General features: G+C 46.4%; 2 long non-coding RNA genes across 2 annotated transcripts; both read left to right on the forward strand.

The window, feature by feature from the left end:
- Positions 1-2187: 2187 nt before the first annotated feature.
- Positions 2188-8635, forward strand: LOC115528322. Its single transcript, XR_003973215.1, has 3 exons — positions 2188-3753; positions 7088-7546; positions 8293-8635. It is a non-coding gene; the product is annotated as an uncharacterized LOC115528322 (long non-coding RNA).
- Positions 8636-14756: 6121 nt separating this feature from the next.
- Positions 14757-23576, forward strand: LOC115528320. Its single transcript, XR_003973214.1, has 2 exons — positions 14757-15169; positions 23259-23576. It is a non-coding gene; the product is annotated as an uncharacterized LOC115528320 (long non-coding RNA).
- The last annotated feature ends 48513 nt before the right edge of the window (positions 23577-72089 follow it).

Below are 72089 nucleotides of genomic sequence, written 5' to 3' on the forward strand. Positions count from 1 at the left end.
GGTTTGCACACCCTCGACCTGGGGGGTAGCCTTGATTTCATGTTTCCTGTGTTGTCTTTAGACCACTTTCCCCCACTTTGGTTTGGAAAGTCACCTTTCTACAACTTCCCCTTGACTTCAGTAATCTCTTCCCAAGTGGCTAAGGCCCTCCTGTTACCTCAGCTTTTCGGTCAGAACAACTCACAGTGGAGTGCTGGAGGCTCCCTGAGTTGTCTGCATGGCACAGAGGAGAGTGTTGGGGTGACACAGGCCCTCTCTCAGACGCGTGGGCCCTGACACGGAGTTCCTGGCAGGAGTGAAGGACATGGTCTCACGTAGGGGTTGACAGAAGGTACTGACCTTACGGTCACTTTTTCCATTCCTCATAACTTACCCTCTGAGTGGGGAAGGGACGGTGGTTCCTCCCCGTCCCAATCCCCTGTCCCTTTGACCAACTTTCATTTTGTGATGGAAAAAAAGAATACTGTTTACTTAGCATTTTCAACGTGCCAGGCACTATTCTAAATGCTTCATGGAAATATTAACTCATTTAATCTATACGACAACCCTGTGCGGTAGATACGCCCCTTTTTGTTTTTTGTTTTTTTTTTTTAATCCTGATTTTACAAAGGAGGGAACTGAGGCACAGGGTGGCTTGTAGCTTTGCTTAATGATACAAGCATGGGACCATTACGGAGCTCTCCGTGGTGATGTTCTGAGCCAGGGTCCCAATCAATCCGCCATGTTGGCCTCCCTGAGCTCACACCTCAGTCCCAGCCCACCTGAGTTTGCTGGGTTACTTATGTTTGAGGACTCATTTCAGTCAGTTGCTTCATTTCACTTCAAGGTCACATCTCTGCCCGCAAAACAGAATCCACCCCAGGGTACCGCATGGAAGGGGCTGACGCGCAAGGTGACACGACCCATTTAAACAGAAAGTCATTATCATTCATTCTGAAATGTCCACTCAGCTCCAGGGCAGGTGAGCCAGGAGGTCACCATAAGGTCAGCCTCACTGTAGGTCTGCTGCTTTCACGGGCTTCAGACCCCTCACATATCCTGAAAGCTTAGGAAAGTCAAAGTCAGTCGGCCCATTGTTCTTCAGCTTGTTCAAATTCTGGCATAACCACCAAGCTAATCTATTTGGAGGAACACAGAATCAAAGCCCGAATAAGCATGTTCAAAAGAAAAAAAAAAGGTTTTGAGTTTCTCACCCAAGGACAATCCTGAAGATGCTCAGGGAAAAGCTGAGCAGACAACTGAGATGAATCTGAGCCAGTGCCCTGGGCTACACTGCTTTATGCCATCATTACTGTTTGCCTGGTGGCTCCGAATAGGCCTGGTTCTCAGTAGGACCTCCGTCTGTTGGTGTCAGTAGAGAGTAAATGGCGGGATGAATAGTATAGTATATAACCGGCATCTTGCCCTCAGAGGACTGCAGCCCAGAAGCCGTAAGGCCCGGCTTCCCTGGGTGCTACCTTCTTTCCTTCCTTGCTTCACTGGTCTCCTCAGGTCGGGGCTGTAGGAATTCCCTCCCTTCAGCTATGTTAACATCTCTACACTCTTCTCGAATCTCTGACCCCCCACTTCCTCCCTTCTCACTCTCAGAGCAAACAGAAACTATGGGAGAGAAGTTTGAGAACTTTCTGCTACCAAATCTACAACGTTCCTTCTTCCTCGGCTGTTCTCTTGAGAGCTCCTGCTGCTGTGGAGAAGGTGGGGCGGCTCCTCTCCCTTCTCGTCTCCACAGGGACTTCTCTTTATGATTGGTTATTCCTCCCCACTTGTGCCTTCCAGCTCCTTCCAGGGCGCCTTCCCATCTGTATTCATACTTGCTTAGGTCTCATTCACAAGTTCAACAAAAATGCCCCCCCGACTACAGGCTCCTTCCCTTCATGGCCAAACTTCTTGAGAGTTTGTCTGCTCTCCTCACATCTCATTCATTTCCTGATTTTGTTGCCACCAACACGGTTCTTTTTTTTTTTCTTTTTTTAAATTTTTTAATGTTTATTTTTGAGAGAGAGAGAGACAGAGAGAGACAGAGTGAGCGTGAGTGGGGGAGGGGCAGAGAGAGAGGGAGACACAGAATCCCAAGCAGGCTCCAGGCTCTGAGCTGTCAGTGCAGAGCCCGACGTGGGGCTCGAACCCACGAACTGTGAGATCATGACCTGAGCCGAAGTCGGACGCTCAACCGACTGAGCCACCCAGGCGCCCCACCACCGACACGGTTCTCAACAAGGCCACCGATGACCATCTTGTGGCTACAGCACCAATGACACTGCTGGTCATCTCTGCCTTCCCTGACACATTTCCTCAGCTTTTATGACACAGAGGACCCTCTTCTGGTTTTTCTTCCCATCGGTCTCCTTGCGGGTCTCTTCCTCAGCTCTCCCCTTGATGTCGAGCTTCTTGGGGGTTATGTCCTGCTTTCTCCTCTCTTCCCATCCTACACGTTCTGCTGATTGATTGTTTCTCTTCCCATGGTCTGAAGTGTTACCTGTGTCCTCTGACGACTCAAATCTAAGCGTCTAGTCTCGTTCTTTGTCCTGCGTTCCGGGTGTGCATAATCCACCCCAGTGCTCCTCTCCATGCAGTGTGTATGGATGCCTCAAACTCAGCATGTCCCAAATCGAGCCTTTTATCCTTCATCCATAACCCACTCCTTGACTATTTCCTGTCTCAAGGGAGTGCAGCCTCTCTCCACCCAGTCACCCTTGACTTCTACGTTTTCCTTGACTTCCCGCCATCCGACCGGTCACCACGCCCTACAAATTCTATGTCCCGAATGCCTCTGGAGTCTGTGCCTGTGTCCCTTTACCCACTGTGTCCCCCACACCCGGGCTACCATCAGCTCTCACACAGGTCGCGGTGTCTGCCTCCTGGGTGGCTGTGCCAGGTATTAGTAGTTTCCAATCCATTCTCCAAACGGCAGCTAGAGGATCTTTTAAAAATGCACATTATCAAGTCACTCCTCTGATGAAAATTTCCAGCGGGTTCCACACATTTAGGAAGAAGTCCAAACTTCTTAATGTTGTACGGATTTTCATGTCTTGGCCCTGACTGCTTGTACTCCCCTCTTCTGCCCCTGCTTGTCTGTGGCAGATTTTTACCTTCTTCAAGGAATAAAATGTGGGGCTGTCTAAACCCCCCTCTGTCCGTGGTGATTTGACCCACCGCACGCAGTGTGAGCACCTCCCGGTGCATTCCCAGGGTCGTTGATGGGCCCCAGGGAGGGGAGGGGTGCAGTCCGGGAATGTCACCTTCCTTTGGAGCCTGTGGTGAGTGTTTGTGGTCGCAAGACCTCTGGAGTGTCGCCCTGAGGCTTACCAGTTTTATGTCATCTTAACTAAGAAAGAGGGAGGGGACGAGGGTGGTGGACGCTTCCCTGTTTAAAAGCACCAAACCCGACAAAATTTATGTGGACGTTGTAATGATTACTACGCTGAATTAATGAACTCTATCCTCTCCTTTTTTTTGGCTGGAGGAACATAACAATCCCAATGAAAGGAAACAGATGTCGTTGCTTTGAGCATTTCCAAAGGAAACTGCAGTAAAATATGAAGCATCACCGTATAAAAGCCTGCTGTGTAGCGGAGATGTGCTGATATTGTTTTCATTTGCCAGCTGTGTGTAAGTGGAGTTGGTGCCTCTGGCCAACACAGCCCCCACATCAGAGTCATAACAACGACAAAGTCATGGAAACGTTCGGGGAGAAACTCAAACTGCTTCTCAGCGTGCTCGGCTTTCCTTTTAACGAAAAGCCACGTAAAAGAAGTGAGTCCAAAGGAGGACGTGAGGGCTGGCAATTAAAAGTGATTTATAAAACCCCCAGGAGGGGGAAAGAGGGTCATCGGGAAGAACGATCTTTGGCGATCAATTTATAAGCCCAGCTAGCAGGCAAGAACTCTGGTTCACCCTTGACAGTGAGCGAGAGCCAGTATTTGTCTCAGGGAGGGCTTGTCGCTCAGGCTCGCTTCAGTCAGAGCCTCTGCAGATGACCCTCCTGTTCGACCTTCTGTGTTCAGGGCGTCGGACTCCTTCCCCGGTGGCTTGATGTCCTAGGACGTCCTCTGCCAGTGCATCTGGGAAGGGGAGGCTTTTTCCTTCTCCCAAGTCAGGGGGTCAGTGAGTATCCTATTACCCCTCTTACAAGCTTGCTCTCCTACAAAATGCAAGTGCTTCTGTACGTAGTTCTGTCCATTTTTTTAAAGAGGTGCCAGGCTCGTATTTGCGACTAGCCTCTCCCTCTTCTTTTCTCTTCCTTTTTTTGCCTTCCCCTTCCCTCCTCTTCCTCTCTTCCTACCAGTGCAATTTAGAGACTGGAAATCAAGGAGGAAATGGAAGCTTGTCCTTAACACCTGCAGCAGGACAACCCGGTGATCGTGCTGATACTTTCTGGTGACAGAATCTAGTGTGGGAGCCCACTCGTGGTGGGGGAGCCCGGGGACGAGTTGGTCTGGGCGGGAGATCACTGATTTGCGGGGCTTTCCCCCAGCCTCACCAACAGCCGGAGGCCCGTGAGCTGCAGCAGTGCATGTCTCGACCCCGGAGAGGGCCAGAGCGAGAGGGTGGCCCCACGGTCATTGTCACCCGAGCAACTTGCTTTGATAGATGCCTTCATTCTTTCAGGCTGCCCGGATACCAAGGGGCTTGAATTAATAATTGACTAAAATTCATAGGCCAGTAATTGTCTACATGAAATGTGGTCTGGTCTTCATTTCAACTTGATGGTTCTTGTTCTCCTGCTGGATTTTTTTGTTGTTGGTTCTGAGGAAACATTAGAAGGATGTGGATGGGTGTGCCCTAAGTGATTTGTGGTTTAGCTGTCTCCTTTTAAGTGAAAATACCCGGCAAACAAAAGGCCCAGCCTGTAGGTCCAGAAAACGATTTGCAGAAGTCCAGGGTCTGGTAATGGGATTTAGCGGGTACAGGAATAAGACAGGCTAAAGGTTGGTTGAGAATAAAGTTAATATTCAGTACTGTATTTATATTTATGTATTTATTTTGTTATTATTTTTTAAGCGTTTATTTATTTTTGAGAGAGAGAGAGGGACAGAGTGTGAGCAGGGCAGGGGCAATGAGAGAGGGAGACAGAGAATCTGAAGCAGGCTCCAGGCTCTGAGCTGTTAGCATAGAACCTAACACGGGGCTCGAACCCAGGAACTACGAGATCATGACCTGAGCTGAAGTCGGATGCCCAACCGACTGAGCCACCCGGGTGCCCCAAGAGTGTAATTTTGGAAGGAGAGTTGTGATCGTCTGATTCTGGCTTAGTTGGGCCCCCCATGGCTTACAGCTGGGGTCTGCCAGGGACACTTCTCCTTAAAGGGGTCATAGTGAATGGGGGCTCCATGAGAGGAGAAGAACCGATCCATGTGGGCATCCCAAACCATGCTGCAAGGGAAACTGGGGGAGGCCTGTGATTGGTTCTTGATGAAGAGAGCTGAAGGGCCACTGGGCCGTTTGGGGGCACATGCCCAGGCCAGGACACCAAGTGGTGCTGCCTCAGCATGAGGGACCCCCTCCAGCAGATCTCTTCGAGGGGATGGAGTTTTGATGACCATCCTATTTGTAAGCATCAGAGAGAAGCCTTGTCCAACCACGAGACTTGATGGTTTTCAAATGGACAAACCTGATTTTAATAAGTTTAAGTGAAATCTGATAAGTAGATCAAGACGAATCAAGCTCCTGTGTAGTTCTAAAGAGCTGCCTGGACCTACAGCAGTGGGGTGTCAACTCTCCCTCCGCCTCAGAGACTCATCCGGTTTGATACATCCTTGCAGTCTTGACCCGCCTGTGGCCTGTCTGCCAAGGCATTTCCTCCCGCCTCTGTTTCAACGTGTCCGCTTCCCTCTCAAGGAGGCGTTTTCTTGCTGGGAGCAGATGATTACCTATTCATAACATTTGTTGGAATTGGTACAGACAGAATTCGGTACATTTCTCTCTTTTGACTTTACCATCAAAAGCCAGAGACGGGGAGGGCATCTGAACTGACCCAAGTTTTGGGAGAACAGTGTGGCAGCTCTTCCTTCCTGGCTGACACTGTGGAGGGAAATCCAAGCAGACTCCAAGAAATCCAACAAGCAGGGTAGAATTAAAAACCCCGTCATTCCAAGTTTCTGATCTGGGGCCAGAATACAGGCCATTGAAACTGTGTGGGCAAATGCTCCTGCTTTCGCTTCCTGCAAGAGACACAGAGGGGCAGGGCTGGTGCCCTGGCGAGGGCCAGGGCAAGTAGCTTAAGAACCACTCTGAAAGTGGTGTAGATGTTTTCTTAAGTCTACAAGAAAAAGAAGGGGCAGGAGGAAAAGTACCTTGAGATTAGCTGTTTACCTTCCCCCAACCTGTTGAAAACAGGGAGGCAGAATTGCACAGTAGAAGGAGATGTAATGCCGAGTCACATAACCGTTCCTCACATTGACCCATCGCTTATCCTAAAGTCAAAGGCACAGACACCTCCCCCCGCCCCCCACGCCGCCCCAGGGTGGACAACCAGATTTCACTTTACTGTGTGTGGCACTGTGGTTCTTGGAGGTTGCTGGAACGGCTGCAAGATACCTGGGTCTGCTTCTGCCATCTGAAAGCAACACACCGTGCTTGCTTATTAGCTACCTTTCTTGATTATTAATGGTACCATTTGGACAGAGACTCCCAGGAAGGTTCTGCTGACTTCAGCTGGCTTGGCCTGGCTGCCAGCGCATGGACCATATCCATCCCATCTGAAGACTCTCACTATTGGAGTCACTTTTGAGGTTGACATTTTGAGCTAGGCTTTCCAGCTGGGTCCCAAGCCCCGGGCTTGTCCAGCCAGTGAGTAGGACCACAGAAATGGGGATGTGGCCCCAGAAGGGGATCCGACCCCGGCCCTGGGACATGAGAATGAAATGGAGGGGCTGTGGGCCTTGCACGCACGTGTGCATGCATGCGTGCCTGTGTGTGTGTGTGTGTGTGTGTGTGCGTGTGTGTGTGTTAGGATGGATTGGACAAGGCAGGGAGAGGAAAGAAAGGAAAGATAAATGGTGAAGAAGAACTTGGAAAAAATTGAACTAGATTTATTCTGACAGTGTGTGGGCCTACAGCTGTAACATTATAAATCACTTCCCTACAGAGGAATTCACTTCCTGAGCCTTGCACAGCTTCATGAGCCTGGCATGCGTATGAGAACAGAACCTAGCAATCTGAGAAGGGAAAATGACGGCTTGCACAACTGTGGCTTGAAACCACAACTGGTGATTTTGTCAGCACAAGGGGCTCCTGGGACTCGGGCCCGGCGTGGCAGGGAGCTGAGACCGCTGAGGCATTCACTCCCAGTACTTCCAGGATGGGATCTTAAAGAGCGGACTGAAAAAAGTGTTTTGTGGTGGCCACATGGCCTTGAACTCTGGATTAAAAAAGAAAGTAAAGGGAATTTGGGATCTGAGGATGAGCCCAGGATCGGAGCATCCACAGAAGGTCTTTGTTCAGGTGATCCTTTTCTAGAAATGGGATGTCCAACTGACCAGCACAGACCCGGGTTCTCTCTCCGATCCTGTCTGCAAGAATATCCACAGCTCTAACGTGTTGGTGGGTATGTACCATGAGCTCAGAAATTGTGGTTGATTTAATAAATGAAAAATCAAATCCTGGCACAACTGGGAATTGCTCTGGTCCCCTGGGTCAACATGACATGTCCCCTCCTACATGAAGTCTTTCCCAGTTTTGTTCTGCATTTTTTTTTAATGATATTTGCCTGCTATCGTAGCTCTCTTGCACTATATGTAGCTTTCCATGAGTGCAGCGTTTGTGACTTCTCAGCCTGTGGAGAGCATAGTTCCATGCCTTGTGTGTGCCTGGCCCATGTTAAACTGACTTGAGTTTATAAGTAAGTGACCATTCATTAGGGAGTAACATTTCCTTGTCCAGACAAATGAAGGAAGAGGCTCTGACACTTGCCTGTGATGTATAATTGCACCCGACTCATTAACTGGACATTGCAATGCTGGGGAGACTGAAGCAAGGTTCAGCTACTTGTAATGAGAATGGATCCACTAAGCCCTGTGAGAACGGCAGGTCTGTGGGCCACAGGGGGTCCACTTTGTGCTACTCAACGCTCAGCTCAGGAAGCATCTATCTACCTACCAACCAGACCATTGCTCAGACGGTCAGGTGCATTCGGGGAATTTTCACCTCCCCCGCCAGCACTGTAATGGCAGATGCAGAGCAGACCTGGTCAGTTCCTCCATTTGGGTCCTGGGTCGATGCTGACTGTCCTTCAGAAGGTCTGTGCAGCTTTGCTGCCTGAGGACACCCTGTGTGCAGTGCCCTTTTCCCTAGGTGTACGTGGAAAGGAGGTTGTACAAAGACCCAGAGAGTAGAGGCTCTGATTTGTGGTGTTCTCAAGGGCAAGCCTGCACCTTGACAGCTTCCAGGTGTTGAGAATCAAGTTCTTCGGAGTCACCATCTCTTGTCCTTTTCAACTATGCAAGGCAAGTATTAATTTCCATTGACTACACTTTATACCCAAGATGACTAAGTTACTGAGTTTCCCATGGGCTTTGTATAACCAGTACCTAGCACAACAGGTATACGTTGATTTCCATTTAATTTCATTTCTCTTTACCTTCTCAAATCTTTCAGCTTGGTATTTCTGTGGGCACAAGGAAACACACTCTATTCTCTTGCGGGGCAAAGGTAAATCTAGTGCTGATGATGTAGAAAATAGTAATTAGGAGGATACCAAGGAAAAAGCAAAGATTGAAGAGGGTTGGGCCTCCGGATCTTACACTTCAAGCCCCCCCATCTTTGCACATGGAACCTTTGTTGTTCCACGTCCTCACTACCTACTCTGAAGCTCCAAGGGAGAGTCGGTTTCATATGTGGCTGGTGACGTCCAGCTCCATCCATTTGATCACGGACTCCTGCTCACACAGAGGCCACACAATGCCCTAGGCCCCTCTCTGCTACCTCAGCAGAACGTTTGCGCTGCTCCCTGAGCTTTATTTTTAGAAGCCTCCCTGGAGAGTGCATCTACCAATATTGTATTTCAATTTATGATGGGCTCGGTACTCCACCTCATTAGCTCACGTTCAGACGGTGTGCCCTAGACAGTTGTTCCAGGGCTGGGTTGTCACTTTGGCGCAGTGTCTTAAATGTACTGGGATGGTCTTTGTAGTAACTTACAATGGGGTGGGAGTAGAGAGAAGAGCCTAATGAGAGGCCTTTGAGATGCGCTCAATTTCTTTGTCCTTGAGTTAGACATGCATTTTATTTAATCTTTTTGCAGCCACAATCCTGCCATCTGGCCTTGGGGCAGAATCGAAAGAGAACTCTGCCTGAAGACCCAAGGCAGACTACGACTCACATTTGTATTAAATGGTAACTTCCCCCAAAGTCCTCATTAGTCAAGAGACACTATCATGTTGCCATGGGCAGCAGCGCTTGATAAAGAGCACTCCTGCATTTTCCTCCCATCTGTGTCCTCAAAAGAATTCATAAATTAGAATTTCATGCTTATTCTTATTTCTTTACTGCCACATGCAGTAACTACTTTGAAGTCCCCAGGGCCAATAGATCATGGGCATTTAGTAAATCATATCACTTCTTTAGCACATACGTTCCTCATTTTCATAAGGACAGGGTTGAACTAGGTGACCTTTAAGGTCCCAAATCCAGACTATCTGAGAGAATCCTGACATCCAATGAGTACCTCCAATGGCCGAAGGTGTCAAATTTAGGGTAGGGGGCACACCATCACTCATCTTCTGCCCAGATACGCAGGGGGTACAAAGGACGGCCTGAAAGGCAGTGGTATTTGTACTTAAAATTTATGTTATAAAGCACCATCATAAGATCACATGTGTCTCCCAGAGCTGGGATGTTCTGGTGTGTCTTGAAGGTCTTAGCTAGCTGTCTCCTGTCATGTGGAGCCCCAGGGGCAGAGTCTGAAGGTCAGGGCCAGGAGATGAGCAGACTTCCTTCTTTCTTTCTTTCTTTCTTTCCTTCTTTCTTTCTTTCTTTCTTTCTTTCTTTCTTTCTTTCTTTTTATAATTTTGTAAAAGTTTTTATTTATTTATTTTGAGAGAGAGAGAGAGAGAGAGAGCAAGTGCACAGGAGAGGCAGAAAGTGAGAGGGAGAGAGAGAATCCCAAGCAGGTTCCACACTGTCAGCGCAGAGCTCAACGCTCTACTCGAACCCAAAACACGTGAGGTCATGACCTGAACCGAGATCAAGAGTCAGATGGTCAACCGGCTGAGCCACTCAGGCACCCTGAGGAGCAGACTTTCATAGCTTTATCTAGCATCAACCATTGAGGTAACTTAACTTACTTGGATCCCCTGTGTCTCAGTGTCACTTGGAAATGGGTAAGGATGCTCTTTGATATTCCTATGTCCACAGGTTGGTTGAAGGTTTGGCTATGCATATCGGCATTTGTAAGGTGCCTGCCAGTTGATAGAGACTTTCACCTTCATAATTTCTTTAGTCCTCCTACTCACCAGGAAGACTAGGTATTATTATTATTGCCCTTCTGCAGGTGAAGTCACTAAAGCACCAGAGAGACTGAGTGAGTTGTGCATAATATTAGAGTAAATAAGTGGCAGATTGGAACCCAGCCAGACGTTTCAATTCAAGTCCTGGGCATTTTCCCTATGCCATATGGTTGCCCAAGAAATTCTAGACTAAATCTGTCCATAACTTTTTTTCAAGTTGAGGATAGCCCATTTGGCGTTGTTCATTGTTCTTGCCTGCCTAAGTAATCACTCTGCGTATAGGTTCTCTGGTTCTTGTACCTGTTTACACTGGCCATCCTTCTGATCTCATTCACATGTTTCTGTTACCTGGTGCTCTCAATGAAAAGGAATTTTGACAATTACAATTATTCTGTAGTGTGTGTGATACACCTGTAGTCTCCAAGGAATGCTAAATAGATGTTTTTGGAAAATTATCAAGGAAAGCAAGGAAGGGTCCATCTTGATACATAAAAAGAACACCTTTTGTCCATATAGTTCTCATGTCCATCTTCCCAACCACTCATGCATCCTTCCAACTAAGCATCCATCCATCCATCCATCCATCCATCCATCCATGTAATCATTCATCCATCCTTCCATCCACTTATCCATCCATCCATCCATCAATCCATGTAATCATTCATCCATCCTTCCATCCACTTATCCATCCATCCTTCTATCCTTCCATCCATCCACCTATCCATCCATCTATCTGTTCAGTATTGATCGCACACCTACTATGAGTTGGACACTCCAAAAGGCCTCTATATTATAATGTAAAACAAAAACTACACAAGACCTTCCATCATGGATCTTACAGTTCACTGGAGGGTATAGAGAAATAAATAGGCAAGTACAATTTTGTGTGAGAAGTGCTCTGATAGAGGGAGTATTGGGAGTTATGAAAGGATGCATGAAGGAGCCTTTTCCTTCTCTGTCTTTTAATTCTTGAATAGATTCTACTTTCCTTGAAAGGCATTCTGTGAAGATTGATATTTCATCAAAGGGCATTATGCTTTTGATATTGGTCATTGGTCACATTATGCCTTATATAGTTATCCTTTTATGAACATTCTCTCCCTTTCTCAATACACACACACACACACACACACACACACACACACACACAGAGCTATTTTTAGGGAAGATTTTGTGAGACATGGAACACAGGGCTCTCCCTTCTATCAGATCCTGCACTCCTCTGGTACCCAGAGCATCAGGAGACAGCACCTATGAGGACAGCTGTGCTCACATGGGCACAGTAAGCAGTGTCAAGGTGGGTCACCCTACCCCAGTCCTCAGGGTCATGGGCAATGACATGAGGGTCTGAGAGAAGAGGGGGGATGGTAGGTGTGGCTGGACGTCTGGCTTGGGAGCATGGAATGTTTCCTTTGGATGGTCCTAGGAGTACTTTGGGATCGGGCTGCTGAGGATCCTGCCTGCATGCTTAGGGGAGAGGGTGTGGGCTGGGGGGTCTGCTTCACACACACTTCCTCAGCTGGATCCTAGGGCTCATGGTGTCAGAGGCCATGTCTGAGGCACCCCATCCTTTGCAGACTTTTTGGCATTGTGTATATATGCCAGGCTCTGAAAAATGAAGCATCGGTGAGTTCTCTCTGGTTTGTGGAAGTGTTATACAGATCTGGGCTCAAAGTGTAGCATTTGTCACTTATGTTATTATTATTATTTTTTAGATTTCTTTTGGGAGAGAGCGCGTGCAAAAGCAGGGGAGGAGCAGAGAGGGAGGTAGAGAGAGAGAATCCCAAGCAGTCTTTTCACTGCCAGTGCAGGACCAGGTGTGGGGATCGATCCCACAAACTGTCAGATCCAGACCTGAGCTGAAATGAAGAGTGGGACACTTAACCAAATGAGCCACCCAGGTGCCCCTGTCACTTATTAACTGTGGCTTTGGCCCAGTTATCCCCAGCGAGCCTTCCCTCCTGTTTTTGGCGGCCACACCCTCGCATTTGACTTTACTCTGAGCTTCTCTCCTGCCACCCCCACCACCTTGACATGTCCTGCTTGTGCCATCATCCAGGCGACCCCCGTACCAACTCTTCTGTTGTCTCTGTGTTCCATTTGGAATGTCCAGAAAACTTTGTGGTGGCTTCCCTTCGGGCACTTTGCACGCTTCTACCTTTGAATAAAGCCGGTTCTGCACAGGGCTGACTTTCCCCTGTGGGGCTTGTGTCCTCCTGGTCAGCAGGGGAGTGTGAGGCAGGAATTGGGTTTCATGCAGAGAACGCTGTGCATGCTGGACCCTAAATCGAGGAACGCAATGCCTCTTTTGCAGCATTCTCCTCTGTAAGGACGACTCAACACAGAGAGGCAAGGGTGGCTCATTTCTATAACCATTTCTGTCTACTCAAGGTTTAAGATTCCTCTAGATGCTGCACAACAGAAAGCACTGGGATAAGCACTTACCCTTTTTTTTTCTTTTTTGAAGTTTATTTATTTATTTCGAGGGAGACAGAGACGGTGTGAGTGGGGGAGGGACAGGGAAGGAGGCAGAGAGAGAGAGAATCCCAAGCAGGCTCTGTGCTGTCAGCACAGAGCCCGATGCGGGGCTAGAACTCACGAAACCATGAGATCATGACCTGAGCCGAAACCATGAGTCCGACACTTAACTGAGCCACCCAGGTGCCCCGAGCACTTACCTTTTGGACTGCTGTTTAGAAGACCTTCAGCTGGTTGGCAGACTCCGAGCTCACCCCTGACTTTCACTGTAAAGCTCTTTCTTTCAAAAGAACAAACCTGGGACTCTGGGCCCATATATCATGGCTGGAAAGAGCCACTGAGGAAAAAGCAAGAAAACAGCAAGCTCAGTCATCAGCATCAAAACTGCTGAGCATTTTCAAAAGCATCTCAATAAAAGTCATTCCAGCTCTCGCATCACTCTGGCCGTGCCTAGTGCTTCAGGCAGTGAAGCTCATTCTGACGTTATGTTCTCCCCTTGTTTCTTTAGTTGGCCTCCGAGGGCGGGGAGAATTTTTCTCAGCTAATCCATTAGCTAATCCGTGAGCTAATCTAGCTCATGATGCCTGCAGCCCTGCCTGCCTGAAGCGGGCACCAGCCAGCCCTTGCCCGGCCAGGAGCTCAGCTTGGAGCAGAGAACGCCATGCAGAGGGGGTGGGGGCAGGCAGCGTGTCGGCTGTTCTCGTCCTGAGGGGAGATTCCTTGGCACCGTTGGTCCCAGATCTTTCTAGGCCAATGTGATGGAGATTTCACAGCGTCCAGGACTCATGCCGCCCAGTGTGCGCCTTGAGAGTTTGACCCCACATAGTAGAAATGCCAATATCCGTACAGACCGTTTTGGTTAGTAAAACGCTTTCACACCCAGGGTCTATCTGATCTCAGAACAATCTGTGAAGTGGCGGGGCAATTATCAAATGCAGGATGATTATACTTTTTTGGTGGTGAGCTACAGAAACCAATTTTGGCTAACTGCAGCCAAAAGTGGGTTTATCTGGAGGATACAGAAGACTCACATAACTGAAGGAGCAGTTGAAAAACCAGACAGAGATGAATCGGCTCATCGTGTCCATCCTTGGGACCCTATGGTTAAGAGTCAAGGATCGGGGGAGAGAGTCTCATGGGCCCAACTGGGGTCAGTACCCTGCTCCTGGGTCAGAAGAGCCTTTACCGACAGAGCCCTGTCAAGACTCAACAGGGGAGGGCGCATTGGATCCGAAGCAGAGGAAGGTTATTTCCCCCAATGAATTTAAGATGCTCTTACCAGGGAAGGGTTATGGAGGTTGGTGGGTCAATCACAACAGTGTATACCATTGTCCCCATGTCACAGATGAAGAAACAGAAGCGCCAAGAACGTTAGTGATTTGTCCAGGGAACCACAGAAGTAAAGCGAGGGTTGTAATTCAAGCCTTCCAACTGAAGTTCGGTGGGCTTTTATTTTTTCCCTTCCCACTGCTGATTTTATTGTGGAGACGGTACGAAAACAGCGAAGGCTGCTTTGAGAAGAATCGTCCATCACTGCATTGGTATAACTGTTGCCCGTTTCCTCCCCGATCTGTCCTCAGTGCGTTTTCTTTGTCACATGGCTTCAATCCCAGTGTCCTTGCACTGTCCCCACTTACCTGCAAGGCTAGTAAATTCTGTTGACTTTGGTATTTCTGGTACAAATAGCAAACCACCGGAGTCTGTGGGTCAGGAATTCCCTTATTATGATACCAGTGGACATTTAGAAACACAACGGCAGCCGTTTGCTCAAGATCTAAAAATCACTTTGACACTGTGTAACAGAAACCGCTGGGACGAGCACTTAACTCCCAAAACTACATTTTGAAGTCAATGCCATGCTTTTGCTGGGGTGAATGGATGGGTGACTGTGCAGTGGGTGCATTACAGCATATCTCTGTTAACGGGCTTTTCTTTGGATAGAGTAACGGAGGTGAAAACTTCACAGCTCCATATTGACTGCCTGCCAGATCGCTCTTTAGTTATAAATGCCCAGAGTAGGTGGAGCAGATGGCTATGGAGACACAGGCCTGAAGTCACATGATAAATCAATCAAGGGCCCAGAGAACAAAGTCCACTTTTCCTGATCCCAGAGGCACTGTGTTAGGTCAGGTGCAAGGTGCTGCTTTCCAGATGACTGCACAGTCCGTGTGGGCCCCTCAGTGAGCATGTCCCTCTCCTGGATGGTGAACGAGACAGGAGCGATGACCCACAACCAACAGATGGAGGTCTGAGGGGCGGCAGAGTGTGCGGGGGGCTCAGGGCTATGGAACCCTTGATGGCTGGAATGTGGGGGACCCTGGGGGGCTCTGTGTTTAAGCTGCCAAGAACGTTTTCTGTTTTCTGGATGGAAGTTTGGATTGTTCTTTGCAGGTACCTCTTCGTTTGGTGGGGGAAAGTCCTCAAAGGGTCTCTTGGTTGTGTGCTAGAGTTCCCCAGGGAGCCCCTCACAGCCACATAGAGGGAAGTGACCCTTTCCTGGCATTCTCCTTGGTTCTTGCCTGTGACCAAGCTAAGCCATGCCAGATCTGGCCGAGAGCCAGATCACATTTACTGCCCTACCCCCCTGCCCTTTGGTTTCCACAGGCCCTGGGTAAGGGTGCCTGTCCCCATGGGTTGGTCAAGAATGGTGACAAGAATCATGGAATGGCACAGTACTCTGCCAGCTGGCATCGTAATGGCCTGGACTCTGGGGAGAAGTCCTGGCTGACTCCTTTCTTTCTTTCCCAGTGTTTGGGGAGCATGTCCAGTGGGAGCAGCTTTCTTGGCTCCCAGCTTGGGACTTCAGGTGAGCTGCCTGGGACCCCGCCCATAAGGTTATTCTGATTTGCCGATACTCAGATATTGTTGGAGCCTTATTAAGCGAAGAAAAAAAAATATTCATTTATGAATCAGGTCTTAAAAAAATTAAAAACAGATTTTTTTTTAATGTTTATTTATTTTCCAAAGAGAGAGACAGGGCGTGATCGGGCAGCAGCAGAGAGAGGGAGACACAGAATCCGAAGCAGGCTCCAGGCTCTGAGCCGTCAGCACAGAGCCCGAGGCCGGGCTTGAACCATGAACTGCGAGATCAAACTGAGCCAAAGTCGGATGCTCAACAGTCTGACGGAGTCACCCGGGTGCCCCCCCAAAAAGAAATTTTTGAACTTAATCTGATAGCATAGACCAACAGAACTACACTCTGCATGTTATTACTCTGACAACAAAGCCGGCCTTGGACAGGGTATACCTTTTCCCTCTTGCTGATCTTTGGAGAGGCAGAGGCCCAGGACTCTGGAGAGAGGCACCCACGGCATGCTGATAAAAGCCCTTCTGAATTCCATGGTGGGCAGGTAAATCATGCAGTTCATCTTTCTTTTTGGGGCACTCACAGAGCAGGAGGGAAGCCAGCAGTGATTAGTTTGGGACCCATCTAGCAATAACTGTGCTGTCCCTCCCAGGCAAGCTGAGGGGTCTAGAGGGCTTAAGCCTGTGGACAACTGTGTGCAGTTATATCTGGCATTCACGTCTAAGATTTTTCTTTTCTCTTTTGTAAGTTTCATCTATTATCCCCAGTTCCTCAGTTCATTGTTATAGCCTGAGCTCAGTGTTGGGGAAACTGAGGCGTGGCCCATTCTGGGGGCAGGGGCATGGGAAGACCAGCATGGCTCAGGGAGGGCACTGTGATATGGCAGAAGGTGGTCGGCCAGATTTCCTGGTAACAGGACAGTTGGCCAACGACAGCAAACTTGGACTCGTGAGCTGTGTAAATGTTCTCTGGGATTTCCAGAAGCAGGTAGGTGGGATGGAGGCTGCATTATTGCTCTTTGGCCCTAATTAAGGGACGTCTGAGTAGCACAGCGCTGAAGGGTTGCGTGTCCTGCAGACAGCTGCCCTCTGCTTCCCTTCGTTCTGTGATCCCTGGGGTCTGTGTGGTCCCCTGCACCGCTCATCTCTCTGAGGATCCCGCTGAGTGGTGGCATCATTCCTTGACCCTCCACTGCATCCCCAGAGTCCCAAGCCTCACTCTTCCTCTGCGATGACAGGTCACAGTGACAACTGCGTGTGGAGGAAAAGGCGACCACACCCTGCTCTCCCATCCCTCGGACAAAATTCCAGCTCGCGTTGCCCACCTCCCGGATGATCTGTCAACGGCCTTTCGGGAACCTGAATGACCATAGCGTCAGAGAGAAGAGCTTCGTGTTGGGACTGGAGGCGCATCAGAGAGTCTGGGACTCCTGTACCACTTATGCCGGAGAGGATGCGATTAGTGCCACAAGAAAATGCCTCAGATCCAACGATGTTGACAAACTAATTCCTTAAAAAATAGATGGTTTCCTCTTTGGGACATAAGACATCTTAGATGCAGTGTCGAGTAGTATTTTGGATCTTTATTTTTGTTTGTAAACTCTTCTTCCACATATGGTTTTCGGTCTACTTACAAAGATCTCACGATGCAGAAGAAAAAGCAGTTGTGAGAGTTAGAGGGGACATAAAACAAAGGGTCAAAGCAGCGATGCGGAAACCAGGAGAGGGCCAATGCCTGCCTACTTACCGACGGACGAGCCCAGAGCAGCAGCTGTCAGTGGGCATGTGACTCTCAAGGCGGAGGTCTCCTCGGCTCTGTTGGTGAGCTTGTTGGACACCCGCCTACATTTGCCTACGGAATTTTTTCAGAAAGGACAGAAATACTCCCACCTGTACCCTCACTGCTGTGAGTTGCCTCCACTTCTCTTGTGTGCTCCCCTATCCATGGTCTCTTTTTCTTCCGTCCTACATACTCCTGATTGAGACCCACCGTGCTGTGGCTTCAAGCAAAGGGTCATCAATCTAAGACTCTTGCTTTACCATCTTTCCGGAGCTCTAGACTCCAATTTCGAACCTGTTGCAGACGCTTCCAGTTCTAGGCCCCACAAACACGTCCCGGGCAGAATTGGGTTGTGTTGCCGCATCTGTATTTTCTAAGTTGGCGAATGACATCTTCTGTCTAGAATGTTCCCCTCCCCTTCTTTCCCAGTTTGGAGAGTTACTATTGACCTTTCCAGTCCTTCTCAAAGGTCACCATCTCTCTGTTGCCCTCACCAAGTCATCAGGATGAAATAGTTGTTCTCCCCTCTGTGTCCTTGGGTCCCCTGACCCCTCTTGTGGTCATTGTGCCGTGTGCTGCCGTGATCCTTTGTTTTTCTGTTTATGTCTTATTCTAGAACTTGCTTCCACTAAATACATATGCCAGGATCCAGCGCAGAGTTTAGTACATAGGAAGCAGTCCCGAACTGCTTGCTGGTGAATGCAGGAGTGGGTAAGGCGAACTCTTTTCCTGCAGCAGGAAAACAGTCACTGTTACGAAGCGGGAAGAGGCAAGCGCTCAGCTCAGGGGAGCAGAGCAGCACTGTGACTTCTCACGCTGTGGGGACAGGAAGGTCTGTGGAAGAAAGATACAAAGAACTCCTACAGAGGTGATAGTACGAAAAGCAAAGCATGGTCTGGGTTTTGGTTTCTAATCTCCAGGAAGAGCTACAGAAAACTGAAACTGTGCTCCAAAACTTAGCAGTCAACATCATCCACCCCTACTGGGATAAAAGTTTGCCTGGGGCTGACTTGATGCGTGGCTGTCTTCACCTCTGAAACATCCCAGAAGCACTCGAAGCTGGTTGTGTCCTGGGAGATGGCTCAAAGCAAGATCTCCTTCAGCCTGGGAAACACTAGGGCTCGATTAAGTTAAGCATCGATAGATAGGTTACAACTGTAAAGGAAAAACTGAGAACTTTATATGAGTGATTAAATATTTAAAAAAAATTAAAAAAAATTTTTTTTAATGTTTATTTATTTTTGAGACAGAGAGAGACAGAGCATGAATGGGGGAGGGGCAGAGAGAGAGGGAGACACAGAATCGGAAGCAGGCTCCAGGCTCTGAGCCATCAGCCCAGAGCCCGACGTGGGGCTCGAACTCACGGACCGCGAGATTGTGACCTGAGCTGAAGTCGGCCGCTTAACCGACTGAGCCACCCAGGCACCCCCCCAAAAAATTTTTTTAATGTTTATTTATTTTTGGGATGGAGACAGAGCATGAGTGGGGGAGGGGCAGAGGGAGGGAGACACAGAATCCGAAGGAGGCTCCAGACTCCGAGCTGTCAGAACAGAGCCTGGCACGGGGCTTGAACTCATGAACCGTGAGATCGTGACCTGAGCAGAAGTCCTTCACTCAACCAACTGAGTCATCCAGACGCCCCAATGCGTGATTAAATATTTCTGTTCCTCTAAAGCTTGCCCCCCATTACGTGAATACACTATAGTTAAGTGTTCATTGCACTAATGGAGAGATTGTGGTCAATAGTGAAACACATCCCTAAAAAAAAAAAACAAAAACAAAACCAAAACACTATTGAAAGCCTGATTCATCTTTAAAATACTAAAGATGGCTCAGGGTGCCTGGGTGGCTCAGTCAGTTAAGTGTCCCACTTCAGCTCAGGTCATGATTTCATGGTTTGTGAATTCAAGTCCCACATCAGGCTCTGTGCTGACAGCTCAGAGCCTGAAGCCTGCTTCAGATTCTGTGTCTCCCTCTCCCTCACTCTCTGTGTCTCAAAAATAAATAAATGTTAAAAAATTAAAAAAAAAATACTAAAGATGGTTTAAAATAGTTAAAGTGTCTTAAAATATTTATGATGTATTTTTAGACTTTTTGATGGGCAAAGACCCAAAGATAAGCAAATAAAACCATTAAGGCTTTTCCAGGGTGGACAAAAGTGGAAAAGGGGGATTTTATCCAGCAGATAAAATCATGAAAAGCTTGAACTGAGCTAATGCTCGATCTGGCAGCCAGAATGTAATTTCAGGGCTCGTAAGATGTTTAAACATACTGAGTAGAACAGTATTTTATAGGCTGTAATATGATAAATACATAGAGGCAGGCTAAATAAGGGATGCTAAGTTGTGGGTAGGTGACATTAGTGAATTTCATGACAGATGACAGAATACTGGGTTGGGTGAACCACTGGTTCTGTAGCTGTGTGGCTTTTGTAAGAGTGAATGCAGTTCACTCACCTGCCTGTATTACCCCAGAGAGAGAGACACAGGTATTGAAATATATTTCTTGGAGATAAAAAAAACAACCACCACCACCAATTTTTGGTCATCTTTATAAACACAGGCTCTCATTTTATTTATTTATTTATTTATTTTATTTATTTATTTTTTTAAATTTTTTTTCAACGTTTATTTATTTTTGGGACAGAGAGAGACAGAGCATGAACGGGGGAGGGGCAGAGAGAGAGGGAGACACAGAATCGGAATCAGGCTCCAGGCTCTGAGCCATCGGCCCAGAGCCTGACGCGGGGCTCGAACTCCCGGACCGCGAGATCGTGACCTGGCTGAAGTCGGACGCTTAACCGACTGCGCCACCCAGGCGCCCCCAGGCTCTCATTTTAAATCTGAGACTCTCTTGAAGGTGAGAAGCATGGGATTAAGTAGGGACCCCTGTTCTAACATCATTTGCTCTATTGAATATATCCTTATTAGGTGCACATATCCTTAGGGGCACACCCTACCATTTTAGTGAGAATTTTCAGGAATCTTGTTGGGGAGAGCTGGTGCTTGAGGGAAGAAAGAAGCATGCTGGAAAAAGACAGAAGGAGGACAGGTCAGTGGTGGGGGAAGCCCCAGTCTCCAGGAGACAGGAGACAGGAGACAAAGCAGCCAGCAGAGGGGGGTGTCCAGAGGGTGAGAAAAGGATGTTGGGCTCTAGGTGGGGACAGCCTCAAGGGACAAGGCCAGAACCTGCCTGTTTGCTGGGGCCTGGGTACAACCCCCCCCCCCCAACACCCCCAACCACTCTTTCAGCCGCTTCCATACACTACTGGCTGGGAGCAGCTTTCCTTTTTCTTGATTAGATTCAGGATTACACTCCGAGTACAGGCTGGGTCTCCCGAGGAGGGGGAGCGTGTGAAGACGAGCTGGCAAGACAGCCCTGAAGGCAGCTGCGTCTCAGAGAGTCGGTTGAGGCCAGGCATCCATTTCATTTGTGGTTTCTGGGGGCTGATTTCTCTTTAGGTTCAGGTTCTTCTTCTTCTGGTTGGTAACTTCAAGTTTATAGCTCGACATTAACAAAACTAACAAGCCCTCAGAACAGGGAGTGTATGCAGAGGGACCTCAGGCAGACTGTGCAAAGGAGGGGAAGGAGAAAGGCATGCACATTTGCTGAGCCCCTCTGGCCGACCCGGCCGTTCGTCTGGGACCCACTGCACAGGGAAGGAACCAAGTGTGCTCCACGCGCTGACACATCACATGCTGGAAGAATCTTGCCCGGTAGAACCTTTTACATCCCCATGGCATAGGTAAAGAAACAACGTCTAGGAGAAGTTGAACAATGTGCCCCTGGTCACACAGCTAAGGGATCGAGCTGGCTTTCAGTTCAGGTCTGACTTTCACGTCTGCGTATTACCTGATGCCTTGGGACCAGAAAAGGTAATCCCCTTTTATCCCCTGGGGCTTGGAGAATAATCTCAAATCTCTGGTTCATTGTGAAATTTCTTGATGAAATTTAAGAGAGTGGAAATTGAGCATTAGCTCTGAAATGTACATTGGGAGAGTCAGTCCATGGAAACAAATGGAAGAATATATTATAAACCTAGGCCGTTGTGTAATGGATGATCAGTCCAGTTTCATCAGCTCAGCCTGGGCTTGACTTTGTGGTTGGGGAACACATGTGCTGAAGGCGGTCTACCAGTTAGGGGACCTGTAGGACTTTCTAGATACCTCAGCATCATTATAGACCAGTGGGTATTGGCTTTGCCATATGCTAAATATTTAGTTCTATTGCTTTCATTGCCAGGACGGGGCTTTCCATTTTGTGTTTGGGCTCTTGTAGTAATATCTGGAATGATCTATAGAATGCATTAATGAACAAATATTTATTGAGTGCCTACCATGTGCCAAGTACTGGGCTACATTCGGAGGTGGGCATTGCATGCTCTAGAACAATGCTGTCCAATAGAATTTTCTATGATGATAGAAATGGTCTTATCTGCATTGTCTTATATGGAAGTTACTAGCCTCTTATGATTAATGTGATTGAGGAACTGAATTTTTAATAAATTTTAACTAAGTTCAAATAGGCCATGTGTCCAGGGGTTACCATATTGGACTGTACAAATCTAGATTAGTCTTGTGTTGTATTTTGCAAAATTACACAAATGAAAAACATCACATCTACTGGAAACATGTTTGTTAACATTTTAGTAAAATTTTATGTTATGTTCTAATACATGATTATGATTAATGCCATGAGTAGATTTTCTTTATTTTCTTTCTTTCTTTCTTTATTTCTTTTTAATTTAAATCCAAGTTAGTTAATATATAGTATAATAATGATTTCAGGAATAGAGTTTAATGATTCATCACTTACATATAACACCCAGCGCTCATCCCAAGTGCCCTCCTTAATTCCCATCATGAGTAGATTTTCTATGTATTGATTTATTCAAAGACATTTAGGTGGTGTCTTCTATGTATTAGGCACTATGCTAGATCCTGTGGGAGGGAAAAATGATGTGTAAGACCTCATTCGTATTATGAAGAAGCTCACAGATTTGTAGATACATGCCTATACCCACACACGTGCTGTTACACATCCACACATACAAATACCAGGTAACCAACGGCCGAGGGCCCTTAGGCAAGTATGTCTCTCAATCCTCTCAATCACAGATAGCTGACAGTTCCATTCATCAGATCCAAACAGCAGGATCCAGAGGAAAATGGCATTTCCTTTTAAGAATAAGGAAACCGGAAGTCTCCCCAGCCTATTTCCTGTCATATTTTCTTGGCCATAATTTCAGCACATGTCCATATGTAAATCCATCCTTGGAAGAGGAAGGGAATTACCATGACTGGATTACACTATTCAGGGTTTATTCCTGTGGGTTCCTTAAGGACAGATACCTGAACAAAAATCAGGGATCTGTTGGCAAGGACCTGGGGTGGTGGAATGGATGTTGAATAGGCAATCACTGTCCTTCTGAAAATTTCCCATCCTCTGAATCAGAATGGGCTCCTCCAGTCACCATGCTGAATTCATTCCTTTGTCACAGCACTCAAAGTGTAGAGTGTGATGTGTTTGCTCAATGGCTTGATTTCCTGTTGACTGGGTACCAACAACACCCCTTTCTCTGCTAATTGTGAGCTACTGAGGGGGTCGGACCTGCTTTATTCATATTTGAAAGCTCCACACCCAGCCCAGTTCCTGCCATACCCAGAGCTCAGTAAAGATTTGTGGGACCGGATATACATTTATTGAAGCACTACTCAATTCACATCTTCTTTCCCGATTTATTCTTTCAGAGACTACACCTGTTGTTCTGGACTGCAGCTGGAATTGGAAAGGAAATTTATTTCCATGAATGGAGAAGTGTCAGAGTGAGCAGGCACGTGGCAGTGGAAGCATGGGAATAGTCTCACGAGAATAACATCAAAGCACAATGATTGTCAGAGACTTTAGAAGATAACCAACCAACCAACCATATAGAAGTTACATGTGCTGTTAGTGCAGAAGCTTCCAGATGGATGCAAGAATCAAAGCCTTCAAGAAGCTCATGTAATTGGCACTTGGAATATGTCTATATTAATTTGCATGGACCATAAAAGCAATCTTATCTAGAATCTTCCATTTACAGCCCTTGTTATTTTCTCCCTTCATTTTCACCTCTTCTCTTCTGCCTGGCTTCCTAACTCCTGGGTATCTGTCTCTGGTACATCTGTAGCTTCTCAGCTAGGATGTTTATGGGGTGTCAGATGCCTACATATCAAGAACTCTTCCTGTCTCTGGGAATTAGATGTTAAGAGACAGAAAACAGGGCACAAGACCACGTACACCTTAGCTCTGAGTTAGATCATCTGAAAGCTATGTTCCTGGACCTCGTTATCTTGGCTTCCCACAGAAAAGCATCCAACAAATTAAGATTTAATATCATGTCTCCAGCTTTTATGGAGGGCAGCTGACACAGAAATGTACTTGTGAAGAACAAAGCTGGGTATTTTACAAAAGCATAGTGGCGGATTTTATCATGTCACCCAAAGTCCTTTTTATAAGAATCTGTAAGACTTTTGATTCTCTAAGTGAACATTATATTGACAGCGACAAGTATATCCCATACAATTACAAGGGACTCAGGACTGAATTTGGCTTCCAATGGCAGCATCTGTCATATCCTGGTGACTGGTGGCATCCATTTATTTGTTCCTTTCAACCGATTTTGATTCTGTTTTTATTATTTATTTTTCTGTTGTATATTGTGGTTAATTTTCTAAGTTGCGTCCGATGTTTACAGATATGTGTGCATGTGTTTTTGCCTACTTATCTACCCATCTACCTACCTACCTATCTGTTTACTTACATACCTACCTGTCATCCCAGCTATGTGTGTGGTACGTATCTCCATCAGCCTGGACTTCATTAAAGTAACTGAGTTGTTTTTCTTTTCTTTCTCTGGCCTGATTATTCAGGTTATTTCCTACAAATAATTTGGAGGACACTGAGACAGATGTGCAACACAGCAGTGTGGGGTGGGAGATCTGGGTCCTGTTCCAGCTTTGCCTCCTGTTAAATGTCTCACCCTGGGTAAGTCATTTATTCTCTAGGTGTTTCAGTTTGGTCATCTTTAAGATGGGATAATTGTATCCACTTCTGTTGAACAGAGTCAGAGTGAGGACATAGGTATTTTGGTGTGTTCACATATATAAGGCTGGAGGGAAAGTGGTTAAGAGGAAGCCTTTGGCCAGTGGCCTGGGCAGTTCAGTGGGCATCTTCAGGTATAAATGGAGTTACTTGAAGGTCTTCCAAGTGTTTCCCTCCACAAACACTAACCTTTCCACCTTTAGATTCTTTTTTCAGGATCCCATAGGAAATTTGTGTATTTCATGGGTTGTTGAGCCAATGGAGTAAGATTTCTCTTTCAATTTATCCCTGTTCCACTTATGCTAAAACTCAAGTTTAGATTGCTACTAGCTTAGATTCAGTTAGAATCTGTAAGTCAGAACGCCTTTTTGGAACATAATGTCATGGGTAGGAGTTTTCAGATGAGCACATCTTCTGTGATTGTACAGCATAGTCCACAGTTCACTGACCCACATCAGCACAGATTTGGTTACCTTTTGATGCTTCAGGGCATGTGGCCTTTTAGGAGAGAAATGAAGCGCTCAAGTGAGAGGTGTAGCATAAATAAGTTGTAGTGGAGAGTAGGGTGGGAGGGTGGGGGAGGTTTCTGGAGCACTTAGTATTCAGTATCAGGTCTGCAATGAGCTTTCTCCATAAAGAGTGTGGGAAACTGGTGAGAATTGGGCTTTTAGCATAAGAATAGGCTGAAACTGACCTGTGGAACTTGGGCCTCAAAGCTTTTTGCAAAATATTATTGTTTGCATGGCTTGGAGGAGACTCAAGAGTGACTTAGGGATTTCATGTGGATTCCCAAGCAGGAAGCCAGACCTTTCATTGCTTCCACAAAATTCCACCAACCTTCCATCGGGATCTTTGGCTTTGTGGGACAGATAGGTATGTATTACCACTACCATTTTATAGATAAGGAGAATGAGGAGCCAGAAAGGTTATGTGACTTGTTGAAAGTCACACAACTAGTGCCTGGCAGGGCTGGACCTGGGAGCCAGTGTTGGGAGAGAAAGTCCTCCATGGGCCACAAGTGCACCTGTCTAGTGGGCCAAGACTAGTCTTTCTCCCAGGATGTCTTCAGAGTTGTTCTGATGCCCTCGAGAAATGAGATAATGTCTCCCTACTCTCAGCACCTAAAAAGCAGACTTGTTTACTGTTGCCTGTGAAAACAGTAGATTCCCCAAGTATTCCTGGGCCATGACACAAGCCCACTTTACCTGTCATACTGATCTGGGCCCGGGGTCATGCCTGTGGACCTTTAGAGCAAGGAAGCTGGTGCCAACATGTTGATACTTGTTCCGCTGCTGTGTCATGAGTAATATAGTCCTTTGTTTCTGACCCAGGAGCTCATGTCTCCGGCCAGCATCCACAAATTAGAATTAGGCTAACTTGTTAGTGTGTAAGTGAGTAAAGTCACATCTTAGACCTGACATCTAGCTTCCTGAGTCCTGGGCAGATTTCCTTCCATAAGTGTGCTTTCTGTAGATAACTCAACCCAGGGGAAGGAACGGTGGTCACAAAACTCATCTGGTGATATGACTGGATCTGTGCCAAGTTCCTTCCTTTTGATTTTCTGGGCCTGGGCTTCTGTTAGCAGGCTTTCAGTAGGTCTCTGTGGTAGGTAGTTGACTGGTTCATTGGTAGATCCCTAGAAGCCAGTGGAAGGCCAGCCAATGGAAGTGATAGGGAAAGAGCAAGGAGGAAGAGGGAGAGTGGAAAGGGAGAAGGAGGATCACTTGTCAAAGACATTTAGGGTCCCGTTACCGTTTTCTGTACCTGTCATACTGTGCCAAAAAATATAAATAAATAAATAAATAAATAAATAAATAAATAAAGGTGGGAAATTTGCTCTGCTGAGGCAGCAGCATCCTTGAGGATCTGGGGAATGGGAAGGGAGGCCAGGACTAGTGGCATGTTGGGGGCATGGTGTGAGGGAGGAGGGCTGCCTCTCCAAGACCTCACCTGGGGAGAGATCCCACTGTTTGGACTGGGGTAGAAGAGGGAAAGCAAGGCCATGGCAGTGTCATGATCTCACCCATAAAATATTGAGGTTAATTTTCACTTTGCTGACTAATTCTTTGCAAGAATCCTAAAGAAATCTTAGTGAGGAGAACTCCCACCAGGAGTGAGTTGTTCCAGGCCCTTTAAGCTTGACGAGCCTCCTCACGCACATGTCCACAGAAAGTGAGGCCAACTCTGCCCCAGACTTATCAACCACCAAAGAAGCCTGAAATGATAGGTGGTTTTCAAAATAACTTTCCCTTTATCAGCTGAAGTAGATAGGCCTCTGTCATAAAACCTTTAATTGTTCATCAAATATTTGACTAAAATTGAGTAGTTTTCTTTCAGGGGAAGTTAGCATTCTTAAATCACTAGCAAGGGAGAGGTTTGTAAAAGATTTACCAAAGCGCTCTTCGTGTGTATGCATAATGGTTAATGGTCAATAAATAGACACTTTTCTTTATTGCCTAGAGATTCTGTCTAATGTTTAATTTTTAAAAAGTGTACCACTTATATGAGGCATCTAATGTAATCAAACTCATAGAAATAGAAAGTAGAATGGTTGTTACCAGGGGTGTCGAGGGGAGGGAAATGGTAGGTTTTTCAATGGGTGCAGGGTTTCAATTTTGCAAGATGGAAATTTTCTGGAGCTCTGTTGTCCAACCGTGTGAATATACTTACCACTAGTTTATGTTATGCGTTTTGTGTTTTTTATCATAATCAAAACAATGGTAGAAGCCATCGGTGTAGAGTGAGAACACAGCATTGATTTTATAGTTTTAACGTACTTGATTTAAATTCAAGTGTTCATGCTGTGGGAAGAAGCAAAGTTTAGAAAAGGAAAGACTTCTTTTTCACTGCAGTTTAGAGAACTCCTCAGTCTTTTGACAAGTAGCAATTCGTTGAATGTCAGCTCAATCTATGGAGGCATATATATATAGCACACGCAAGTATGGAGTTTGAATACACTTCACGTTTCGCTAAAAGTCATTGCGTGTTTTCTTGTGTGAAAGGGAATCATACCAATGCTTATTCAGTTTTCAGCCACTATAAAAGATCACTAATTAAGGAAAACACTTCCGGATTTACATTCAAAGGAATGAAAGCAGGGTCCTGAAGATATAGTTGTTATTTCTATGTTCATAGCCGCATTGTTCACAACAGCAAAAGGTGTAAGCAACTCAAATGTCCATTGACAGATGAATAGATAAGCAAAATGTGGTCTATACATCTGTGGACTATTATTCAGCCTTAAAAAGGGAGGAAATTCTGATACATGTTAAAACATAGGTAAGCTTTGAAGACATTATGGTAAGTGAAATAAGCCAGTCACACACAGACAAACACTGCAGGACTCCATGTACATGAGATGCCTTTAGTGGTCAAATTCAGAGAGACAGGAGTAGAATGGTGCTTGTCAGGTACTTATGGAGGCAATGAGTGGGGGGAATGGGGAGTCATTGTTTAACGGGTATATAATTTGTTTTGTAAGCTGTAAAGAGTTCTAGAGATGGACGGTGGTGATGGTTACCCAACAATGTGAATGGACTTATTGCCACTGAACTGCACACTCACAAATCGTTAAGTTGTAAATTTTATGTTCTGTGTATTTTACCAGAATTAAAAAAAAATAATGATAAATGATGCTAAAAAAAAATCACAGATTAAGGGAGAACTTCATCAACGTTACCATTTATTTCTGGAAGCCACTGGCCCAAGCTCATAGGACACTCTTCCTAGCACTTCACAGGCCAAACCAATAGGGTCTAACATGATCGAAATATGTAAGTCTTTCTGACACCATGGTCTTCTTCTCTGAGGAGCTGGAAGGTGGTTGGGAGAAACAGGACCTGCCTCCTGCCCCATTTGGTATTCTTTCCGCATTCTGGAGGATTCACAGTTTTCCAGTGTGCACATGTGTCAGGAAGATTCTCTATTATCAAAGATACTTGCATCATTAAAGAAAGCCCTTGATTCAGCCATAGATAATCATGTCTGAATGAGATGATTTCTTCAAATGTTTCATTTGTAAAAATTGGTGTTTCTTAAGTGAGATTATCACCATATTGACCCAAGATGTCCGTTTGGTATTGTCCTTTGAGCCTCGCTAGGGTAAACATACCAACTGGACATTGGCCCACTCCCATCCAAGTGAGCGTGATCCCCACCACCAGTCTCTGTTGACAGATGATTGTGTGATGGGTAAGCTGTTCAATGAGAACACTTCCTTTCTCTTGCAACCACAGAATCCTGTGTTGCTTTGTAGGCAAAATTCCTGCCCAGAAAAGAGAAGTTTGGGTGGTTAAGTCTACTGGCAAAGCCATGATGATTGGAGACATGATTTAGTCCATATTAAAAAAAAAAAACCAAAACCCTGTGTTTCCCTGACCAACATTTACCCATCAGTATTTAGTTGAGTTAAAGGAAGGAAATGATGAATTGAATCTAAGTATAAAAGAAATGAATATTAATCTAGAGCAGGGGCAGAGCATGGCATCATAGAAACAAGGCACTTTGTCAAGGCACTGCAGCCTTGAGTCCCCTCCTTGGTGTTCATATCTCAACTGATTTGTTAATTCTAAACGAATAGTTAACCTAATGTGGAAAAATCTGTGAATGTTAGGAGCTCTGTCTGTCTCTACATTGAGTTGTTTTGATCCCCTCAATTTTTGGCTTTTATTCTACGGTGATGCCCTATGCCCTATTTACCCTGTGGTGATGCAAGTCTTTCCTTCCTCTTGCTGCAAGGACACATTAGCACAATCCAAAGAGGAAGGTTCTATAATGATTATCATCATCCCCATCTTACAGCTGAGGAAATAGAAACTTAAAGAAATAATTTGTTTCACGGAGGTAGACCTGGGACTTAGCCCAGGGAAAGAGATTCAATAGCTTGAAGCCTATCCTGTGTGCTGGGTTACCTTATGTCATTGGAAAGCTGGCTATTTCCTCCAGCCTCACTCAACAAGGGCCATGTGTGGTTGCTTCCCAGAGTAGGGAGCCCCTGTACTGCCCTCAGAGACCTGTGGGCACAGTGAGTGGTGTCTCCTGACTGGCTGAGAGAGGAGGAGTGCTGAGAGCCTCGGGGCTCAAGAGAGATGATCTGGATGTAGCTGAAACAAGGTCTCAGTTTGGTATTTTAGTCTCTTCTGCCTGAGGTACTAACAGACTTCTTGCTGGCAACACTCCTCTTCTTGTTGACATACACAGTCTCTTCCCAGGATGCAAGCTGGTTCTGGAACATGGAATCGAATAGCCTTGGCCATGTGTCACAATTAGGATCTAGAACCCCAACTCTGTTCTCCCCACAACCTATGTTTCTTTGTGCATTAGAAGGGTTTTCTCTTTCAACTCCTAAATGTGAGTGGGTAAGAGAACTGTCTGCCCACCTTAGGAGCAAAGGGAGCTCCTGAGCCCTCCCAGAAGAGTAGTGTTCTGGCCCCTCCCTACTAGAGCAGGACACACCCCCTCGCCCCACCCAGCAATTAGCAGGCACCCTTACACTTATACCGGATGAAAACAGTAATGACCAGATCATGACTTTGGCAACACAGCTTGCGTAATGATCGAAGCAAATCCTTGCTAAAATGTTTCTGCTTCATTCCAGGCCTCCAGAATTACTTCTTTGCACTTTCCCTTTATCATTCGTGTCTAGTTTTAGGCTCACTAACCACATATTCTTTGGATTACATTCTCTTGACCACTCTCAGGGGGCACTGTTTGCAGTGATGTCTCTCCGTTTCACATCTGTTATTTTTTTTAATGTGTGCATTCTCTAGGTTCTGTTGTCTGCTACACTCTTTCTCTAAGACATATGATTACTATAAGAAAAGTGTTAAATGACAATCTACATAGGTCATTGTGTGATGTGCTACAATATTCCTTAGCTATTGTTCCAGGTTTTCAGTTGATGCTATCCAATATCATCCCCTCGCTTCTCTGTCTTTTTCCCTGGGAGTTAGTATCCATCCATCTCTGGGTCCTGAAATTTGAACAGATGCATTTCCTTCACAAATAGTCCATTTGGTCCTGACTCGAGTGTCGCCAACTGTACAGTTGACTCAGATAGTACCTTACTCACTGGAAGACTTGGACTTGTCTCCATCCACCAGGGCCCTTTTCTTCTCCCAAGACAGTTGTCTTGAGTCTGTTCATTATCAATGCAGACACTTGGCTGAAATTTATCTTAATTTCTTTCCTTCTTTTTTTTGAAGTTCTTATCCATATTCTAATCGCTTTGGGCTTCCAACTGCAATTTCCCTTTCATGGGCTTCTTCAAACATAGTTCTCCAAACTTCAAGTGGTTTAGACTGAACTCAGCCAGAATGAGCTGGGACTCTGGAATGTGTGATCTTAGGATACCCAACACTTCCCACTGGCTTACAGTTGACTTGAACATTGAGTCTCGAATTCCCTAGACACACAAGTAGGACACTTCTGCCTCATACCTAGTTGTTTCTCTGACCACTCCCTCCCCCTTCCTGTTTGGTGTGCTTGCCACTGAGTTCTAACTGGGCCTTCGTGACTATGAGCCCGCATCTTCCGTGAGAGGGATGACAGGTGATTTGGGTGAGGGGGGAGTGGGAAGAGAATCAGAGAAGGAAAGTGGCTCATTTATGGCCACCGATTTCCTTCACAGATTTATGGCTGGTTCTCTCTCACACAAGGCCACTGCTGGAAAACACTGGAAGGAAGTATATGTGGATTAGAGCAATGCTAAGGTGTGAACACACCTGTGCAAATTGTATAGGGTATGACAGAGAGGGCTGGAAGAGAAGAAGAGAGAGAATCCTAGGGTCGTGTCGTGGACAAGAAAAGAAGATACGAGGCGGGGGGTCCAGGATATTGCCAGTTCTGCACCTGTCTCACAGTTTTGTACAACTAGAGACGTCAGCCATACCATGAAATTTGGGGCAGTTTTCTTACATTAGGAAGGAGGTAACGTCATGACAATTCCTAGCATAGGCGTTACAATGATCTGAATGCGTGTGTCCTCTTAAAACTCACATGTTGAAATTCTAACCCCCAATGTGACGGTGTTGGGAGCTGGGGCCTTTGGGACGTGATTAGTCCGTGAGGGTGGAGCCTTCATGAATGGGATTAGTGCCTTTATAAAGAGACCCCAGAGAGCTCTCATGCCTTCTTGCTTGCCAAGAAGTAGGCGACCTGGAAGAGGCCCCTCACAAGAACTGGACCGCACTGGCACCTTGCTTTTGGATTTCCAGCCTCCAGAACGATGAGAAAGAAATTCTGTTGTTTTAAGCCACTTCATTACGGCCGCCCAAGCTGACTGAGACAGGCACTGTGATTTGCCAGGAGTCCTCAAGTTTGGGCAATGTTGTGAGTAGCTTTCCTTGAGTTGAAGGGGGAGGAGAAAAATGACTGAGTTTGGTTTTCTATTTCTGATAAATAGAAATTGAAACAGATCTGCGTCTTCGGCCCTCTAAAGTTAGCCTTCTAGTTCTGCAAGCAAAGTCATGGATACGAACGGGTCACACTCTTTGCGGTGAGGTGAGGGCTTGCTTTAAGTTCCTCTGCTCTGCCAACGACATGTGAAATTCTTTTTCTGCTCAGTGTTCACATATGGTAAGAAGTGTTCGCTCTTGGAACCAGAGTGTTCTCACCAGGAGCCCGGGGCCTGGAGCCAACGCCCTGGGTTTTAATCCAGGCCCGGCTGCTTCCCAGTTGGGTGGCCTTGTGCAAGTTGCTCAGTATCTCTCTGCCTTAAGCGGGAGCAGCTACACCATGTGCAGGGCCCTGTGCTAAATGAGAACGCGGGGGCCCTTCCCCAAGATCGGTAAGAGAACATTCCATCAAGCATGGGGCCGTGAGACCACACAGGTTGTCCTCCGTGGAGCACGCCCGGGTACTCAGTTCCGCATGTAGCTGAGGACACTGATAACAGCTCCCTCTGAGGTCACTGGGTGAATCCAGTGTGCTGCTACCAACAGAGAATTTAGGGTGGGTGCTAGTGTCGCTCGGGGGTGTGACACGTGGGTTCAGAGAAAGAGCCCTGTTCTAGGGTCAGTCAACCGAAGGCTTAGCCAGGCTGTACCAGGCTTGTGGCGTCTCAGGTAAGTGTCTTCAGGCTTCTCGTGCGTCCCCTTGTGAAATGGATGCTCGCCCTGCGCCCCTCACAGAGTTGTTCCAAGGGCACTGCCGAGTGCCGACAGAGTGACCCAATCATGCACGTGAGCTGGGCTGCCTGGTTTCGGCACCAGTACCCCGAGTCCTAGGAACTCCCTTTATCTGAGAAAACTGGGTGGCTGGTCGCTGCATCTGCTGAGTTTTGTCAGGTTCTTTTTTAAAATTTTTTATTTTTTTTAATTAACGTTTACTTATTTTTGAGACAGAGAGAGACAGAGCACGAACGGGGGAGGGGCAGAGAGAGAGGGAGACACAGGATCGGAAGCAGGCTCCAGGCTCCGAGCCGTCAGCCCAGAGCCCAACGCGGGGGCTCGAACTCACGGACCGCGAGATGGTGACCTGAGCTGGAGTCGACGCTTAACCGACTGAGCCACCCAGGCGCCCCTGTCAGGTTCTTTACTAGGCCACCTACGCACCTTGTTTCATTTAATCTTCCCTGAATGTATGCACGAGGTGGAGAGCATCACCTCCATTTTGCAGATGTGAAAGCTGCGTCCTGAGAGGTCACTGCTGGTGGCTGTGGGGTTACAAGTGGGGCCAGATTGTTTTACTTTTGCAAGCCCGTGCTTTCCCCGATGGGTGGTATGCATCTGAATCACTACACAGCCCACCCCAGGTGCACTTCTAGAAGAACGTGCATTCAAGAACGTGCATGTCTAACAAGTTTTGGGGGGATGCTCATGAAGCGGGTCGAGGGTTTACTCTGAGAACCGCTGCTCCGGACCAGGGTTCCCAGTCTCGTTATGCACACAGGAGTCACCTAGAGACCTTGAGAAACGTTGATGCCAGGGTCTGCACCCCCCCAGAGATTCTGATGTTAATTGGTCTGAGGTGTAGTGAGGACATCAGGGTTTTAAAAAACTCCCCAGATGATTCCAGGGTGTGGCCAGTGTGGAGGCTACTGCACTGTACCACATTATCTCCCGATATTTGAAGATAAAATGAGGCAATGGGTGTCAAACAGCTTTGGGAACAAAAGCGGGTGCTATCTCTCCTACCTAGAGAGAAGCACCGACTCCAGAACTCCATCGGCTTAGAACCCAAACCAGATAGTCAAATGCGTGCTTGCGTCCTTATACAAGATTGAGACAAAATCAAGATCAAAGAAAATGAATAACAGATGTCTGAAACACGTGGGGGCCTTAAAAGTGGTTTTCGTCTCTGACTTTGAGAAAAATGTTAGCTGGGGTCGGATAAGAGACAACTCCCAAGGCCAGCTGGTGCCCTTGTCCTAAGGTGTCCGGCAGAAGCAGAAGGAGGTACCGGGGGGCTTACAGACCTCCCATGTGCAGACTGGAAGCTCTCAGTTCATTCCTATGACTTCCCGTAAGAAAAAGCTAGCTAGCTGTGTGCCCATGTGATCGTGTTGCTGGGAAGCAGACTGTGGGGAAGGTGTTTAAGGGGTGTTAGTCCTGCTGAGATAGGGATGCCTGGCATCTGGGGATAGAGTTGACAGATTTGGGGGAAAAACAACCCCCCACCCCAAACAAAACAACGAAGAAACAAACAAAACTCCCCCAAACCAAATGCCCACATTTGAATTCCAGATAAATGAGGTAAAGGTTTTCGCTATCAGTACGTCCCATGAAACATTTGAGATGTACTCATACTAAAACGGTATTTGTTGTTTATCCGAATTCCGATTTCTTTTTTTTTAATGTTCATTTATTTTTGAGAGAGAAAAGAGAGGGAGAGAGAGCAGGGGAGGGGCAGAGAGAATCCAAAGCAGGCTCCAGGCTCTGAGATGTCAGCGCAGAGCCCGACGCGGGGCTCGAACTCACGAACTGCGAGACTGTGACCTGAGCCGAAGTTGGACGCTTAACTGAGCCACCCGGGTGCCCCATCTGAATTCTGATTTCCGTGGGTATCTTGTGCTTCATCTGGTAGCCCTATTTGGGGAGGGCTTTATTTTATTTTATTTTATTTTATTTTATTTTCAATATATGAAGTTTATTGTCACATTGGTTTCCATACAACACCCAGTGCTCATCCCAAAAGGTGCCCTCCTCAATACCCATCACCCACCCTCCCCTCCCTCCCACCCCTCATCAACCCTCAGTTTGTTCTCAGTTTTTAAGAGTCTCTTATGCTTTGGCTGTCTCCCACTCTAACCTCTTTTTTTTTTTTTTTTTTCCTTCCCGGGAGGGCTTTATTTTTGCCAAGGTGTCCCCATGCTCCCAGGCACAGTTCTTATATCACCCCTCTGACTAGTTAGAAAAGGTATTACTCACGAAGAAACACTCTGGGGAGCCAAGTTATCCGTTAGCAAGATGGAGAGACCAGGTTTAGAACGTAGTTTTGAGTTTTCTCCTCTTCATTACACTGAACCTCATAAAGAAAAACAATTCCAGGAGCCAAACTTGGCTGAATGGCGTGGAGTTGTGTGTCTTAGATTTACTTCCGTTCGGGAATTAGTGACGTCCTAAAGAGACTGCATACAGTTGGAATCAAATTTACCATGCTTCTGAGGGGACCCGTGTGGGGAGTAGCCAACACCCCCTGTTGGAAGCCCTTCTTGTCCCCTCCAGGGATTCTGCTGTCAGCCACTTGGGGGCAGCAAAGGGCAGCAGATGTCCGTGGGGTGGGGGTGGGGGGGGGCGGGCCGTGGGGAACCTCTGGGCAGAGGGGAGGTGGGTGCCCTCAGGATCAGAACAGCTCCATGGAGAGACAGGTCCACATGGTCGGGAGGCCTGGGCCCAATGCTGTGAGGTTCAGCCTCAGAGTGGCCCAGCAAGCCTGAAGTTAGTGAAAAGATGGCCCAGAAAGAGGGAGGGAGGGTCTCTGCTCTGATCAGACAGACCTTGGAGCAAAAGAGCTCCAAGGGGCAGTGCTATCCCGATGGGATGTTGTGGGAACATTGACTGTTCCGTTAATGCTCAGCCTGCGGCGGGTCATGTCTGGTAAGGGTTAGGAAGGCCAAGAGTTATTGTCACAGCTCAACCAGAGGAGAAATAAACTTCGATTTCTTCCTGTTTTAATCGGCTCCCGTTCTATACTTGACTGTTCTTTCGTGCCCAGGGTTGCTCAACAGACACCAAGGCCGGGTTTGGTTCTGAGGGCCTGAGACCAAACATTAGTTTAGCCAGGGTGAGAAAGTGCCCTTTGCAGTATTGATTTTCAAGCAGTAAATCTATTTGTGTACACGTGTGGGAAATCAGACCCCCTGGACCCAGCCGCCTGGATGGGCCTTCAGTGTTTGGGCCTGTTTAGGGGCTTGCAGACACATTTAATGCTGGGAAGCCCAGGGAGCCTTGTGACTCACACCGATACCAACTTTCCAACCAGTTACTGAATGAGGAAAAAAGCATGGGTTCCAGGAATGTGTGTGTGTGTGTGTGTGTGTGTGTGTGTGAGGGATATACATATGTTTATGGCGTGTGGAGTTTCTTTAAAAACAATTTTTTTAAATGTTTATTTATTTTAGAGAGAGACAGAGCACAGGCAGGGGAGGGGCGTAGAGAGAGGGAGTCAGGGAATCCAAAGCAGGCTCCAGGCTCTGAGCTGTCAGCATGGAGCCTGATGCAGGGCTTGAACTCACACAACACGACATCGTGACCTGAGCTGAAGTCAGACACTCAACTGATGTAGCCACCCAGGCACCCCGTGTGTGCAGTTTCTAAATGGTGAGAAACTCCGGTAGAGTTTTGACTCTCATACCGTCCAACAAACATTTTCTTTTTCATCCTGTCCTCTGATCATGAATTCAGTGGGGCAGATACCGGAGAGCCTCATCCTGTCCTTGGCCAGTTTTTGCTCCTGAGTCTTCCATGGGTTTCTTTTTGCCTGCGTCCGTCTATTAGACGGGCTCCTCAGAATATTCTCACATGCCTTGGGCTCTTCCATGGCCCAGCCATCTTCAGTGAGACCTCGGGGAGGAAACACCTTACCCTTCATGTCTTCTACTGCAGGCCTGAGACCCACACCCTCCTCAAACACAAAAGGCTAATGGTAGACAGAGGGTCAGGCTTTGAGGTGGATGTGAGGCCTGCTCCCAGGTGCCATACAGCTGACAAACAGGCCCAAGAACCCACATTTGTATGGTGAGTTATGACTTACGGTTTTCCTCCATTACCTCGTTTGATCCCAGAACCAGAACAACAAAGGTATGTGGTCCTAACACATTCCTCCACCAGGAGCCCGATAGAAAATGACTTTGAGGTAGATAGAATAATTTTGGCCGTCTCATTTTCACACCTGAATTGAGATTTCTATCCCTGCTGCTGATGCCAAGCGGTGGGGGGATCAGCAGGCCTAATGAGCAGGTGTAGAGGAGTTTGGAACGTTCCTGGCTCTTTAGAAAAAAAAAAAAAAAAAAAAAATAAGTACTTAAAAGTTATCCCTTTGGGTATGGCCATGTTCTTGTCTACACACACGGACAGTTTCTCTAAAAGGACGGTTTTCCTTTCCCTACTTCATCGGCCAGTTGAATCGTAAATTTTCTTATCGTAAGGAAACAATGCACCTTGTGGCCGCACTAGGAGATCCATACAAACAAAGAAAAAATAAAAGGAGAGCTACGCACGGTTCCACTGTTCTGCCACAACCCCCGTGGCCAGTTTGGTAGAATTCCTCTTAGACTTTTCTCTGGGCACGCACAAACACACCCTCCGGTCTGCACATGCTGTTTTGTATTCCATTTTCCCCTTCAGTGTTGTACGATAAGCATTTTGGCCTGTCGTGAAATATCCTTCTAAGCATCACTGTAACGATTGCGTACTATTCCACTGCAGACGCGCAGACTTACTTAACACCCTTGGATGTTTCATATCTTGAACGTCCAGAATGGAAAATACTCAGCCCCGTCCAGGAAGGGGCCAGATCTTTTATTCTGAGGAAGTGATTGACGCAAATTTCCGTGGGACCGCGCAGTGACACTCTCCATACGAGGGGGCCTGGGGAGAAAGAGCCCTCCGTGTGAGTCCTCGGCCAAGTCTGCTCCCTTGGGACCCCAGGGTATCAGCTTTCTCCCATGGTGCTTGGCTCCGTGAAGCGTGTTTGCCTGAGTGTGACCTACAAGCTTAAGGTATTAATTCATGCCCCCCCACCCCCGCCCCGAACTCAGATTAATATCTGATGTGAAATTACTAGGGGGAAAAAGATGTGCTACTTACCCACAGAGCCCTGCACTGCAGGAGGATGTAGAAGTCAGAGGAAGAGATAAAGTTACATCCCTCGGGCATTAGCCGCTCGGCGGTTTGGAGCACATGCCTTTGATAATCGGCATTAGTATCTCTTTCATGTCACTGAACACAGAACGAGGCTGCATCAAAGGGGCTGTTTCAGAAGAGAAATTGTTCAACAGGCTTGACTGGGTGGAACAATGCTGGCCGGGGCAGGGGTGGAGGGTGGGTCAGCGCTCGGGGGCAAGCGGGGGAACGTGTTGCCTCGGTGGAGGCATTGGTGGCTGTCCCCAAGCTGCCCCATCCGTGTGCTCGGTGACCATCAGCGTGGCCAGGAGGAAGTGCTCGGTGGCCAGGGGTTTGTTAGGCTGAGCCTAGGAACTGCTGCAGACCTCAGTTACACAGACAGCCTCCCGGATTTTTTTTCCTCTCCCTAATCCTGACTTTTTCTTAATGTTAATCTACTAGTAGATACTCGTCCTTTCACAGACACACTTGAGCGTCCAACAAAAACATGGGAAAGAACAGCTCTTTGTTCGCTTGCCTTCAGGAATCCGGCTCAGTGAGTGCCCCAGAAACCGAAGGGCTTTAGAATGATTCACAGTTTTCTTGGCTGGAGCCTCCCAGGGCCAAGTGACCTGCTGAGGTTCGATTTAGTGCACGTGCGACATGGTTTTACCCTTAGATCATCCAGGCAGACCTTGCCTCTAACCCCCCGCCAAGGTCCTCCTGGCCTCTCGGCGTTGCTAGCGCTATTTGGTCTTAAATGAGCTTTGCTTTTCTTTCAATGTTTACATTTTAAACGATGTAAAGTGGAGAAAACGCTACTAAGAATTCCTGTATGAGAATGAGTACACATGTCGTGTTTTAAACTCTTGAGACCCAGAAGGAAGACGCCAGGCAGCACATTTGATTGTTTCCACCGAACGGGGTTAAACAGGATAGGTGGTCCCACTGAAAACCTCCTGACTGTTGTTTAGAAAGGAGCAAAAGCTTGGTTCGAAGCATCTGCGGTCGCTAATGAAAGGTTCAAAGCCATCTGGTGAAGTTTTATGAAGGCTGCGTGTTTTCCCTTCTGTCCCTCAAAGCTTTTCTTGTCCTTGTTTCTCTTCTGTCACAGTTCATTGGTCTCGTTCATTCTTTCACTACTTACCCCCCCCCCCCCGATTTTATTATATATTGAATATGTTCCTTTTTTTTTTATTGTATGGCTGACACGTAATGTTACATTCGTTTCGAGGGTACAGCACAGTGACTGAACATCTCTGTATGTTATGCTGTGCTCGCAAGTGTGGCTCCCATCTGTCACCACACAACGCTATGACAATACCACTGACTATATGCCCCACGCTGTGACTTTTATTCCCATGACTTATTCGCTCCATGACTGGAAGCCTGTATCTCCCACTCCCCTTCACCCATTTTGCCCATCCCCCGCCCCCCCCCCCCCCCCCCCGTCTTCTGACAATCACCAGTTTGTTTTTTGTAGTTACGGGTCTATTTCTGCTTTTGTTTATTTGTTCTGTTTTCTGGATTCCACATATAAGTGAAATCACGTGGTATTTGTCTTTCTGCGTCTGACTTATTTCGCTTAACATAATGCTCTCTAGGTCCCACCACGTTGTCACAAATGGCAAGACCTCATTCTTTTTTATGGCAGAGTAATAATGTTCTATTATTCTCTATATATGGAATATGGGGGTTACAGGTAAGGTCTGCCTGGTTGATCTATCTATCTTATGTATCTCGCATCTTCTTGATCCATTAATCTATTGTCGGACACTTGGGCTGCTTCCGTACCTTGGCTCTTGTAAATAATTGGACTACAACACCTAGGCAGAAAGCTCAGTTGTAGAAAGGATCAGAGCTGCATTTCAGGTGTGGGGTGTGAGTAGCTACCAGGGGCAGGACAGCATATTGCAAACTCTTTAGGACATGGACCGGCCTTAATAAGCAGTGTGGCCTGCCGTGGTCTCGGTAGTGAGACAAGTCACCCCGGGGGAGGAAGGTGGGCTGGTCAATTTAGACATAACCAGATGGAATGGATGGGCACAGAGGGACAGTGTGGGACGTACATCTGAGGGGTGCAGAGAATTTTGTCTCTTTGGATTCATCCTTTAGAATCATGGGTAACAAACATCTCAATGGGACACTGGACAAGTATAACCTGGGCCTCAGCCACCGTAGGGTGAACTATTTCACTGAGTAACTAATCTAGTCATAATTGTGGTGAGCAATCTCAGAGTAAGCACCTGAAGCTGGGGTGGTTTTGTCGTCCTCTGTAAGACGTCAGCCCTCGGTGAGTCCACATCCAGAGCTGGTCCTGGCACTTGTTTCCAGACTGGCCTGTCGCTCTTTCTCACACAGTCTGGCAGGCTCCTTGACGGGCACTGGCTCGTCTCCCTTGTGTTCTTGAGCCTTGTACGAAGCCTGTTGTATCATGAGCGAAGCCCGACCCTAGGGTTCTCTTCCTCCCGTCTCTCTCTCTCCCTTTTTTAAAATTTAATGTTTATTTTATTTTTGAGAGAGAGAGAGAGAGAGCGCGCAAGTGGAGGAGAGGCACAGAGAGAGAAGGAGAGGATCCCAAGCAAGCTCCATGCCGACAGCAGCGAGCCTGACGTGGGTCTCGAACTCATGAAGCATGAGATCATGACCTGAGCCGAAGTCGGAGGCTCAACCGACGGAGCCACCCAGACGCCCCTCTCCCATCTTTCTTGTTGCTCCTTCTCAGATGTTTCTTCCTCCTTCTCCCCTTTGTGCACATGTCTTTCTCCAGTACTTGCCCTTGTCTGCCTTTTTGTCTCCTTTTTTAATTTTTAAATTTTTAATTAAAAAAAATTTGTTTTAATTTTAGAGAAGGGGGTATTTGGAAACAGACACGCACAGGGAAAACACCATGTGAGGGTGTAGGCAGAGACGGCGTGATGCATCTATGGGCCAAGGAAGGCCAAGATGGCCAGGAACCATGGGAAGCCAGGAGAAGGGCCCGCCTGCGGTCCATAGTTACAGCAGCCCCAGGAAGCTAATATGGGGCCCATGTTCATAACGGAAGAAAGTGTGAAATCACAGTTAGAGGCTCATGAAAATAAGAACGTAGGGTTTTTTTCCCGCAGTAGGTGTCGGACCCCAGGTCTGGTGCACAGGGTCCCACACAGCCCGTGGTGGACAGGCTCCCACACTTGAGCCAAGGACGGTCACGCCTCAGAACTACCCCGGTGGCACCTGGAGGGGCAGATGGCACCGTGGAGCTGGAGGCACTGGGGGGACAGCCCCCGCACTGACAGTCGCTCTTGAGAAGGTGTGCGTGTATGTCCCTCCCTGCTTCTCTCCGCTCCGGCTGGCTGGCCGGCTCACAGCCGAGCTGGGGCCTGGCAGTCAGGCTGGGGTCGAGCAGAGGGGGGCGTCTGTGAGCTGCACCCGTTTACCACTTTGGGGGATAAAATGTGCTTGTTTTGTTTTTGTTTTAAGAGAGAGAGAAAGAGCGCAAGCAGGATAGGGTCAGAGGGAGAGACAGAGAGAGAATCCCAAGCCGGCTTCGTGCTCATTAGAGTCCAACATAGGGCTCGACTCCACAACCCTGAGATCGTGACCTGAGCCGAAATCAAGAGTCGGGTGCTCAACCGACCGAGACCCCCAGGTGTCCCTAAAATGTACTTTTTAATTGTATTTTTTAAAATTTTTAAAAAATGTTTATTTTTGAGAGACAGAGAGAGAGAGCGGGAGCGGGAGAAGGGCAGAGAGAGAGGGAGACACAGAATCTGAAGCAGGCTCAGCAGAAAACATGAATAGACACTTCTCTAAAGAAGACATCCAGACGGCCAACAGGCACATGAAAAGATGCTCAACGTCGCTCCTCATCAGGGAAATAACGAATCAAAACCACACTCAGATATCACCTCACGCCAGTCAGAGTGGCCAAAATGAACAAATCAGGAGACTATAGATGCTGGAGAGGATGTGGAGAAACGGGAACCCTCTTGCACTGTTGGTGGGAATGCAAATTGGTGCAGCCACTCTGGAAAACACTGTGGAGGTTCCTCAGAAAATTAAAAATAGACCTACCCTATGACCCAGCAATAACACTGCTAGGAATTTACCCAAGGGATACAGGAATACTGATGCAGAGGGGCACTTGTACCCCAATGTTTATAGCAGCACTCTCAACAACACCCAAATTATGGAAAGAGCCTAAATGTCCATCAACTGATGAATGGATAAAGAAATTGTGGTATATATACACAATGGAGTACTACGTGGCAATGAGAAAGAACGGAATATGGCCCTTTGTAGCAACGTGGATGGAACTGGAGAGTGTGATGCTAAATGAAATAAGCCATACAGGGAAAGACAGATACCATATGGTTTCACTCTTATGTGGATCCTGAGAAACTTAGCAGAAACCCATGGGGGAGGGGAAGGAAAAAAAAAAAGATGTTAGAGTGGGAGAGAGCCAAAGCATAAGAGACTCTTAAAAACTGAGAACAAACTGAGGGTTGATGGGGGGTGGGAGGGAGGGGAGGGTGGGTGATGGGTAGTGAGGAGGGCCCCTTTGGGGATGAGCACTGGGTGTTGTATGGAAACCAATGTGACAATAAATTTCATATTGAAAAAAAATTTAAAAGTACAATTAAAAAGGGACGCCTGGGTGGCTCAGTTAAACATCTGACTTCGGTTCAGATTATGATCTCACGGTTTGTGAGTTCGAGCTCCGCCTCGGGCTCTGTGCTGACAGCTCGGAGCCTGAGCCTGCTTCAGATTCTGTCTCTTTTTTTTTTACATTTTAAAAAATATTTATTTTTGAGAGAGAAAGAGACAGAGTGTGACTGGAGGAGGGGCAGCGAGAGAGGGAGACACAGAATCCGAAGCAGGCGCCAGGCTCTGAGCTGACAAAACAGAAACCGACACGGGGCTTGAACTCACAAAACGTGAGACCGTGAGCCGAAGTCGGACACTTAACCGATTGAGCCACCCAGGCGCCCCTCTCTCTCTCTCTTTTAAAAAAAATGTATCCTCCTGTCATTCCGGTGATTTCAACAACTTCCTTTATGCAAGCTTGCCCTGGAGGCACGTAGGGGAGGATCCACATTTTATTTCACGTTTGTAGCTCTATGGCCCTGGGTATAGTGCCTGGTATATACCTGGATAATGGTGGCATCAGAATGAAGCTGGCCGATATTGGAGCTCTAACTTGGCTAGTGGTTTTACCTAGAAGTGTTGTGAGCAGGGAAAGCTATGCCCAGATAGAGGACGGCACACAGCTCCCCACGTCCCCCGCGTCCAGCTGATGCTCCCTGGGACACCCGTACCCAGGTCTGAATGAGTATGCATGGCAGTGGCCTTTTGAATTCATGCACTTCCGTTACAACTGGAACTCTTTCCTTGGGAGGTGGAAATAAAATAGGGAGGTCCCATACAAGCCACGGGTATTCGAGGCCCTGTCATTTGGCTTCTCTGTACCAGTGACGTCAGACAGGGTACGTCAATTCCGAATGTAGCTGTATTAATCAACATGTGTCCATCAAACGCACATCATACAATGCCTGACCCCTGGATGCAGGGCAATGACGTGATTAGTACTAAGAACACCAAACCAAAACAAAACAAAAAACAAACAACAAAAAAAAAAGGAAGAACGACTTAAAAAAAACCAAAGAAGTATAAAGACAGACTCCCCGATTAAGTGATGGGGGGAAGATTCGATTTTAAATCGTTTGGCTGTTAGGTCCCTAAAAACACCACATCCTCTGTCCTGGAAATAGCCATCTTGGGTTGAGTTCAATAAATGTTTATCGAGAGCAGCACATGTATATGTAGGAAGTATGTAAACACAGGTCATTGAATGCAGGGTATGCATAAGGTTCTGTGCTAGGAGCTGCTTGGATAGAAAGGTAACCAAGGCGAATCTGTTTCTCCCGAGATGCTCAGTCTGGTTGGGGAGGCCAATATGGCAACGTGCAATTTACAGAATCGAGAGCAAAGTGCCTGCTCTTTGTGCTCAGGGGCATGGAATCATGGAGAAAGGACCCTGAGCTTCGCCTTGGTGGCAGGGAAGGCTCCCTGGGGAAGAAGGTGTCCTAGGGTTTTACAAGAATGGTGTTTCTCTATGTCAGCATTATCATTACTTATGTCCTTGCCTCTTAAAAGATGATGGAAAGGGAGCTCTGGTGGTCTTGTGCCAGAGCTGGTTTGGCAGGTTGAAATCTGGAATAGTAAGCCAACTTTCTCCTGGATTGTCTAACGTACTGGATACCTTAGGACAAGCTTCTGACTCCTACTCACCCAGCTTTAGTTTACCTTTCTGGAAGTGCTGCTTGGCACGATGTGCCACCAGCTGGCATCGGGGAAGTCTGGGAGCCTGTGACAGCCTCCGCTGGGTTTACGCAAAGATCTCTGTGTTGCCCGCTGGCCAGAAGGGTGCATGTGCGTGCTGACACTCTGGGGTGCTTCAGCCTGCGTGGTGTGGCGTGGCAAGCTGGGCAGGGAATTGCCGCGTCTCTCCGGGGCTAGAGGTGGAGAGAGTTGTGAACTGATATCCGGAGTGAGCTGCACTAATTAACTGAACACTTCGCTGAAATCAAATATTCATCATTTACTCAACCAGGAGTGGAATCAATGTTATTCAAAAGAACCCGGGGCGCCTGGGTGGCTCAGTAGGTTGAGCGTCTGACTTTGGCTCAGGTCATGATCTCATGGTTCATGGGTTTGAGCCCCCCGTTGGGCTTTGTGCTGACAACTCGGAGCCTGCTTGAGATTCTCTCTCCCTCTCTCTCTGCCCCTCTCCCATACACACTTGTGCTCTCTCTCTCTCTCTCAAAAATAAATATTAAAAAAATCCAACCAATTAGGAGAACAAAAATCTCTAACCGTAAGCACCAATGTATTAGTTTGACACCAAAACTCTCTATTTTCAATTTATTGAACTAGAAAAAAACGAGGCACCAGCATCCATTTAATTCAGCCGCTCTCCGTTTTGCTTGGCTTCCTGACACCCGACTCCTGAAGGCAGGTGGAAGCGGTCCTTGCCTCCACTTTCTTCCCATTTTGGTGCTCAATTCTTTCATCTATAAAATGGAGATGATAATATGTGGCCTGCCTACTTGACGGCGTTCTTGTGACAGTCAACTTGGATCATGCTAATTATTCACTTTCCCATTTCTTCCCCCAGAAGCACAGAGACCAACATCCCAGTAAGACTAAATATGATATTTGGTTTCTTGAAAAGCTTAACACAACGGGTACTTGTAGGTTTCAGGTCAAGGGCACCCACCATTCATTCCAGAGCTATTTTATGTGCATCTGTGATGTGCCAGGACTGTGCCGAATGCTGGGCGGACCTATGAACAGGGCAGACATGGCCTTGTCCCCCACAAGCTTAGTAATTGCGACGTGATGTGAAGATGCTGTAAAAGGGGAGGGCCTGTTGCCATGTGAGTGTGTGGGGTGAGTGATGGCAGGCCCAGGAAATCTTCTCAGAAGCAAAGCTTCAGCCAGAATCTAAAGGAGACATGAATTAATTAACCAGATAAAGGAAGAGGGAGAGAATGGCATTGGGGGTCTCGGTGAAAACATCTACAGATTTTGTCAGCACAGTGCCAAACATTTAGATGGCTGGTGGCTCTGACACTTTAATCTGTTTTTTTTTTTTTTTTTTTTTTTAAAGTGCTGACACTTGGCTTTCTGTACACAAAATCGAGGAAGCCTCCCCGACGATCAACCATATAGACATCCAAGCGCAAGGCAGCATTTAGCTGGTCAATTACCACACTAAGTAGTGACACTCCCAGGGTGAAACAGATGTCTGTCTACACCTGGGGTGGGATCCCAAGTCACGCAGAAGGAATGCCAATGCTGTCCACACTCAGGGCTTCATGCACGTGTTGTTCACTTGTGGAGAAATGGAAGAACTCTCCTTTCCAGGGGCTGGTCGTGGCTATCGTTCCAGCTCCCGAGACAAGACCCTGAAGTTTTTGCCCCAAGCCCTGTCAGATAAAAGAGGGTTAGCAAAAGAGGATTTTCCTTCAGCAAAACGGGGGGGTCAAAGTGTGACAGTCTGTAACCGAAAGCCTAGTGAAGACTGATACTTCTTTATTTCCAGCTGAATTCAAGGTGTTTTCTGCTATTTCCTCATGTTACTTGCAGATAGGGCGACCAACTGTCATGTCAGCCTGGGAACAAGGCTTCATGGGACATGGGGCTTTTAGTGCCCAAACTGCAGTGTTCCCACCTAACCCACTTATAGAGTTATCAGAGCAGGGGAGTCGTGTTTTCCAGGCGAGGAAAATACAAGATGTGTAAATAGTTCTGCTATGTTCCATTCTGCCAATGTTTTCAGAAAACAAAGGTCCATGTGTTTGGAGAGACACATTTGCTGCTCTCTGGCCGACAGGCTCCGTGCCCTTTGGGTACGGTCTCAGAGGGCAAGGCAGAGATACGCTCAAAGTAAGCAAAGTGGCTTTAAAGTGAAACACACCAGGAGAAGCAGAAATGATTCAAAATATGGGCATATCTCTTTCTAAGTTAAGAGGATGGGCCTAGGCATGCCCGGATGTTGGCCCAACTCTATACACTGTCATGTGGTCTTATGCGAGCTGCTGCACTCCTTTAAGTCTTCTCTGGGCAAAGTGGAGATATGACCCTTGACCTCATTGGGCCCTTGGGAAGATCAAAGAACAGAGCTTGAAAAACACAAAGTAGGGGCATGTGGGTGGCTCAGTCAGTTGAGCCTCAGACTCTTGATTTTGGCTCAGGTCATGATCCTGGCATCATGGGATTAAGCCCTACATTGGGCTCTGCCCTGAGTGTGGAGCCTGCTTAAGATTCTCTCTCTCTCTCTCTCTCTCTCTCTCTCTCTGTCTCTCTCTCTGTCTCTCTCTTTCTCCCTCTTCCCTTCTCCCCTGCTCACTCTCTCTCTCTAAAATAAAATAAAAACTAAAAAAAAAAAAAACCCACAACGTTGTTCTTCAATAACTGCAATTATTGATATTGTTGTTGTTGTATTTATACTACATTTAGCTTAGAAAGCTGCATGTTGGCTAAACAATTAAATATGGAAAATAGTCTAGTGTCTATTTAAAAAATAATATCTATAGATCAATTGACACCAGTGCTATTGATGAGAACATGGGAGCCCTTAGGACTGGCTTCTTTTGGTGGCCCCATTTCACATCATAAATATATATGGAAAGATATCTGTATTTCTTATTATATTTCTGAAAAGTTTTAAAAGGTTTTCTATACGTTATAAATTTTTTTCATTTAAAGCAAGTTATCCATTTTGTTTTTCTGATTTTAAGTTTATTGTACTTGTATATACCTATATAAGAGTTGAGTTGACTTCCAATTGACTGATTTCACATTGTATTTTATTTTTTTTATTTAAAAAAAATTTTTTTTAACGTTTATTTATTTTTGAGACAGAGAGAGACAGAGCATGAACGGGGGAGGGTCAGAGAGAGGGAGACACAGAATCTGAAACAGGCTCCAGGCTCTGAGCTGTCAGCCCAGAGCCCGACACGGGGCTCGAACTCACGGACCACGAGATCATGACCTGAGCTGAAGTCGGCCGCTTAACCGACTGAGCCACCCAGGCGCCCCGCACATTGTATTTTATAGACTTGTGCCATCCAATACAGTAGCCACTAATCCCGTGTGGCTATTTAAACCTAAATTAATTACAATTAAATAAAATAGGGTGACATCAGTGAAAATGGTGCAGTAAGGACCTCTGAAAATTCTTTCTGCCATAAAAGCAATGGAAACATTGGCAAAATAGTAAGAATCAATTTTTTCAGAACTCTGGAAATGAACCAAAGGTTTGCGGCAACCCAAAGAGTGTTCAAGGAAAATAGCTGAATCTCCGTAAGAACAGTGAGTTTTATGATGTTTTGACTTGCACTATTCCTACAACCTTTCCCCAGGTACCCTGCCCTGGCTCCATAGTTGTCTTGAAAACAGATAGCCTGTGATTATAGTAAAAACCAGCAGTCTGGCAGCCACTAAAGGGGCCAGAATGGGGTTGGAGCTCCTTCAAAGTCCTGTTTCCAGAGTACTGTCGTTATTTGACCCATCTGCTTGTTCCCTGGAAGACGCCATTTCACGGCTGTCTTTATGTGACCTGCCAAGGAGCTTTCCAAGTGTGAACAGCCTTTTCCCCAGGGGTGTTTGTCAAAAACAATGAGAGGCAATTGTTGAACATCTCAGCTACCTGAGGCACTGGATAACAGTTGGGACTAATAAAAGGTTAACCAAAGAGCTTAAAAGGTAAGTCTAAAGAGTGCAATGTCCATATGGAAATTTGAAAAGCTCCAACGTATTCCTGGGACTACAAAAGGCCATGTGCAGGCGAAAGGTTGTAGGACTGCCCACAGACCTGCACATTCCCAGGAAAGACTTGATAGGACCATAAAGTCTCATCTTTGACTTTGTGGCTCTGTGCAAGTGGGAAGTGAAGGATAAGGCAAAGGTGTAAACTGTCTGACTGAGGCACACAGAGCTCCTGGCAAAGAACTGGAAGACTTATGGGTACTAGGCACTTAAAGAAATCTCTTTCTAGTCATTAGCTGACTACAGAGCTAACTAGCAAGGACGTGAGAGGCCACACACAACGAAAACTATAGAATTAGTTCGGGAAAGTCACTAAAAAACAATAGCAATGAACAGCAACAATGAAAATTCTGGGAATGGGGGAGAGATTGATGTTCTGAGCATTATATTTGAATATAATACAAGCATTATATTACATATAATTTCAACCAAAAACTGTAAGACAAGTAAAAAAAATGAAATATGACCTATAGAAAGGAAAAAAAGCAATCAATAGAAACTATCCCCAAAGAAGCCCATACATTGGACTTATTAGACAAACACTTTAGGTCAACTCTTTTAACTAGACACAAAGAGCTAAAGGAAACTGTGAGAATAATGTCTCACCAAATAGACATTATTCACAAAGAGATAGAGATGATAAGAAAGAACCAAATAAAAACTCTGGAGTTGAAAAGCACAATTGCTAAAATAAAACACTCACTAGAAGGTTTCTGCGGGAGATTTGAGGGAACAGAAGGAAGAATTACTGAACACGAAGATAGGTCAATTGATATTATCCAGTCTGAAGAGCAGAAGGAAAAAAGAATGAAGAAAATGGACAGAGCCTAAGAGACTTGATGAAAACCACCAAATGGACCATCAAAGGCATACTAGAAGTCTCAGAAGGACAGGGTCGGGGTGGGGGGTGAGAGGGAAGAGAATATTTGAGGGAATAATGACTGAAAACTCCCTAATTTGGATGCAAAACATTAATATCCAAGAAGCTCAATGAAGTCCAGTTAGTATACACTCAGAAAGCCACACCTGGACATAGCATATTAATACAGTTAAAAGCAAAATACAAGAGAGAATCTTCAAAGCACCAAGACAGAAGTAACTCATAACTACAAGAGTTACTTGAGATAAAGAGCTGTCACATAATTATCATTTGGGGGGGGGGGGAGGTGGTGGCGGGAACAATTAAGTGGATGACATATTTGAAGCGCTGAGAGTAAAACACTGTCAGCCAAGAATTCTATATCCAGTAAAACTATCCGTCACAAAAATGAAGAAGAAATCAAGACATTCCCAGATAAACAAAATCAGAGAGAATTTGTTACTAGCAGATGTTCCCTATAACATATGAGAGGGAGTCCATCAGGCTGGAATAAAAGAACAGTAGATAGTAACTCAGTCCACACGAAGACAAAAAGCCCTGGAAAGGCAACCACCAAGGTAAATATAAGAGATACTGCAAATACACTTTTGTTTGTAAGTCCTTTTCCCTCTCCTACCTGATTTAAGAGACAACTGCATAAAGCCATACTTACAAATCTGTATTTATGGGCGTGCAAAGTATGAAGATCTAATTTGCATGATAATAATGGCACAGACGAGGGAAGAGGGGCAAGGGCTACACAGGTGTAAAGTTTTGGTATGCTATTGAAATTAGGTTGGTATTAATCTGAGCCGGGTTGTCATACATTGAAATGTGAGTTGCACTCTCTGGGGCAACTACTAAGAAAATGACTTAAAAAAACCCCTAAAAACCAACCAACCAACAAACAAACAAGAAACAGTGAAAGCAGTGACAAGGGAATTTAAATGGCACCATCCCTTGTGCCTATTACCCAGCACAAAGCAGCTCCACAGAATTTTTCCAAACACCCACCCTGGTTTTGTGTCTTCCTTATCCTACGGAACAAGAAGCTGCTGCGAAACGGACTTTGAGTTGTGCATAGTTTATTCTTTCCCAAGCCATATTCATTAATTATCTAACTAAACACCCACATCCATACATTCACTTATGTAAATATGCTTAAAGATAACGTACACGTTTTAAATAATACATATACGTGCATATTTAAGTATTTTATTTTAAGGAAGGTCAAAACTCCTCTACTCTCATCCTTATTTTCTGGAGTTTCTCTCCAAAGAGCAATAGCTCTTAACGATTTCTTGTTGATCCTTCTAAAGAATTTTAAGTCAAATATTTTCATCTAATGTATACTGTTTAAAAACGATGTGCACAAATGATATCATGTGATATGTTGGTGGGCATCTTGCTTCTCTCATTGAAGATTTCTGCATTATTTTTATTTTTTTTTTAATTTTTTTTTCAACGTTTATTTATTTATTTTGGGACAGAGAGAGACAGAGCATGAACAGGGGAGGGGCAGAGACAGAGGGAGACACAGAATCGGAAACAGGCTCCAGGCTCTGAGCCATCAGCCCAGAGCCTGACGCGGGGCTCGAACTCACGGACCGTGAGATCGTGACCTGGCTGAAGTCGGACGCTTAACCGACTGCGCCACCCAGGCGCCCCTCTGCATTATTTTTTTTAAAAAAATGTTTATTTATTTTGAGAGAGACAGGGGGAGAGTGAGCAAGCAAGAGAGCACGAGTGGGGAAGGGGCAGAGAGAAAGGGAGAAAGAGAGTCCCAAGCGGGCTCCTTGCTGTCAGTGCAGAGCCCGAGGCGGGGCTGGAACCCATTGACCTTGAGATCATGACCTGAGCCAAAATCAAGAGTTGGATGCTTAACCGACTGAGCCACCCAGGTGCCCCATGAAGATTTATTGGTTATTTTGGATCCTTGACCATGTAGGCTGAACTTAATCTCATTCTTTCTGTTGTGTACATGTTCTGTTGTGGGGCTGAATCATAATTTATTATATGTCTTCTTGTACATTTAAGATGTTGTTACTGTTTTTGTTATTACAAAGAATGCTGTAGTGACCATCCTTATACAGACACACTGGCATACTTTCGTGAGTGCATCTGTAGGCCAATTCCTAGCTGAGAGATTCCTGAGTCAAAGGCTATGTATATTTCGAATTCTGATAAATTTTGCTATATTGATCTCCTAAAAGGATATTCCAAATTACATTTCTATCAATAATATAAGACAGTATCTATGTTTTACCCTCCCTAATACTTGGTATTATTAAGCTTTTAATTTTTTTTTTTTTTTTTAGAGAGAGGCAGAGGGAGAGAGAGAATCTTAAGCATGCTCCACACTCAGCACAGAGCCCGATGTGGGGCTTGATCCCACAACCCCAAGATCACGACCTGTTAAATTTTAAAATTTATGTGAATAGATAAGTAGACAGTATTTCAGGTAATTTGCATGTATTTAGTTTTGAATGAGATCGAGCATCTTTTTCGGGGTCCGTTTCTATTTTTGTTTCTGTGACCTGCCTGTTTGACTTTTTACAGAGGGTTTTAATAAGCTGGTTATCTTTTTCTCATTTAGTTGTAAGAGAAGCCGGGTTTTTGAAGCTCAGTTACACATACTGAGTTTGGGAAAATTCTTAATCTGTACTGAATTCTCTTGCCTTGTGTATGAAATGGGAGTAGATTGTTATGCCTCCTGGGGGTGTGGGAGGGAAATACCTTGCTCATCTCAATAAGCATTAGTCTCTCTCCATCTTCAAAGCAGTGAAAATGCATATCCAATTCACCTTCTGCTTGGAATCTCTCCATCAGTCCTCTTCTGCCATCAGCCAGAGAAAGCACTCTGCCCTTAAGGGCCACCTGGATAATCTCTCTAAGGGTCAAATGTGTCATAACAACATAATCTAATCATGGGAGTGGTAGCTCATCATACTCACACATTAGGCAAGGAGTCCTGGGATGGGGTCCTGCAATGTAGAATACTGACTTCCACAGAAGTGGGACTTTTTCCTTCTTTTTGTTTGTTTGTTTTTTTTTAATTATTTTCCAACGTTTATTTATTTTTGGGACAGAGAGAGACAGAGCATGAACGGGGGAGGGGCAGAGAGAGAGGGAGACACAGAATCGGAAACAGGCTCCAGGCTCTGAGCCATCAGCCCAGAGCCCGATGCGGGGCTCGAACTCACGGACCACGAGATCGTGACCTGGCTGAAGTCAGACGCTTAACCGACTGCGCCACCCAGGCGCCCCAATCTTTTTGAATGCGAGCTTGGGCAGAGCTCGGCTAAAAGAGCAGGGAACGCTGTGGGTAGAGACGGGGAGGGAGGGTTGGAGCTCCCCCACCAAGACCTCTACTGATGGCGTGCCCCAAACCTGGGATCATCATTTTGGAAGTTCCAAGTTGAAGGCATTAAGGCTGTTTCTAGAACTCAGATGCTATACTGCAAAGGGTAAAGCATCAACCAGCCATCAACCATAAACAGTTTATTGGGATAGGTTTTGTTGAAGTAGAGCGCTGACCAAATGAGCCACAGGACTAATTTTATTTTTTATTTTTTTTAAGGTTTATTCATTTTTGAGAGAGAGAGACAGAGAGTTGGGGGGGGGGGTGTTGGCGCAGAGAGGCAGGGAGAGAGAGAGACACAGAATCTGAAGCAGGCTCCAAGCTCTGAGCTGTCAGCACGGAGCCCGACACAGGGCTTGAACTCACGGACGGCGAGATCGTGACCTGAGCCAAAGTCAGACGCTCAACTGACTGATCTACCCAGGCGCCCCACGACTAATACATTTTGATAAAATAGGAGAAAAAGAAGCAGATCCGGGAGTAACTGAGCAGTTAGCTGACCTATACAAGATCATGCTGAGATGAGATTCAGATCCAGGTCCGCTGGATTCCAAAACCCAAAGGTTTTTCTTTATAAAATCCTAATACCACTGTTGCACATCAAGCCAGCCCAGGAGAGTAATCACCGTGAAAGAGCCTAGCCCTCTGGCTTCGCCTGTCCGTGCAACCACCAAGGGTAGCTCTGACTTTGGGAAATCCAACTACAGTGGTTTCCCAGCCTCATGCTGCAAAGTGATGAGCACAGGCCTTTGAATGAGTACACTCTTACATCTGTACTGAAAGACCCCAGAGCTTCCTACCATATTTCACAGCAGAATCTCACTTTTCTGAATACTGGGCCTTGAATGTCAAAAAAGCATTTTGGTACATGACTTTTATGAAAAAAAATTTTTTTTATTTTAGTTGAGAGAGAGAGACAGAAAAGAGAGAGAGAGAGAGAGCGGGAGGGTGGGTGGGCAGAAAGAGAGGAGACATAGACTCTGAAGCAGGCTCCAGGCTCTGAGCTGTCAGCACAGAGCCTGACATGGGGCTTGAACCCACGAACCATGAGATCATGACCTGAGCTGAAAGCCAGAGTTAGACGCTTAACTGATTGAGCCACCCAGCCACCCTGAAAAGCTTTAATTTTTAATAAGTAGCTCAGGTACAAACAAGAATTTTACCTGTCCGGCTAACTGAGCTTGTCAGAAGAGGCACAGCCAGGTACATGCAGGGGGAGGAGCTCATAACTCTGTTTTAAAGGAAAACTATCTTGGAAGCCCCAAATGGAGAAATGGGTTGGTAAATTGTGGTGCACGAATATAATGGAGGATCGTGTGGGCCAATAAAAATGGCACACGTACATGCGTATTGGGAGCACCAGCGAAATGTGCATTCGTGATGATGACAACGATGGGCACAGGTAATGAAAATGTGATCGCAGAAATGGACACGGTTGTCTTTCATATTGTTTAACGTCGTCTATTCAATTATTTTGCGGAAGTGTTCACTGCAGGCTCCATATTAAAACCATCCATAACGTTTGCATTTTGTTTAGATACTGGGCTCTGTAACACATGCTCAGGAGATGTAATTCCTATCGCAAGAAACTGTTGGCCAAGCGATGACAGAAATCCCAAGAGAAATCCTGAGAAAGATCGTAGGATTTTTGGCCAGAAAACGTGCGTTCGAGTTCCAACGTTAATGACAAAGTCGGGCATTGGCAGCTATCTTAACTTCCGCTTGAGCTGGTTTTCACACGATTAATACGAGAATAACAACAGCAACAATAACCATTTTTGCCTCAAAAGTTGTGCAAATGGTTATATGAGGGTAATGAGAATGAAAGTACTTGATAGACTATAAAATGTCATGCAAATAGAAATTATTTTCTTAAGCGGTTATGCTGAGCGACATCGGGAAATGTCCACATTGAGAAATCTTACCCTGGGAGCTTTTTTTTTTTCTTTTTTTTTTTTTTTAAGTCACCTATGAGCTTGGAAACTTCTCTTTGGTCTGTTTAAGAGCGAGTTCTTGTAACTAAGCATCTCTCAGGCTTGTGTGTGTGAGACAGCATCTCCTGACAGAGGATAGAATAGCCTCAGGAGTGCCCCTCAACCGAAACCATGTCCCCTGGCCTTGACCTTCAACAAGCCCCCTCTCCTCTTTTCTGTACAGGAAGATGTAAAAAGACCACCGGGACGGGATGCACATATCGCATGGAGTATCTGTTCCCTTCTTCCTCCTGACAGCTGTGCAGATTGTATGTCCAGCTCTGGTTGCAGACCTAAGGTGTCAGGTGGCCGTTCCCGTGTGCGCTGGCCAGCTCTTCCTCAGGCCTGACGGAATGCTTGTGCGGGTCACTGCCTTGACAGGTGTCTCATCCTGTCTTGCTGGAAAGACTCGGCCAAGTGCGGAGAAAGCAGCAGACTCTGTTGTTCTCATGAGAAGACAGCAAGCTAGTGCCGCCCTGGAAATGGAAGGGAAGAGCTAGCCAGATTCTTCCAGGAAAGCCAAGAAGTCCTAGCTAATTTCATGGTCATTTCCACACTGTTTATCAAAGAGTCTCTGCTCCAATGGAAAGCTCCCAAATATGGTGTTTTCACGAGCCTGGCTGGGATGTGGCCGAGTGCCTGAGACATATAAATATTTACTAAATAAGCAAATGCACTTGGCAATGCATTTCTGCCTTAGCATTAGCACGGTGGTCATTGACGTTAATTCTCAGAGCGGGACCATTTTATGGATTATTCCCAATAGGGGCTAAGAAAACATATCAACGTCCAGAGCTTTTGAGGTCCACAGAGCCCCTGGGGGGGGACATCCACATTTTTCTGAGGGAAGGTGACTTTTTATGTGCAGAGGGGGCGGTAATGACTCCACTCTCTTGTGAAGCAGGGCAGGGCAGAGGAGAACGTGGCAAGCAGCGTTAGCCTGAGTCAGACTCAGGGTCAAGTCTCAGCTTTGGCACACTTCGTGACTTCCTGTAAATAACTCACCCTCTCTGAACTCCTGTTGTCTTATCTATAAACGAGGGGCAGCAGTCCACATTCCATGGGGTTTTGTGAGGATTAAGGGAGATGATGTACAGAAAGCATCTGGCCAATACCACGCACTCATGAAATACTAGTTTTCCTTTCTTTTGAATTATCGTGTTTTTTTTTTTTTTTTTTTTTTTTTTTATAGCTTTGGGTTCTCCCAAATCTCACATTTCTTCCCCAGGATGTTCTTCTGCAACCCTAGTGTATGTATGTAGTGAAATTGAATCCACATGCTCCTCGATGTGTATACTAAAAACATTAAGATGTTATTCCAGAAGATTTGTTTGATGTTCAAAAGTTCTATAGTGGCAGCATTGGGAGAGTTACATCAGTAATTGCTTTTTATGTTCTGTTCACTTAGACCAGTTTTGAAGATAACCACTGGCCTTATATGATCGTGAAGCCTGGCACGTGATTGCATTTCTTTTGTTACGAAGTCTGGTCACGAATATTTTCTCATTTAATCACGAAGACAACCCGGCATGAGTGCGTGAGTATACGTGTGTGAGTCTGTGTAAATAATTACAACGTTATCCAACTTTACAGATGAGTAAACTGAGTCTCAGAGGGATCAAGCAACCTACTCAAAGGCAAAAATCTGGTATTTGACAAAAGTGACTTTCAGATCACGTGTTCTGTCTCCAGATCTAGAGCGTGCCACAGTCCCCCGGGACCGAAAAATTAGAGGTTGTTAAATGTGATCCCTCTCTCCTTTTGGCTGTGTGTTTCTTGGTGTTCTTTGGGAATCCCCACAGAGGTTCAAGCATTTAGGCAGATCCCGTCATTCATTGCGCAGTGACCAAGTTATGAGGGGTTGGGCTCAGCGCAAATTTTGCAGGCTGAGCGATTAAAAAAAAAAAAAATCTGGCAAGAATCACAGAATTGAGAGCCAAAGGGGACCTTTAGAGCTTGTTGCATTCCCGCAGATATTCATTACTTCATTCAGCAGCAGCTTTTACGGAGGTCCTGCCGTGCCCCAGGCACCATGCAAGGTGCTGGAGATTCAATGTCAACCGTAATGGATATAGACCTTGCCTTTGGGGACAAAGCGGTGGTCTTCCATTCACTTTTCTAAATTCACAGAAGAAGAAAACAGACATAGAGAAGGAACACCACTTTGCTCCAGGCCAGATGGCTGGTTAGTCACTGGCAGGTTCCCCATTTTCCCACTCCCGACTTCTCCCCACTCCCACCATGGCCACCAACTTAGAACAGCTCCAAACCCCTGGATTTTTCTTCCTATTCCTCTGACACGGTTGATGGGCCCATCTGATGGATCCTTGCAGGAGGAAACCCAGAGCAGCTTCCATGGAAGGGGACCAGCAGGGAGCTGCTTCTGGATCACAGATGCTGGTCTTGTCAAGTTGCTGATGCCACATCCCCCCAAAATGGGTGCTAAGAAAGCAGGTCAGGGCACACTTCCCCTGGCCTCCTCTCTGTGCTTGGGATGGCCCAGCCCTGGTCTCTGAGTGGGGCTGCTACTTCCCAGGGGAGGAAGGCCAGCCTCAGAAGAGTTCAGATTCTTTTAAGTGGTGCCTCAGAAACCTAGAAAACAGAAGGAAATAACCCCAGATCACAGATGGGGGGCAAGTCCTAAGGCATCAGGCCCCGTTCCGCTTAAATCAAGACATCCGGTCACTTTGCTTCAGCAGGACAAAGAGTCTTTTCTTCCTAAGCCAGGACTTCATGTCTTTAATCTTTCCCAGCAGAAAAGAGTTCTCATTACGTCTACATCTTATCACATAACTGTATATCATAAAGATGCTGTTATCACCTCTGCCTTCTGATTAACTGGCCCTGAGTGATTCTAGCCCATGTTATGAGCTGTGCTCTAAAAACAATGACAGTCACTCAGCCATCAACAGAGGCCAGAGTCGCAGGCACTGTTGAGTAATCTTCAGGAATCTCTGCGGGCTCTTCGTAATAAACAATGACGAGAGAACAGTTCTTTGTCCAGACCATGGCTAAGAGAGCCTTTCTGTGCTGATATGGTTTGGCACCTGCAGCCAGAGCCTGAGAGCCTCCAGAAAACTCCATTCCAATATGTGGCCTCACTTGTTGGCTTTATTTCCTGTGTCAAAACAACAGAAGTGAATAGAGATACGGCACCTGGTGTCTTAGGTGGCCAAGTAGAAAATAGGTGATATCCCTTTGTAGGTCAAAAGCACGCTTTAGGAGGGAGCCTGGGGCTGAAGTTGGGCATGGCTTTCAACTTTGAATATGTGAAAATCCAGAGACAGGCATGGATGTTTGAAAAGCGTGTCAAGGATTATCATGATTGAAATGGTAATGATGGTGATGATCACGTGATGGCGATGCCAGCAATTCCCAGTTTGTGATCAAGGTTACGGTGGTGAAATCACTCGCTCCTTGGGCAGCATGGGCTATGCCAATGTTCAGACCTGGCCCCCTGGCAGACTTCCCTGGCCCAAGCACACCCCAGGGAGGCGGATTTAATTGTTCCAGGGGAAGGTGAGCCTGGGCGTTGATGCAGTTTCTGTTCAAACTCTCCGGGAGATTTTCACGGGCAGCCAGAGTTGAGAACCTCTGCCTTTGATGAAAATCACCCGATCTGGTGGGATCTGGAAGGAATACACAAGTCCGTGACTTGTACATGATGTGAGGAGTGAGCAAGGGGACAAGGGAGGAAGATGGTCTAGGGAAAGGACCAGAACAGTGGGCACGGGGCCTGGAGGAACACACAGGCTTTTTTGGAGAGACAGGACGGCAGTGGGTCTGGCAGGAGCACTGGGTGGGTGGTGAGAAGAAGTGACTTGAGGCTGAAGCTTCAGGTGGAGATAGTCTGTCACGGCTCTGTGAGCAACGCTGTGTGAATTAGACGCTCATCCAAAAAGCCGGCTAGGGAACTGGCTTTGAGCAGAGTAGACGACATCAGATAGATACATCTCGAATAATCAAAAGAGTGTGTGACTGCAATGTGGAGAGTGAATGGATGGGAGGGGGAGACAGCAGGTTTGAGGCCAGGGAGAGGCTGAGGCTCTAACCCAGATGAGGGCAAGGGTGGCCTGAGCAGAGAGTATGGCCATGGAAGGGGATTCACATTCTGTTGGAAGATGGAGTTGGCAGGGTTTGCCGAACGATTGCACACAGAAAGTAAGAGAACGAGTCCAGGATTCCCCAGAATCCTTCCCTGCTGCTCTCAGGCTACATTCACATGCCCTTCCTCTCGAGCCCAGTGGCTCCAGACTTCTCCTTCTCCTGCCCAGCTGCCCTCTCCTGGCACTGATGTCCCCCCCCCCCCCCCCCCCCCCGCTTCTGGCCATCAGCCCCAGGAGCAGTGTGGCTTGTTCCTGAGAAGTGATCCTTCCTAAACTACTATGGCTGAGAGCGTCCATGCTGTTCTCCAAGGATATGTGCATCTTAATCGGAGAGTGATCTTCTCATTCATTTGGAGAGGGTCCCAGCACGCGGGGAGGAGGGACACTTCTGGAGTTTGCCTGAAGGTCTGGAGTGCTCTCATTTCATGAGTGGGTGGGACTTTACCTCTTCCCAAACTTCAAGATGTCCCCCCATCCCATCCTGCCCCATCCAGTAGCTCTGCCTCCCGTTCCTCCAGACACCAGCGACAATGGGGATCTTAGCCGAAGTCATGCTTGTAAAAGCACGCTTGTAATGGAAGGACCCATAATTCACAGGTCATACAAACGCCTGGTTAAATCCGATTGCTTGTCGGACACCAGGTTCTGAAAGTGTCGCCGTGGTGACACCGTTTCTAGGCCCGAGGTCCCTTCATCTGTGCGAGGGGTGATGGTCTACTGGTCGGCTCGCCGTGCAATCCCCGGGATTAACACCCCTTAGAGTTTACACCCTGTTGTTTTTACAAAAATACCTTTGGTTTAGGAGAGGATAAGAGGATTCTGCCTCAGAGAAAGTTTGTCAAAGAGCTGCATTATCTGCGTCAAAAAAGTAAATTATGCCAGGGGAGAGGACGAGAGGGGGAGAATGGCACATGACATCACAGAGGACGCAGGCTCCATACATCCGGTGAAGATCATACGAGAACGCCTGGAAGATACAGCTTGTTTCTCTGATGTGCCCAAAGAAATGTTGCAGGCAAAACCTCAATTTCTCTAAGTCCGAGAGGGTGCTGGGGGCAGAGACAGCAGAGCTGACGATAGCTCTGCAGCCCAGGGGGCTGCCCACGGGTGCCTGTCGCAGAGACAAGCAGACAGGATGGGGGCCACAAATCTGCTTCACTCCCTTTGGCTCAGGGACGAGGCGGAGACCAGAAATACTGGTTTGGCGACACAAAACGTATTCATCTAACCAGGAGCAAGGCGAGCGCAGCAGAAGGTACGGAGAAGTATTCGTGCATTGAAAATAGAAGGCACAGCGCCTTTGCTGCAAAGGCTTTGCAGGGAGCCTCAGCCTCTCGTCTTCCATTTCATTCTGGAGTGGTTCCTGCGTCGGAGCTAATGCCTGGGACACGGGCGTGCCTGACGGTGCCCGATGCTCAGGGCCATGGTCGTGCTGATGCTTCTTCAGGGCCAGTCAGTGTCTGTTAGCAAACTGCCCTGTGGAGGCCCCATGGGGCTGCTGTTCCGGGCATCTGCGGACCGTGGACCTCTCAGAAGAGCTCTTCAGCTTTCGGTCCCCCACTCCCACCCCCCACCAGGTATGTGTCAAAACGGCCTGAGCTGGGGCAGCACGAGTGACAGGGACTCGGCAGGCGCCCTTCCATGGGAGTCTGACCTGTTCCTCCTCAGCCACAGGTGTGTATCTACCTCAGCTCATTCGTCCCTTAGAGTGAGTTTTTCCCTCACTTTCCCCTGCAAGTCAGGCCCCCCTCGGGCCCACCCTATCAGTCCTTCCTTACTGTGGGACCAGAGAAGCCCGGACCTCAGGAATAACACATTTCAGGCCGCTGGGTGGGATGCCCACCGCCCCAGAGGGTCCATAAACAGCATTCTGCAGAATTCGGATTCTCCGAGGAACAGAAGGATCCCTATCAGACTTGTTGCGAGGCTAACGTGAGGCATGTCAAGGGCCTAAAGCAATGCCATTTACTGGCAGTTGTTCACTACACGGGGGATCCACGCCTACACAACGCTCACATTTTTTTTTTTTTTTTGTAATGTGCATTTATTCTCGAGAGAGAGGGAGACAGAGCACAAGCAGGGGAGGGGCAGAGAGAGGGAGACCCAGAACCTGCAACAGGCTCCAGGCTCTGAGCTGTCAGCACAGAGCCCGACGCGGGGCTCGAACCCACAAACCGTGAGATCATGACATGAGCCGAAGTCGGACGCTTAACCGACTGAGCCACCCAGGCGCCCCACACAATGCTCACTTTGGGTCACAGTGTCGGAGGGGAGCGGGGTGGAGGGTTTCTGCGTTCTGTGTGGCGTCGACCTCTCGTCACTTTGCAGGCTAAGCCTACTGTCACTGTGGCTCGGTGAAAAGGATGCCAAGCTCACGGTCCGCTGGGGCAGCAGGGCTGGACGTTGCCTTGACCGGTCCGGCAGGACCTCTGGATGGCGCTCCATGTCTGTAAGTTACGCCGCGCACAACTATGACATCGGAAAAAGTCACTTCCTGGGACCGTGTGAAAATGCGAGCTTTAAGTTGAGAATTGTTGTCCGTTCAATCATCACGTTTGCTGTGAGAAACAGCATGGAACCGCTTTACAGGGAAAATGTGTCTTTTTAGAGTAAATATCCACAGACAGAGAAATGTGAAGAAGCCAAGTGATAACTTTCAGCTGTTGCTTGGCCATCAGCCAATATTACTTTTTATTTCCTCCTTTTATTGGAGGTTGCTACTCCCTCTTCATAAAGGAGAACGCGGAGGCCCAGGGAGAGAATGGGAAGGAACATTCTTGTGGCTGGTGTGGTGAGGCCTGAGCCTGGCCTGAGAGGCAGGCTGCGTGGCTCCAGGACACGGCACGTGGTTGGGTTTGCCTTGGGCTCGGAGGGGTCGGGGGTGACAGGGACAGTTCTGTAAGTGCAAGTCTTTCCCAAAGCGCCTTCTGCCCCCTCTGCCACGGACGCTCAGTTGGGGGGGTAAATTAAATTAACGGGTCTCCATGATGAAAATGGGAAGGAGAGAGTTCAGAGCGGAGTTTAACTTCCTTCCTGGAAAATAGCCCTGAGCTGTGATTTGAAATAAGAGATGCTCTTTAAGGATTAGTTGTATTTTCAAAAACCACATCAAATGGAAAACCCAGAAGCACAGAAACTCTGGGCTTGGCCTTGGGTTGGAAGACGTTGCAATGATGTGAACTAGCCGTGACCCAGCAGGAGGTGGCCGGGGCCTCACCTGAGCCCCCCCACCCCACCCCCAGGGAGTCCAGAGAGTAAACACCCCAAGAGCAAAAGGCTCAACCCAGCTCCTGAGTCCACGAATCCTCCAAACTTAGAAGGGACTCACATGTGCCTCTTCGGAAGGTAGACTAGCACAAACATGGGACCAGAGACTTATAAACTTGCATGATTCATGGCACCTAAGGGCTGCTCAGAAGCCTTCATGGGTACTGATGGGATTTGAAGAGAGAGCTCTCGGTTATTTGGCTTTGTCTCATAATGTATCAGAAGGACACGTGGCTTTGGAGGGACAGGGCATTTCTATAGTCTGACGGTAAAATCCAAGGTGCTTGCCTCACCACAAGGAGGTTTGGGAAAGGGGGCTCCATCCGGTGCAACGCCCAGTAGCAGACCTGTGGGACGGGCTTAAAGGTTCACCACGTCCTAATGTAAACAAAGCGGCTCCAGGCCATCCTTGGGGATTGTGATCAGTCCACTCACTCACAGTTGAGCCCGTGTGATCTTAGAAGCGTTTTGGCTTGCGGCCTCCCGAACCCCGAACACCCTGGGGAAAATGAAACAGCACAGCAACGGCGCTTCACATCCTACGGGAGGACGTTGGAGTGCTTGCTCGCTGCCCTCTGATCCCTGCGTGGGAAGGAGAGGTCTGTCTCTGCCTGCTCTGTTCTGCTTTGCTGGGTCGAGGGAGATGGAAACAGCCCGGACTGGCATGGCTCGGAGAAGGCGGGGAGTGGGGGGAGTGTAAGATCCACATCAGCGAGAGAGGAAGGAAGGAGGCACAGCCAGAGCCGGCCGGCTGGAGGGAGTTTTCTTTGGCAGCTAAAGGGAGGGAAGGGATGTGGGTGGCATGGGGAGAGACACGGAGACATAGGCCAGAGAATCATAAAATCAGACTTCGCTCTGGGTCTTGAATGAGACCTCCCTTTGCCATCTTCCCAGAGATTGCCACGAAGATTTAAATCGCCGCTGGAGCGCTTTCGGTTGCCAGCCTGGTGTTTCCGCTGAACGGGACGGCGAGCAGTGGCCGGCTCCAGGAGAGAGCAAGCAGGTGCCCCTGTGCGGCCTGCCTTTCGGCACTGGCCTGGGCAGGGGTGACATTTCCACACGGGAATCTCCCCTCCCCACTGCATTCTGCAAGGGACTGCTTACCTGGTGTGCCTGCTGTGGACGCCTGGCCATGAACAAACCATGGCTAGCCGAGGCCACTTGGGCCATATAGTAGGTAAAACGATAAAGGCTATTTAACCCAGGCCTGCTTCTCGCTCGCTCTCTTTTAATGGTGGTAAAATATACAGAACCCCAAATTCACCCCCTTAGCCACCTTTAAGTGGACAGCCCAGTGGTAGTAAATTGCATTCACGTGGTTGTGCAACCATCCACTCCGTCCGTCTCCAGAACTCTTTTCATCTTGCAAAACCGAAACTCTGTACTCATTAGATAATACCTCCCCATTCCCTCCTCCCCTGGCCCCTGGCAGTCACCATTCTACTTTCCGTCTTTATGAATTTGGCTGCTCTAGGGACCGCATAGAAGTGGAAACATACCGTGTCTGTCTTTTGGGGACTGGCTTATTTCACTTAGTGTAGTAGCCTCGAGGTTCATCCATGTTCGTCGCAATTTCCTTCCTTTTTAAGGCTGAGTAATAGTCCAGCCAGGTATAGACCACGTTTTGTTTCTGCATTTGTCTTTTGATGGACACCTGGGCTGCTTCTACCCTTTGTTGTTGTTGTTGTTGTTTTTTTCTAATTTTTTTTATGTTTATTTATTTTTGAGAGAGACAGAGACAGAATGCGAGTGGGTTGGGGCAGAGAGAGAGGGAGACACAGAATCGGAAACAGGCTCCAGGCTCTGAGCTGTCAGCCCAGAGCCCGACACGGGGCTCGAACTCACGGACCGCGAGGTCATGACCCGAGCCGAAGTCGGACACCCAACCGACTGAGCCACCCAGGCGCCCCTAATTCTGTTACTTTTTTAATGGATTCCTCTGGGTTTTCCTGTGTATAATCATATTCTCTACAAATAATGACCATTTTGCCTTACATCTCCCTTCTTTCTCTCTATTTTCCGGCACGATACCCGAGAGCTTCACTGCTGGGGCAAGCTGATGTTGGCTTCTGCTCTGCAGTAGATATTTCGTCATGTCAAAGAAGTACCATCTGTCCCAATTTCACTTAGGACTTTTTGGTGAAAGTCAAGAGCCAAGGGTTAATGCTCTGAAATGCCTTTTTCAGCATCTGGTGGGTATTAGGTTTTCTGTTGGAATCCTTGATGCGGCAATCGTGCTAAGGACTTCCTAAAACTGGCCCGTTCGCTATCTCTACATTTGAACCCCGAAACGCTCCTGGGTGAGGTGCTGTGCCAAGGCCCTGCCCGACGTGCCTGGGAACTGGGCCTGCAGAGGCCGTGGCAGGCTTCCCAGGGAGGGCTCAGGATGGCTTATTGTTTCTGAATTAAACAAATGAAGAATGTGATTCAATTAGAGGCAGCATAATATAAACCAAGATGGATTTATATTTAGCCAGGCAGAGACATGTGGGAAAGAATGGAACTTCCTTCGGCACAGGCTTGGAAAGTTGGCTTTGAAGGGAAGGAGCTCCGTTCTTCCATGTTGTCTTCACCTCCCCCAGACTCGCCCCCAGATGTTTCCCTCCAGATATTTCAACGTCTTGGGAAAGCATCATGGTTTAGCGGAAAGCAAAGCTCTAAAATTTTCATCTAGGAGCCTCGCTGTCTCTGCTAGAGACGCCTGCAAGGACAGAAGCCATGTTGTCCCGGTTTTCCCTGTTTCCAGATGGGTGGATGGCACCTCCGAGTCAGCCAATGTGGCTTTTAAGAACAGATTAAAAAATGGCGAAGGTGTGAATACATTGCATTTACATTTCCAAACCAATTCCTAGAGAGCATTAGACAGAGAAACAAAATCCTCTTTGTTATAAGTCTCCTTGGGTTTCCTTTTGGCAGGAAAACGAGGCGGAAGGAAAATTTTGGGAATTTTTCTTTGTTGGGAAGGGTGAATGAACGTGGAACCAACCACCGAATAAGGATCACCATCCTATGACTCTCTGCATCTTTACCAATGGAAGGGAGAGGGGCAGACTTGGTTCTTTCTCTTCCACACCTAATTCTTTGGGGTGGTACATAATGTCCTCTGTTTTGCTTGTGCAAGGGTCTGAAAGTACTTTGTGTTTATTCTAGGATAGAGCAAAGAAGTAAATATATTGTAGATAATGAAAGCTACATTTCTCACTGTTGGAGAAAAGAGTTATAAATGAGCTAAGGGGGCAGGCTAGAATAAACCCTAGGATATTGGATTGGAATTGAAGGTCTCGGAAGGAACTCATGTCTTTAATATGCATATATGTCGACAAATCACATGGGTAGAAACTTTGTAAATGACAGATTTCATTGCACACAGTTGAGAAAAGGATGGGCTATGCCATCAAAGCAGCTGAGACAAATGGTTACCCTTAGGAAAACAAATAAAAAGGATGGCCTACCTCATAGCATAACAAAGCCCTATTCTAATTGGATTAAAAACAAAGATGAAATTAAAAGATGTTAAAACATCAGAAAACATTATAACAACATATCATTACGCCATTTGGGGGGAGATTTTTTTTTTTTAAATGAAGACACAAAAAAGCACAAGCATAAATAAGAAATAATGATAGATTTGACTCCCATCAAAATTAAAAATTTGGCTCATCAAGAAAATATTGGCCATTAAAATAAAAAGTGAAGGGGCTCCTGAGTAGCTCAGTTGGTTAAACATCTGACTTTTGATCTCAGCTCAGGTCTTGATCTCAGGGTCGTGAGTTCAAAGCCCCGTGTCGGGCTTTGTGCTGGGTGTGAAACCTACTTTAAAAGAAAAGGAAGATCAGGTCACAAACACTGGATGAGAATGACTGTAATACATGGAAGTCACGGAGGATTAGTACCTGAAATATGTAGAATCCACTGGGCCTGACCTTTCTGGAGAAGGCAGTCTGTTCCACAAACAGTTATTCATCCAGTGGGAGTTGCTCTAAGGGAAAGGAATCAGGAGGGATTATTGACACAGAGCTGCAGGGGTGACTTTATTAAGCAAGAGGCACCTTGGAATTTATAGTAGCAGGAAAGCAAATGAAAGTTCAGGGCCTTGGTCGATTAAGAAAAAATGAAGAGTGGTTCATGCTTCTAGACTAACGGGAAGTGGCCAAGTGGTATCGTGAGGGTCTCCCTTTTTTTTTTTTTAAGTTGATTTATTTACTTTGAGAGAGAGACCCAGCTGGGGAGGGGCAGAGAGAGAGGGAGAGAATCCCAGGCAGGCTCTGCGCTGTCGGCACGCAGCCTGATGTGGGGCTTGAACTCACGAACCATGAGATCATGACCTGAGCTGAAATCTAGAGTCAGACGCTCATGACTGAGCACCCAGGCGCCCCAAGGGTCTCCTTTTAAACAGGGAATGAGCGGCAGGGGAGAAGGATCCAGACCCATGAAGATGCCCTGAAACAACCTCTAAGGGAAGCCAAATACGGGGACCACGCTTCAGGTAAAAAGAAAGGTTTGGTTGAGCAGAAATAGTAAGTCTTCCTGGATAATAATTTGGACCTAGGACTCTGCATGTATGTGAGCATTATGTTGCTTCTGGAAAGAAAGAAGAAACTTGTTAAAATACGTATTGTTTTTCCTATTCATTATGCTTTTCTAAAAAAGGAAAACGTCCTCACTTTGTTTCTATTTCCCCTCTGCTCCCCGCCTTCCTCCACCCACCTTCATCCCCTCTCTTCCAGAAGGCTCTCCCAGGAAGGCTCAGCTGCTTTGACCAGGGACCTGCTCTCACACAGGGCAGCTGGGTGAGAATACAGGTTGTCTCAGGGAGCTTCTGCAATCATCCTGTTTCGTGAAGATTAGGAAAAATGAAAAACTTCCTTAAAAAAAAATTGGTACTAAGGCTTGTTTTCTTTTCTAGACCTCTGGAAAACATTCAGTGGTACTGTGTGAAGGAAAAACGAGTTAATAAAATTCTTCCTAGCTTGTTCTTATTTTTGTATCCAGGAGTGAGTGGAAAACTCGGACCTTTTCATGATCACTGACCCCGTGGCAGTTCGGGCGTGCTCTTGTCTGTGTATAGAAAGCATGTCAAGACTGATTAAATTATCTAATTAAAATAATGACCGCAAAGCGCCTGTTTATTTTGGCCTGAGAAAGGTCAGCTTAGCCAGCCCCTTCTCTGTCCCTCTGAGGAACCCCTTCCCTGTCACAGGCTCACACAAGGCCCACACGGCTTAGCTCCCCAAACCTGCTTCTGGAAAAGCGAGGGTGGGACCCATGTTCACCAATGGGGACAGGACTGACTCCAGCAGGGACAGAAGAACACTTGAGACAATTTCCTTGTCAGTATCTATTCAGTAAGGAGACGGCAGACACGAACAATTCAGGCAATTCTTAATTTTTGTCTGTACAAAAATTGGCAACTGTTTGACTGATTGACTTGAGCTGACTGTAGTCTTGATTTGCATTATGAGGATACAACTTACGAGCCACAAAGCACGTCCGCAAGTAACAAGTAAAGAAAAATGCCGGAGACATTTCTATTGTTGTTTTGAGACTAGTAGGTAGCTGATTGGACTAATTTGTCATGAAATTGCTCGGCAGTCTTGACTCGTGCAGCACAGCCCAAGGAGAGGCACTACTGGAGTTTTTGTGGTCATTACTTTGGGCCCCAGTCTGCTACTGAAGACAGGGCATTAATGATGGCTTATTATATTCAAGCCAGTTCAGTTTTTTTTTTTTTTTTTTTTTTTTTTTTTTTTTTTTTTTTTTGGCCAGGAGTAAAATTTGGGCCATAAAATATAAATATGCTATGCATGACTTATTTTAAATTTAAGCGCATCAGGAAATGCACTGAGCCTGTCCTTTGCTATAAACCTTGCACAAGGTATAACAACATATGTGTGGACATCAGAAACATTCTGTTGGGGCGCCTGGGTGGCTCAGTCGGTGAAGCGTCCGACTTTGGCTCAGGTCACGATCTCGCTGTCCGTGAGTTCGAGCCCCCGCGTCGGGCTCTGTGCTGACCGATCAGAGCCTGGAGCCTGTTTCAGATTCTGTGTCTCCCTCTCTCTCTGACCCTCCCCCATTCATGCTCTGTCTCTCTCTGTTTCAAAATAAAATAAACATTAAAGCAAAAAAAAGAAACATTCTGTTAGCCTCGCAGTTATTGTCAAGGGCTTCCTTTGGGGGTGTTGGTCGACCAGCCTATAAATCCTTAGAATGGAAGCTACAACCTTTGAGAGCCAGAATGCTAAGTTTCATTCTTATTTCCTTCTATCACACCCAGGAGATGAGGGACTGGTGCGGGAGCACTTTGCAGAAGGAAAGCCAGGCCTCCTGCTGAGCCTTGAAGGATATGGTAGTTCTCACAAGGAAAAGGGAGACGCTCACGTGATGAATGCAAATGGCCTCCAATACCACGATGGTGTTTCCTCCTTCTCCCTCCCCCACGTCTTGATCCATTTTTCTTCCTTCAGCCTTTAATAAGTATCTTCTATGACAGATCAGTGATGGCTCACTAAATACATATTGTTTTAATGCTCCATAATATTAGCTGGTTAATATTTTCATGAAATTTCTTAAAGATCTCTGTGCAGCCATCTTCCTTTGAGATATGGGAAGAGAAAAAAGGCCAAAATGTCAGCTCCTCTGGGGAAATTGTTTACAAAACATTCTCATGAGTGTCTTTTAATTTTGGGTGTTCTTCATTCTTTTGTGCAGGGCTAGATTTCCATCTGGTATCATTTTTCTTCTGCCCAAAGGATTTCCTTTAACATGTCTTGCGATGCAGGTCTGCTGGGAGTGAATTCATTCAACTTTTATATGTCTGAAAAAATCTATTTTGTCTTTATTTCTGAAAGGTTTTTTTTTTTTTCTTGGATATAGAGTTCTAGATTGACAGCTTTTTTCCCAGTGCTTTCATGATGCCGAACCAGTGACTTGCATGGTCTCTGCAGAGAAAATTGCTGTAATTTTTATATTTTTTCCTCTGTACGTAATGTGTCCATTTTCTATGTTTTTAGGATTTTTCTTTTTACCACTGGTTTAAAGCAATTTGATGCTGGTGTCCCTTGGTGTAGTTTTCTTCATTTTTCTTGCGTTTGGGATTTGTTAACCTTCTTGGATCTGTGGAAAAAAATGTGGCCAGTATTTCTTCGATATTTTTTTCTGCCCCTACCATTGAGGATTCCAATTATATATATATTAAGCCTATGAGTTTCACAACACAGTGATGTTTTGGTCATTAATTCTTTAATCATTTTTTCTGCCAATGGTCCATATTAGATTATATTGCTAGGGTTCAACTTTCCTGCATTCCTGCTGTTAATTTCATCCAATGTATTTTTCATTTCAGATATTATAGTTTTCATCTCTCGGAGATTGATTTGAGTCTTTATTATATCTTCCATGTCTTTCCTTAACATGTTTATGCCTTCCTCCACCTTTTGGAACATACAGAATTATAATATGAAATTATGGTACTTGTTTTAATGTCCTTGCCTACTAATTCTATTTTTGGGTCATTTCTAAATCTGGGCATATTGATTGATTTTTCTTTTCATTATGAGTTCTATTTTCCTGCTAATTTGCACGGGTGGTAATTTTTGCTTGGATGCTAATTTTTGCTTGGATATTAGACATTTCACCTGGACAGTTTACCTTGTAGAGTGCTGGGATTTTTGGTATTCACTTAAGTAGTTTTGGGCTTTGTTCTGGGATATTATGTTACTTGAAAGTCACTTAACCCTAACGAGGATTGCTTTTGAACTTTGTTTGGTGAGATCAGAGTATTCCCTGGTCTAGGACTTATTTTTCCCTACTCCTGCCGTGCTATACCTGATGGTCTGTATGATGTGACATTGCTCACTCTGGCTGGTGGATATGCGAAGTAGTTCCAGGGGTCCCTCTGCTACTATGTCCCATGAACGCAACTGTCCTGGCTTCTCTGATTTCTCCGATCTCTCTTCTCAGTTTAGTGAGACCATAGGGCTCAATTCGGGCTTCCTCTCCCTGCCTTGCAGCCTGGAAACTCTCTCCAGGCAGTAAGCTAGGGCAACCATAGGGCTCATTAGTTTGTTTCCCTCTTCTCAGGGATCGTTATCTTGCATTGTCTGTTGTCCAATGTCCATAAACCGTTATTTCTTCTATGTTGTCCAGTGTTTCAGTTTTTTAAGGTGAGAAGGTAAATCTGGTTCTTGTTATTCCGTTGTAGCAGGATGAGCATTATTTAAGCACTGGAATATAGGACACACTAAGATTGAATTGGCCTCTGTTCACATGGAGCTTATAATGTAGAAGTACAAAGGAAGTTTTACATATTAATTAATTAATTCGTTAATTAATTAATTCAACAAATTTCCTTGGTTCCCTACCATTCTAGGTTCTTACATTCCAGTGGGAGGAGAAAGCAAACGGATGTTAAATATAATGAACTTTAAGGAAAGATAAAGGAAGGTGATGAGGTGGGTGGATATTGATGTTTTAAATAAGGCAATAAAGGATAGCACCTCGGCGGAGGTGGAAATTGACTGGAGACTTGAATTAAGTGAGATTGCCGGCCAGAGGAAGAAGCTTGCAGGCAGAGAGAAGAGCAAGTATTAAGGTCCTCAGGCAGGAATGTGCTTAGCTTATTTAAGAAACAGAGAGAAGGCCAGTTGCGGCTGGAACTAAGCGAGTGACTGGGTGAGTGAATGGTAGGATTTGAGGTCAAAGGGATTGTCAAGGGCTACATCTTGCAGGCTGTGTAGTTATGACAACCATGAGAGCATTGTGAAAGGGGACCGACCATGTAGTGGGCTCCTAGCTTTGTTTTTTTTGCCAACTCTTGCTTCAGTGAACCACTTTTAAGGACAATTTAGGAAACTTAATTTATAACCCCCCGGCTCTGCTAATTAATTCATATTCTGCGATTTTTACTATTATTTATTACTGTACTTTTCTATCCTTTATTCTGACAGAGATGCTTGATAATCCTTACTTTGTTGAAAGTGTAGTTGGTTCATAGGGAGGGTATGTGGTATAAGGTCAAAGACCAAAGCAATTCGGCCTTTTAGAATTATAAATCAGAGCCCTCAAATTTCAGGGGCATGCCTGTCATAGTAGTGAGGAGGCCCACAGGTAGCGTGAGAGTGGTATTTGAGCTGGTTTTCTTTGCGGTAGGATTTTTTTTTTTATTATTAAAAATTTTTAAATGTTAAAAAATAGAACTAATATATTTTCATGGTAAAAAATACAAACTGAATGAAGTCCCATTCTCCAAAGATAACCGTTGTGAACAGTTTCTTGTTTATCCTTCCAAAAACTTTCATAGCTTTTAAAAGCACCGATTTGAGTCTCTATGCTTTTTCGTTAAACAAAAACAAGCTGATTTGTGCCCTGCATTATGTATTTTTTTTTCACAACACTTTTCCAGGGACCTTTGCATTTCAGTGCAGATGTAAAACAAATAATCCTAAAATTTGAATGGAAACTCAAAAGATCCTGAATATCAAAAACAATCTGGAGAAAGAAGAACAAAGCTGGGGCATCCTTCTTCCTGATATTGATACTATAAAGCTATAATGACCAGAACAGTATGATACTGGCATAAAAATAGATCAGTGGAACAGAACAGAAAGCCCAGAAATAAATCCACACATATATGCTCAATTAATCTATGACAAAGGAGGTAAGACTCTACAATGGGGAAGAGACAATCTCCAATAAATGGCATGGGGAAAACTGGACAGCCACATGCAAGAGAATGAAACTGGACCACTATCTTACACTGAACACGAAAATAGACTCAAAATGGACTGAAGACTTAAATTTTTTTTTTAATGTTTATTTTATTTTTGAGACAGAGAGAGACAGAGCATGAATGGGGGAGGGGCAGAGAGAGAGGGAGACACAGAATCGGAAGCAGGCTCCAGGCTCTGAGCCATCAGCCCAGAGCCTGACGCGGGGCTCGAACTCACGAACCGCGAGATCGTGACCCGGGCTGAAGTCGGACGCTCAACCGACTGAGCCACCCAGGCGCCCCATGAAGACTTAAATATAAGACCTGAAATCATAGAAGGAGTTAGCATCCAAAATATAGGAAAGACTCATAAAACTCAGGATCAAAAAACCCAATAATCCAATTAAAAAATGGGCAGCCAACTTGAACAGGCGTTTTCCAAAGAACACATACAGGTGGCCAACAGACATCATTACCCATAAGGGAAATGCAGGTGAAAACCACACAATGAGATATCACCTCACACCTGTCACAAAGGCTATTATCAAAAAGATAGGATATAACAAATGTTGGTGAAGATGTGGAGAAAAGGCGACCCTTGTGCACTGTTGGTGGGAATGTAAATTGGTGCAGCCACTATGGAA

The sequence above is a fragment of the Lynx canadensis genome, chromosome D3 (genome assembly GCF_007474595.2).
Source record: "Lynx canadensis isolate LIC74 chromosome D3, mLynCan4.pri.v2, whole genome shotgun sequence".
NCBI classification, from domain to species: domain Eukaryota; kingdom Metazoa; phylum Chordata; class Mammalia; order Carnivora; family Felidae; genus Lynx; species Lynx canadensis.